This window comes from Beta vulgaris, chromosome 7 (genome assembly GCF_026745355.1).
Source record: "Beta vulgaris subsp. vulgaris cultivar EL10 chromosome 7, EL10.2, whole genome shotgun sequence".
Taxonomy (NCBI): Eukaryota; Viridiplantae; Streptophyta; class Magnoliopsida; order Caryophyllales; family Amaranthaceae; genus Beta; species Beta vulgaris.
The window spans coordinates 45,756,386-45,817,333 of NC_079208.1; the positions used below are offsets into that span (position 1 = coordinate 45,756,386).

At 35.6% G+C, this 60,948-nt stretch overlaps 2 protein-coding genes across 3 annotated transcripts; both read left to right on the forward strand.

Moving 5' to 3' along the window:
- Nucleotides 1-31,108: 31,108 nt before the first annotated feature.
- Nucleotides 31,109-52,407, forward strand: LOC104884048 (probable mitochondrial import inner membrane translocase subunit TIM21). Of its 2 annotated transcripts, none has more exons than XM_010668640.3 (8): nt 31,109-31,345; nt 37,594-37,646; nt 41,259-41,404; nt 41,564-41,742; nt 41,840-41,888; nt 42,628-42,747; nt 51,677-51,848; nt 51,998-52,407. In XM_010668640.3, the coding sequence occupies exons 1-7, from the start codon at nt 31,236-31,238 to the stop codon at nt 51,833-51,835; spliced, it is 816 nt and encodes a 271-aa protein (XP_010666942.1). In that variant the 5' UTR covers nt 31,109-31,235; the 3' UTR covers nt 51,836-51,848; nt 51,998-52,407. The 2 variants fall into 2 exon arrangements, with proteins under 2 accessions (XP_010666942.1, XP_057252302.1); XM_057396319.1 differs by having other exon boundaries at nt 37,603-37,646.
- A 2,628-nt stretch (nt 52,408-55,035) lies between these two features.
- Nucleotides 55,036-55,503, forward strand: LOC104884049 (auxin-induced in root cultures protein 12). Its single transcript, XM_010668642.3, has one exon. The coding sequence runs from the start codon at nt 55,036-55,038 to the stop codon at nt 55,501-55,503; it is 468 nt and encodes a 155-aa protein (XP_010666944.2).
- The last annotated feature ends 5,445 nt before the right edge of the window (nt 55,504-60,948 follow it).

Here is a 60,948-nt window from a genome sequence, read left to right on the forward strand (position 1 = left end):
AAAAAAGCAAATAGTGGAACTTAAAAAATACAGAGTAGTATATTTTTGACGTGCGAACATTTGTAATTGACAAATCATATCCAATATCATTATTAGGGTGTGCACCGGTCCAACACCTGACCAAAACCGGTTGGAAGGTGGACCGGAATCTGGAAAATTTTTGGACTGGGAATGGACTGGGCCGAAAAACAATATAGTGTAGTTTTAAATTTCTAACATATCAATATTTTTCCTTTTTCGGAAAAATTCAAATGAATAATCCTAAATTTCACTCGTTTTCTCAAAATAATCTCAAATTTAGATTATTCTCACAAATAATCCCAACTTTTGAGAGGACCTTCTCAAAATAAGCCAAACTATCTTTTTCCTTACCCAAACTAATCCATTTTAGGTCAATAATACGTTGAAAATTAGTAGTTCGAATTATTTTGAGAATTATACACCCTAAAGTTGGGATTATTCTAAAATAATTTAAAGTTGGGATTATTTTGAGAAGACCGATGAAAGTTTGGATTATTCATGTCAAATTCTCCTTTTTTTTTTAACTTTAAACTTCTTTTTACTAAAAAACACAAAAATTCCAGTCCATCGGTCGGGACCAAAGTTTTTCGGGTTTGGATCGGACCAGATCGGAAACCCAGAATCATTGTTTTCTATGGATCAAGTATCATACCCGAATCGTCAGTCCGGTCCAGTCTAAATTTCAGTCCAACCATGGTCTTTGCAAAACCCTAATTACTATAATAATATAACTCACACAAAGTCAATGATAACGGCACACTGTCTTGTCTATTATATTATCAATTTAAGGGCTATATATAATGACAAAATCAATTATTCATAACTATAATTAAAAAAAGTTTACCATTCATGCATAACAGTTAATAAAATGGAATATTGTAATATTTGGGAAATTATAATATTCTGGTCCTCTGGATGCATATGATTAGTTGACTTTGCTGGTCAATGACTTCGGTAGGAAGAAGCTCATACCTAGAAATAATATGTTGGTCAATGTCTATTTTCATTTGAATATCCCACCGTCAAAGCCAATAGTAGTACATTAGACAACCTTGTGGCATACAGTTTCATATGGTTGTTTAAGTTATAACTAGGTAAAGGGATGCTAAGACAAATTTTTGGACCTTTGAAGAGGGCATAATTTTTTTTTTGTTAAAATCTATGAAGTATATTACCAAGCATGAAAAGCCACCAAACTTACAAACTAAACTAATGATAAGCAGAAAACAATAACTTACAAGGAAACAGCCAACAACAACAAACATATAGCAAAACAAAACAATTAACTAATTACATCTTCTAAAGCCTGTCACCAATTCTTATCATCATTGGGCCAAGTATCAGAAACTTTAGCTCTAGCACGTCAGCAGACATCATACTTAATTTTCTTCACAACATGATTAAGACTAGGAACAATAGCATGCCATAAGGCATGAAATCTGGCACACCACACATATATAGTAAGCAACAACAGCATGGACAATATAGCATTTTTTTGTTTCTTCTTGTTACTACTATAAGCAACAACAACCAGGACAATATAGCATTTTTTTCTTCTTCTTGTTACTACTATATTCTACCTCACTTCTTCCATCCAGTATAAATCACCTCCTCACATAAGCTTCTGACCATTGCAATACTTGAGCACAAACAATCTTGCTGATAGAGCATCGAAAAAAAAAAGCATACAAGTATCTTATCTCTAAGTACATAGCAAACAATTACTATAGTAGTATAAACCAATTGCTACGAATCTATCCCTTGTTCTGACTCTCCCAAGGGCAACTAGCCAAGCAATGAAAGCATCCTTAAGCACATTTCAATTCATTCCAGACCTAATAGTGCCATCTAACTTTATCATATGGACCTTTAATCCATTTATACCTTTCCCTGATTGTGTATTTATGCCCGACATTCAACCACTGATTCCTATCATTATACCCAGCTCTATAAACTTCCTGGGCTCTACATATTGCTTTTTACACCCACCTTGCATTTGCGGGAGCTTTATACTCCCACCAATTGCAAGCTTTAATGTAATCATGATGAACTCTTCTCATCCCGAGCAAATCTTATTTAATATCATCTTGCCACACATATTTTTCAGTAGCAGCAATATTCCTAGCAATACAATCACTCAATAAGAGATATTAACATTCGAAGAAGCGTGTCGACAAATATGAAAAAGCAAATAGTGCAACTTAAAATACACAGAGTAGTATGATTTTGACGTGCGAACATTTGTAATTGTTAAATCATATCCAATATATCATTATTAGGGTGTGCACTGGTCCAACACCAGACAGGAACCGGTTGGACAGGTAGACTGAAATCTGGAATTTTTTTAGACTGGGACCGGACTGAATCGAAGAACAATAAAGAGTAGGTTTTAACTTTCCAATATATATTATTTTTTAACTTTAAACTTCTTTTTACTGAAAAACACAAATTTCGGTCCACCGGTTGGGATAATAAAAATTCGGGTTTGGATCGGACCAGACCGAAAATCCATAATCACGGTTTTCTGTGGACATAATAACAGATCGGAATCTTCGATCTAGTCCAGTCTAAATTCCGGTCCAACCCTGGTCTTTGCAAAACCCTAATTACTATAATAATAGGATTCACACAAAGTCAATGACAGCGACTCGCTGTCTCGTCTATTATAGTATTAATTTACGGGCCATAAAATGACAAAATCAATGATTCATAACAGTAATTAAAAAAAAAAGTTTACCATTCATACATGACTTTGCCAGGAAGAAGCTCATACCTAGAAATAATATGATGGTCAATATTTGTTTTCATTTGACTATCCCACCGTAAAAGCCAGTAGTAGTCCATAAGACCAATCAGATGACTATATGTGTCGTATTTAACTTGTAAAACAAGATGCCATTAGGTCAACACTCATTTGGAAAAAATACTCCTATTAGTTTAACTTACTCCATAATAATCCAAAGAATCACTTATTTTGAGAAGATGGCCTAAAGGCTAGCTTAACTAAAATAAATTTTTCAAAAAATTATATTATACCCATAATACTATTCACTAGAAAAACATTGAATTGCGACGGTTATTAAGGTTGCCATCAGGTCAACACTCATTTTGGAAAAATACCCACATTAGTTTAAGTTACTCCATAATAATCTAAAGAATCACTTACTTTGAGAAGATGGCCTAAAGATTAGCTTAATTAAAATAACTTTTTCAAAATATTATATCACACCCATAATACCATTCACTAGTGGAAAAACATGTGGCGGTCATTAAGTGGCCTATTGCTGCAGTTTTAGCCGCGCTGCAATTAAGGGCGCATCAATAGGTAGTTACCTATTGATGCGATTTTTAACCGCATCAATAGAGCAACCTATTGTTGCGGTTCCTACCCAAAATCGCACCAACATGTTTTTTTAATAAAAAAATGAAGCTTATTGCTGCGATTTTTACTCAAAACCGCAACAATAGGTCCGAATACAAGCAAATTTTCTTTTTTTTTTCATTATGCCATCACATTTGAAAGGTAAAGATGTAGATTGATAATGAAAACTACAAAACGTAAAAGATACAAAAATATCCAACAGATATTAAAAAAAAACTCCAAAAAAGAGAAACCCTAACATTATATTGATTCTAAAAAATAAAAATGAAAAAAATCTAATAAAAACAAGTATCACCAACCTAACATCAGTACTTGATAACGGAAAACAAAACCTAACTACAAAATAAAAAAAAATGAAAATAAGAACCATTAACACGTAGGAAGACTTCTCAAATCTCGAAATTTGTGGTCATATTTCTTGCTTTCGCATCCGATGGCCATTAACAATGCTAAAGATTGTGGTCGACAAGCACCAACGAGCACCATCAACACCGACGAGTACCATTAACACAGATGAGCACCATTAACACTTCTTGCGGTCGAGCGACAACGCTGGGCTTCCCGAGCGATGAGCATCGACCGTGTGCGGGTGATTGGTGAACAATGAGCGTCACCGTGTTCCATGTGCTGGTGATTGGCGACCAAGAAAGAGGATGATAGAGGAGAGAAAGGCTAATATGCCGCTTCGAGGTTATTGCCGTCGCGAGTATTTCTGACGGGTCGAGTGTGAGAGAAGAAGAGAGAAGTTGAGGGAGACTAGAGACAAAGAGAAAGGTGGCTTGAGGAGGACTGAAGTGTTTAAGGAGTGAAGAGGTTAAAGTCCGACGACCGCAGCGTGAGAGGATAAAGAGTGAAGGAGGTGAATGGTGAAGGAGTGAGGCGCTGAGGAAGAGAGGGTGAATGAGAAAGAGACGAGCGAACGTGGGGAGTGAAAGTGGCGCCTAACATAAGAACAAATGGAAAGAAGAACCCTAAGACACTTTATGTATTACCAAAATGAACCTTTACTGCGGTTTTCTGTCAATCGCAACAATAGACAAAAATATATATTTTTAAAATTTTATTTAAATATATTATTGCGGTTTTTCGAGCAAACCGCAACAATAGGTTATTTTCACATTGTTTTTTTTTTCGCGTGGTATATAGTGCTGCGTATGGCCAAAACCATAGCAATTCGACCACAGTAATATGCGATTATTCTACTGGTGATTCTTTGTTATCGTGAAAAATAATAAATTAAATATATAAGTTACATCATTCTAATTTAATTAGTATTATTCAAATTGAAAAATATATGCATACATAGTTAAAATAATTCATGTTTTAAATTGTTTATTCACAATACTCACTTTGAAGTAGTTGTCAGTTTCACTGACTAATAATATACTACCTCCGTATTCTTTTCAGTTACACATTTGTTTTTTTACACTATTCATCAACCAACTTTATTTGTTAAGCTATATCGTACCATTACATAATGGAAAACATAATCAAGTGGGTCTTTTTAGATATGTCTCAATGCGAGGAATAAAAATATCAAATTTTTATAATTTTTACTTACACCTAATAAGAGATATTAACGTTCGCAGAAGCGTGTCGACAATGTAAAAAAGCAAATAGTGGAACTTAAAAAATACAGAGTAGTATATTTTTGACGTGCGAACATTGTAATTGACAAATCATATCCAATATCATTATTAGGGTGTGCACCGGTCCAACACCTGACCAAAACCGGTTGGAAGGTGGACCGGAATCTGGAAAATTTTTGGACTGGGAATGGACTGGGCCGAAAAACAATATAGTGTAGTTTTAAATTTCTAACATATCAATATTTTTCCTTTTTCGGAAAAATTCAAATGAATAATCCTAAATTTCACTCGTTTTCTCAAAATAATCTCAAATTTAGATTATTCCAAAATAATCCCAACTTTTGAGAGGACCTTCTCAAAATAAGCCAAACTATCTTTTTCCTTACCCAAACTAATCCATTTTAGGTCAATAATACGTTGAAAATTAGTAGTTCGAATTATTTTGAGAATTATACACCCTAAAGTTGGGATTATTCTAAAATAATTTAAAGTTGGGATTATTTTGAGAAGACCGATGAAAGTTTGGATTATTCATGTCAAATTCTCCTTTTTTTTTTAACTTTAAACTTCTTTTTACTAAAAAACACAAAAATTCCAGTCCATCGGTCGGGACCAAAGTTTTTCGGGTTTGGATCGGACCAGATCGGAAACCCAGAATCATTGTTTTCTATGGATCAAGTATCATACCCGAATCGTCAGTCCGGTCCAGTTCTAATTTCAGTCCAACCATGGTCTTTGCAAAACCCTAATTACTATAATAATATAACTCACACAAAGTCAATGATAACGGCACACTGTCTTGTCTATTATATTATCAATTTAAGGGCTATATATAATGACAAAATCAATTATTCATAACTATAATTAAAAAAAGTTTACCATTCATGCATAACAGTTAATAAAATGGAATATTGTAATATTTGGGAAATTATAATATTCTGGTCCTCTGGATGCATATGATTAGTTGACTTTGCTGGTCAATGACTTCGGTAGGAAGAAGCTCATACCTAGAAATAATATGTTGGTCAATGTCTATTTTCATTTGAATATCCCACCGTCAAAGCCAATAGTAGTACATTAGACAACCTTGTGGCATACAGTTTCATATGGTTGTTTAAGTTATAACTAGGTAAAGGGATGCTAAGACAAATTTTTGGACCTTTGAAGAGGGCATAATTTTTTTTTTGTTAAAATCTATGAAGTATATTACCAAGCATGAAAAGCCACCAAACTTACAAACTAAACTAATGATAAGCAGAAAACAATAACTTACAAGGAAACAGCCAACAACAACAAACATATAGCAAAACAAAACAATTAACTAATTACATCTTCTAAAGCCTGTCACCAATTCTTATCATCATTGGGCCAAGTATCAGAAACTTTAGCTCTAGCACGTCAGCAGACATCATACTTAATTTTCTTCACAACATGATTAAGACTAGGAACAATAGCATGCCATAAGGCATGAAATCTGGCACACCACACATATATAGTAAGCAACAACAGCATGGACAATATAGCATTTTTTTGTTTCTTCTTGTTACTACTATAAGCAACAACAACCAGGACAATATAGCATTTTTTTCTTCTTCTTGTTACTACTATATTCTACCTCACTTCTTCCATCCAGTATAAATCACCTCCTCACATAAGCTTCTGACCATTGCAATACTTGAGCACAAACAATCTTGCTGATAGAGCATCGAAAAAAAAAATGCATACAAGTATCTTATCTCTAAGTACATAGCAAACAATTACTATAGTAGTATAAACCAATTGCTACGAATCTATCCCTTGTTCTGACTCTCCCAAGGGCAACTAGCCAAGCAATGAAAGCATCCTTAAGCACATTTCAATTCATTCCAGACCTAATAGTGCCATCTAACTTTATCATATGGACCTTTAATCCATTTATACCTTTCCCTGATTGTGTATTTATGCCCGACATTCAACCACTGATTCCTATCATTATACCCAGCTCTATAAACTTCCTGGGCTCTACATATTGCTTTTTACACCCACCTTGCATTTGCGGGAGCTTTATACTCCCACCAATTGCAAGCTTTAATGTAATCATGATGAACTCTTCTCATCCCGAGCAAATCTTATTTAATATCATCTTGCCACACATATTTTTCAGTAGCAGCAATATTCCTAGCAATACAATCACTCAATAAGAGATATTAACATTCGAAGAAGCGTGTCGACAAATATGAAAAAGCAAATAGTGCAACTTAAAATACACAGAGTAGTATGATTTTGACGTGCGAACATTTGTAATTGTTAAATCATATCCAATATCATTATTAGGGTGTGCACTGGTCCAACACCAGACAGGAACCGGTTGGACAGGTAGACTGAAATCTGGAATTTTTTTAGACTGGGACCGGACTGAATCGAAGAACAATAAAGAGTAGGTTTTAACTTTCCAATATATATATTTTTTAACTTTAAACTTCTTTTTACTGAAAAACACAAATTTCGGTCCACCGGTTGGGATAATAAAAATTCGGGTTTGGATCGGACCAGACCGAAAATCCATAATCACGGTTTTCTGTGGACATAATAACAGATCGGAATCTTCGATCTAGTCCAGTCTAAATTCCGGTCCAACCCTGGTCTTTGCAAAACCCTAATTACTATAATAATAGGATTCACACAAAGTCAATGACAGCGACTCGCTGTCTCGTCTATTATAGTATTAATTTACGGGCCATAAAATGACAAAATCAATGATTCATAACAGTAATTAAAAAAAAAAAGTTTACCATTCATAACAATGACTTTGCCAGGAAGAAGCTCATACCTAGAAATAATATGATGGTCAATATTTGTTTTCATTTGACTATCCCACCGTAAAAGCCAGTAGTAGTCCATAAGACCAATCAGATGACTATATGTGTCGTATTTAACTTGTAAAACAAGATGCCATTAGGTCAACACTCATTTGGAAAAAATACTCCTATTAGTTTAACTTACTCCATAATAATCCAAAGAATCACTTATTTTGAGAAGATGGCCTAAAGGCTAGCTTAACTAAAATAAATTTTTCAAAAAATTATATTATACCCATAATACTATTCACTAGAAAAACATTGAATTGCGACGGTTATTAAGGTTGCCATCAGGTCAACACTCATTTTGGAAAAATACCCACATTAGTTTAAGTTACTCCATAATAATCTAAAGAATCACTTACTTTGAGAAGATGGCCTAAAGATTAGCTTAATTAAAATAATTTTCAAAATATTATATCACACCCATAATACCATTCACTAGTGGAAAAACATGTGGCGGTCATTAAGTGGCCTATTGCTGCAGTTTTAGCCGCGCTGCAATTAAGGGCGCATCAATAGGTAGTTACCTATTGATGCGATTTTTAACCGCATCAATAGAGCAACCTATTGTTGCGGTTCCTACCCAAAATCGCACCAACATGTTTTTTTAATAAAAAAATGAAGCTTATTGCTGCGATTTTTACTCAAAACCGCAACAATAGGTCCGAATACAAGCAAATTTTCTTTTTTTTTTTCATTATGCCATCACATTTGAAAGGTAAAGATGTAGATTGATAATGAAAACTACAAAACGTAAAAGATACAAAAATATCCAACAGATATTAAAAAAAAACTCCAAAAAAAGAGAAACCCTAACATTATATTGATTCTAAAAAATAAAAATGAAAAAAATCTAATAAAAACAAGTATCACCAACCTAACATCAGTACTTGATAACGGAAAACAAAACCTAACTACAAAATAAAAAAAAATGAAAATAAGAACCATTAACACGTAGGAAGACTTCTCAAATCTCGAAATTTGTGGTCATATTTCTTGCTTTCGCATCCGATGGCCATTAACAATGCTAAAGATTGTGGTCGACAAGCACCAACGAGCACCATCAACACCGACGAGTACCATTAACACAGATGAGCACCATTAACACTTCTTGCGGTCGAGCGACAACGCTGGGCTTCCCGAGCGATGAGCATCGACCGTGTGCGGGTGATTGGTGAACAATGAGCGTCACCGTGTTCATGTGCTGGTGATTGGCGACCAAGAAAGAGGATGATAGAGGAGAGAAAGGCTAATATGCCGCTTCGAGGTTATTGCCGTCGCGAGTATTTCTGACGGGTCGAGTGTGAGAGAAGAAGAGAGAAGTTGAGGGAGACTAGAGACAAAGAGAAAGGTGGCTTGAGGAGGACTGAAGTGTTTAAGGAGTGAAGAGGTTAAAGTCCGACGACCGCAGCGTGAGAGGATAAAGAGTGAAGGAGGGTGAATGGTGAAGGAGTGAGGCGCTGAGGAAGAGAGGGTGAATGAGAAAGAGACGAGCGAACGTGGGGAGTGAAAGTGGCGCCTAACATAAGAACAAATGGAAAGAAGAACCCTAAGACACTTTATGTATTACCAAAATGAACCTATTACTGCGGTTTCTGTCAATCGCAACAATAGACAAAAATATAATTATTTTAAAATTATTTAAATATATTATTGCGGTTTTTCGAGCAAACCGCAACAATAGGTTATTTTCACATTGTTTTTTTTTCTCGCGTGGTATAGTGCTGCGTATGGCCAAAACCATAGCAATTCGACCACAGTAATATGCGATTATTCTACTGGTGATTCTTTGTTATCGTGAAAAATAATAAATTAAATATATAAGTTACATCATTCTAATTTAATTAGTATTATTCAAATTGAAAAATATATGCATACATAGTTAAAATAATTCATGTTTTAAATTGTTTATTCACAATACTCACTTTGAAGTAGTTGTCAGTTTCACTGACTAATAATATACTACCTCCGTATTCTTTTCAGTTACACATTTGTTTTTTTACACTATTCATCAACCAACTTTATTTGTTAAGCTATATCGTACCATTACATAATGGAAAACATAATCAAGTGGGATCTTTTTAGATATGTCTCAATGCGAGGAATAAAAATATCAAATTTTTATAATTTTTACTTACACCTAATAAGAGATATTAACGTTCGCAGAAGCGTGTCGACAATGTAAAAAAGCAAATAGTGGAACTTAAAAAATACAGAGTAGTATATTTTTGACGTGCGAACATTTGTAATTGACAAATCATATCCAATATCATTATTAGGGTGTGCACCGGTCCAACACCTGACCAAAACCGGTTGGAAGGTGGACCGGAATCTGGAAAATTTTTGGACTGGGAATGGACTGGGCCGAAAAAACAATATAGTGTAGTTTTAAATTTCTAACATATCAATATTTTTCCTTTTTCGGAAAAATTCAAATGAATAATCCTAAATTTCACTCGTTTTCTCAAAATAATCTCAAATTTAGATTATTCCAAAATAATCCCAACTTTTGAGAGGACCTTCTCAAAATAAGCCAAACTATCTTTTTCCTTACCCAAACTAATCCATTTTAGGTCAATAATACGTTGAAAATTAGTAGTTCGAATTATTTTGAGAATTATACACCCTAAAGTTGGGATTATTCTAAAATAATTTAAAGTTGGGATTATTTTGAGAAGACCGATGAAAGTTTGGATTATTCATGTCAAATTCTCCTTTTTTTTTTAACTTTAAACTTCTTTTTACTAAAAAACACAAAAATTCCAGTCCATCGGTCGGGACCAAAGTTTTTCGGGTTTGGATCGGACCAGATCGGAAACCCAGAATCATTGTTTTCTATGGATCAAGTATCATACCCGAATCGTCAGTCCGGTCCAGTCTAAATTTCAGTCCAACCATGGTCTTTGCAAAACCCTAATTACTATAATAATATAACTCACACAAAGTCAATGATAACGGCACACTGTCTTGTCTATTATATTATCAATTTAAGGGCTATATATAATGACAAAATCAATTATTCATAACTATAATTAAAAAAAGTTTACCATTCATGCATAACAGTTAATAAAATGGAATATTGTAATATTTGGGAAATTATAATATTCTGGTCCTCTGGATGCATATGATTAGTTGACTTTGCTGGTCAATGACTTCGGTAGGAAGAAGCTCATACCTAGAAATAATATGTTGGTCAATGTCTATTTTCATTTGAATATCCCACCGTCAAAGCCAATAGTAGTACATTAGACAACCTTGTGGCATACAGTTTCATATGGTTGTTTAAGTTATAACTAGGTAAAGGGATGCTAAGACAAATTTTTGGACCTTTGAAGAGGGCATAATTTTTTTTTTTTAAAATCTATGAAGTATATTACCAAGCATGAAAAGCCACCAAACTTACAAACTAAACTAATGATAAGCAGAAAACAATAACTTACAAGGAAACAGCCAACAACAACAAACATATAGCAAAACAAAACAATTAACTAATTACATCTTCTAAAGCCTGTCACCAATTCTTATCATCATTGGGCCAAGTATCAGAAACTTTAGCTCTAGCACGTCAGCAGACATCATACTTAATTTTCTTCACAACATGATTAAGACTAGGAACAATAGCATGCCATAAGGCATGAAATCTGGCACACCACACATATATAGTAAGCAACAACAGCATGGACAATATAGCAATAGTTTTTTGTTTCTTCTTGTTACTACTATAAGCAACAACAACCAGGACAATATAGCATTTTTTTCTTCTTCTTGTTACTACTATATTCTACCTCACTTCTTCCATCCAGTATAAATCACCTCCTCACATAAGCTTCTGACCATTGCAATACTTGAGCACAAACAATCTTGCTGATAGAGCATCGAAAAAAAAAATGCATACAAGTATCTTATCTCTAAGTACATAGCAAACAATTACTATAGTAGTATAAACCAATTGCTACGAATCTATCCCTTGTTCTGACTCTCCCAAGGGCAACTAGCCAAGCAATGAAAGCATCCTTAAGCACATTTCAATTCATTCCAGACCTAATAGTGCCATCTAACTTTATCATATGGACCTTTAATCCATTTATACCTTTCCCTGATTGTGTATTTATGCCCGACATTCAACCACTGATTCCTATCATTATACCCAGCTCTATAAACTTCCTGGGCTCTACATATTGCTTTTTACACCCACCTTGCATTTGCGGGAGCTTTATACTCCCACCAATTGCAAGCTTTAATGTAATCATGATGAACTCTTCTCATCCCGAGCAAATCTTATTTAATATCATCTTGCCACACATATTTTTTTAGTAGCAGCAATATTCCTAGCAATACAATCACTCAATAAGAGATATTAACATTCGAAGAAGCGTGTCGACAAATATGAAAAAGCAAATAGTGCAACTTAAAATACACAGAGTAGTATGATTTTGACGTGCGAACATTTGTAATTGTTAAATCATATCCAATATCATTATTAGGGTGTGCACTGGTCCAACACCAGACAGGAACCGGTTGGACAGGTAGACTGAAATCTGGAATTTTTTTAGACTGGGACCGGACTGAATCGAAGAACAATAAAGAGTAGGTTTTAACTTTCCAATAATATATTTTTTAACTTTAAACTTCTTTTTACTGAAAAACACAAATTTCGGTCCACCGGTTGGGATAATAAAAATTCGGGTTTGGATCGGACCAGACCGAAAATCCATAATCACGGTTTTCTGTGGACATAATAACAGATCGGAATCTTCGATCTAGTCCAGTCTAAATCCGGTCCAACCCTGGTCTTTGCAAAACCCTAATTATATAATAATAGGATTCACACAAAGTCAATGACAGCGACTCGCTGTCTCGTCTATTATAGTATTAATTTACGGGCCATAAAATGACAAAATCAATGATTCATAACAGTAATTAAAAAAAAAAAGTTTACCATTCATAACAATGACTTTGCCAGGAAGAAGCTCATACCTAGAAATAATATGATGGTCAATATTTGTTTTCATTTGACTATCCCACCGTAAAAGCCAGTAGTAGTCCATAAGACAACCTTGTGGCATGCAGTTTCATATGGTTGTTTAAGTTATAATTAGGTAAAGGGATGCTAACATAAATTGTTGGACCTCGAAAGAGGGCATAATTTATTTATATATTTGTTAAAATATAAGAAGTATATTACCAAGCATGAAAAACCACCAAACTTACAACATGAACTAATGACCAGCAAAACAACAACAACTTCCAAGGAAACAGCCAACACCAACACACAGACAGTAAAACAAAATAATTAGCTAATTACATCTTTTAAAGCATGTAACCAATTCTTATCATCACTTGGCAAAGTATCGAACACTTTAGCTCTAGCACGCCAACAGACGTCATACTTAAAATTCTTCACAACTCGATTAGGACTAGGAACAACAACATGCCATAAGGCATGATTTCTCGCACACCACACATATATAGTAAATTAACGCAACTAGGGTAATATGGCATATTTTTTGTTTCTTCTTGTTACTATATCTTCTACCCACTTCTTCCATCTAGTATAAATGACCTCCTCATATGAGCTTCCGATATTTAGCCATTACATTACTTGAGCAAAGATAATCTTGCTAATAGAGCATCGAAAAAATAAATACATACAAGTATATTGTCCTTGAGTACATAGCAAGCAATCACTATAGGAGCATAAACTAGCTGCTACTAATCTATCCCGTGTTCTAACTCTCCTAAGGGCAACTAGCCAAGCAATGAAAGCACGCTTAGGCACATATCATATCATTCCAGGCCCAATAGTGCCATCCAACTTTATCATATGAACCTTCAATCCATTTATACCCTTCCCTAATTGTGTATTTATGCCCAACATTCAACCACTGATTCCTGTCATTATACCCAACTCTATAAACTTCTTTGGCTTTACATACTCCTTTCCACACCTAGCTTGCATTTGTGGGAGCTTTATACTCCCACCAATTGCAAGCTTTAATGTAAACCTGATGAACCCATTTTATCCAGAGCAAATCTTCTTTATTAGCAACCTGCCACACATATTTGCCAACAGCAGAAATATTCCAAGCAATGCAATCACGCACACCCAACCTATCATTCGTTTTCGGTAGACAGATGCAACTCCAAGCAACCAAAGGAGGTTTACTAAGAAAAACATTCCTTTCCCAAAGAAATGATATATATACTTATGTAATTCTGTTCAACACATTCTTAGCCAAGATAAAGATATGTGCCCAATATGTATGTATGCTAAGGAGGAAAGAGTTCACGATCACTATTCTAGCTGCATAACATAAATGTCTTGACAGTAAGACATGATTCTCTTCAGGATCTTATCTACTAATAGGTCACAGTTAGTTTTTTTGAGATCATAAGGACTCCTAAATATCTGAAAGTAAACTTACCCTTCCTGAAGCCTGTCAACTGAAGTATATTATTTTGGATATCCTCATGGGTGTTTCAAAAATATAAAGCAGTATTTTCATTGCTAGCTTCCAGCACTGAAGTGTCAGCAAAGGCCTTCAAAGTTCTCTTCAACAATACAACAGATTTGACTTCACCTTCACTGAAGAGCATTAAGTCATCAGCAAAGATCAAATGATGAAGAGCTAAAGGAGCACATCTATAATGAAAGCTGAAATCACTTCTTCTTCTACTCATCTTTTGCATCAGCCTTGTAAGATATTCCATGGCAAGAACAAATAGATAAGGGGAGACTGGATCACCATATCTCAACCCATTCTTATTATAACAACCCGAATTTTTCAGACCAGCTTACAAATGATTAAGCACAGCGAAAGAAACTCTAGTCGAGATAACCCGGACTATTACCATCACACTCACGGAACTACATCGGAGAGTGTGGAACTCAATTCCCAACTCTATTCAAATTAATTAACTATTACAACTACACCCTGATTCTCAGAATCTGTTCTCATAAATTTCTATAGAAAGTTTGGCAGAGTTCCCTTTGAAAATAGGACAATGCTAAAGCGGGAAATAATTTAAACCTGTTACAATTTTAGTTTATAAAATACTTCCATATCCCAAAGCTCATCAACCTCAACGCTTCTGCGGAGCAACAACCAACAGAAAATCGGGAGGACTAACGACTCTTATGTATAATGAATTAAAACAAAAGAATTGACAACTAACTATTACAAGTTAAGCGTCCTCACTTTGGTATCTCCATATAACATTACAATCATTTTCCCTTAACATAACAGCTTCAACTCCAGAAAGCTTACTCACGGCTTCAACCTGAAACATTTAGGATATTGCCACCCACCAAGTGACAGGCCACAGAAATGATAAAATAACATACACACATCAGCAAAGCTGAGTACTAAACCCGTAAATAAGCTTAACACATGTTTTGGTGGCTTTTACTTGAAAACAACTCTCACGCAATTAACATAAATTCAACAATCATACCAATCATAGCATGTTTAACAGCAATATTCTTGTTGAACATACATATTATATTTCTATCTAATTCCTCGTTTAACAATACATCACTAATCACATAGTAACAAACACCATAAGGCGATTCCCAACAATGACATGTTTCTATATTCTCATTTAATCAACCTTTCGACTTACCACTATTTCATAGTAGGAATTTGAGGTCATCAACTTTGATATCAACAATATCTTCATTTTCTTTAGTCGATTTCTTAATGGAAATTCACACTTATGCTTTCATATTCTATCAATCACTTTCTTATATTCTATAAACAACCTCTTATCCGGCAATAAATATCATAACTTTCACTATAACGATTCTTTATCGGGAATCCACATAACAAGATACGATTCCTTATCGGGAATCCAACATTAGTATCACTTACCAAGATATGCCTCCTTATCAGGAAACCAATATCAATATTCATATTCATATACTGAATAAACATTCATTACCTACCTGATATGATTCCTTATCGGGAATTCAATATCGAAATAATTTACCACGATACGATTCCTTATCGAGAATCCACTATCGATATAACTTTCATACTTTGCGATGACATTCTTTTCAAGCAGGGGGAAAGAGAACGCGGCGGAGGAGACAAAGCTTACACTCCGACAGTGGGGGTCGTCACCCAACCATTCGCTTTACTTTTGGCCAATAACTGCGACTAGTCTGGAGTACATTTTTCCGCTGATTTCACCATCCATCCACAGGTTTCACATTACCTGATATAACGCCCGATTATCGCCCCACAGAGTAATGGGCAGGTTTCCCTGTGGGCCCCCCAAGGTTCACAGTCCATGGGGTACTGTTCGTGTCACCTCATTCGTCGACTCAAACGAGGCTACTTTCCCCTTTTAGATTTCCTTCGATGATCATTCATAACATAACCAATCATTCTTGGAACTTATCCGCTAGCTTTAGTAATTATAAACAATTGTTGCATAACTAACCATACTAGAAGACTTCACTCTAGAAAACTATAATCACATGCTATCGTGCTTTCTTATGAATTTCAAGGTCAGCGTAGTTATGCAACTAGGTTCAACTCAATTCCAATCATAGAATTTATAAACCATAATAATTTACACACGAGAGTTACTAATTCACAAATGCATAACTCATATTCTCGCTTATAATAGTCTGTACTCTTTTATACTTCATGGTTATCAATCGACATTTATCTCACTCGCGATAACAATTGTCATCAAATACACTAACAAGTACAATAAGTCTCTCTTAGAATTAACTAAGGAGAGTTAACTTACACATCCCAACTTGAGGTTCTTAAGACAATATTGATATGAAGTTGTTACCATTAGCTGAACACTAATTACAAAATCAGCGATGAATCCACTCACAATAGTGTACTCATAATCACATAGGCCAAGTCCAACTCATGTCCTTAGAGTACTACTCAAACATATATTTGAGACCTCTTTAAGGTATTTCACAACTTATATTTATTACGTAGTTGAACTCAAGCACTAATATAAACTAGTAGATACTAATCTGATAATCCGACTTTATTACTTTACTCCATCTATAGTCATTAATTAAACGGAAATTCTTTACAAAACGCATCCTTGAAACATTACTAGGTAAGCTAACTTCAATACTCTCCATCTCGTTATTATTAGTCAATTATTTTAGAACTATTCCCAACTCCAACCAGCTCACAACTTTTATTTAAAAGTCAATCAAACCGAATCTCTTACTAGTTAACCTCTATTAACTCAACTTTCAATCATAAAACAAAGAAATTGATCATGTTTTGCCTTATAACCAACATAGGAATAGCTTACTGAACTACCAACTTTATTTAGCAAGTATTACTAAAATGAATAGACATCTTAACTCCCTTTTAGTAAATTATAAATAAAGTTCTACACTTGACTATATTAAACCATTTATAAAGTATCCCCTTATTACACTACTAAGATATATTCACACTAACTTTGCTATTGGACTTCATGAGCTATTAACTACCTTTAACACTTTTGATAAATCAACACCTAACCAATTCTTTTTCTAGTTACTATTATCTTAACTTATAACTCAACTGCGAACTTCGACTACTACTATATTTTGACAATATAAAATACTATACAAAGATTAGCAACTTTCTACCAACATTAGGACCAAAGAAACTTAGGTTGTCTCTTACTAACTCATAGCATTTCGATTCCTTAATTACCAAATAATAACAATTATTCATCTAACTTAATTAAATAAGAATAACTTGATTACTTCTTACTAAACAAGAACTCACCAAAGACTTATTAAAACATCTTGAATAGTGGTAAACTACCCTAACATGTTCGATTCCAATAACAGTCTCACCAATAAGAATGGAAACAACCAACTAACTTTTCTCACAAATGAAACTATTTGAACTAGATACTTATTCTCCATCATATTGAAAATATAGTTCTATTACAAACATTCTTTAATAACGAATATTATCTCAATCCTACAATCAAATTGCTTAATAAATTAGTAAACTAAATGATAATGTTGTAAACTAATTCAATACATATTCACAACAATTGTAATAGCATATATTCAGATTTTTGCTAACTTGATACTAACAATTAAATCCGAATTAAGCAATAAAGTTCAACATCAAGTGTCAACCCAATGTCCAGATCATTAGTTCCATATAAATTTATCAACACTAGTAAGAATTCGGATCTTCAACGCATTCCTTTACAACATGTGAAAAATTCAAACTCAACAAACAACATAAACATCACAATAACATTTATACTTCATAATTAACTTAACTCAATGGGTAAAACAAGTTGGTTTAGTACCTTAGACAACCACCACCACCACTACCAAGGCGCTGGTAGTAGCAGCCCACGACGGTGCCAACAACGCCACAGCAACCGTGGCGACAAATAACAATGGCAACAGCAACAACGACACGCGGACAGGGGAGAGAAAACAAGGCAGGGGAAGTGACGGCAGAAACCGAACAACAACGACACCAGCAGCAACGCGAGCCGACGAGGGAAGCTCCGGCAAAGTCGGCGGTCGTGGTGCGACGTGACGCACAGAGAGCAGCAACGCAAGACGACGCCCACGAACAACAGTAACAACGACGAAATAGAGGAGGAGAGAGTGGTGCGGATCTCCGGCAGCCTCGGAGAACGCCGGCAAGGCGTGACGCAGGCGAATCAGAGGGTTTGACGAGGAAAAGTGAGAGAGAGAATGTATTTGGGGCTTCGGGTTTTTTTTTTCTCACGAGGTTGGGATTTGATCATGTTCACCGCAAAACAAATAAGAGAAGGGTTTTGGTTTTGTTCCTTACTGAATTCAACCGACAATAAGGGGGAAAATATTGGAGTTTATCTTCCAAAAACCACCGACAAAGCAAAAGACTACACAAGGAAATCTACTTCGGCTTTCATTTGGAAAAATACCAACGCATTTTGGATATTTAAAACCCAAAAATATATTTAATAACAATGACTCCATAGTATTTATATAACAAAAATATTGGAATACAACAAATAAAATCACATTCCAATTTAAATAAAATAATAATAATCGAAACATAATTAACTTAATAATTATATATAGCTTTTAAATAAATACTCTTAAAAATAAGGCTATTACACTTACATTGGAAAAAAAACCACTTTAAAACACCATTAAAGCTCAAAGAGAATGAAGATGTTGTAATGCACACCATAATTCAATTAACAAACTGCATAGGAAATTTCAAACAAATCATCAAAAACTCTTTTATGAACTCCCAGTTGAGATAGTCATAGGCTTTCTTTAAATCCACCATGACTATGCATCTTGTGGGATGGCTCTTTCTCTTATAATGTCTATTTATATCATGACAGAGGAATATGTTGTGGAATATGACTTTCTCCTCTATGAATACACTTTGCACTGAATTCGCCAAGATAGGAAGCACCCTCTTTAGCCTTGTACAAAACATTTTAGAAATCACTTTATACATAACATTGTAGCAGGAAATGGGGAAAAATTGAGTGACATCCATTGGTTGGTCACACTTAGGAACTAAGCACAAGGTCGTAGCATTCACTTGTTTTAACAACCTTCCTGTCTGAAAGAAATCCAAAATTGCTTCAATTATCTCCTACCCAACACAATGCCAAGTTTTCTTGAAAAAGTAACTTGTGAAGCCATCTGGCCCACATGACTTCATTATCAGTTAAAAACATGGTTTGTTTGACATCATCCCCATTAAAAGTCATACAAAGAAAATGTTGTTGCTTCACACTCAAAACAATACCTTCATGAATAATTGTGTTGCTCACTCTCTTCCTAGCTGAGTGAGTAGAACCTCCTTGGTAAAACTGTAAAGAAAAGTTGTCTCTAAATCTTCCTGATTCTCCATCCAAACACCCTCCATATTCTTCAATCTGTGAATGTAATTATGAGCCCTCCTTTGCTTCAAACAAGCATGAAAGTAGCTAGTATTGGCATCACCACCATTAAACCAACTTTGTTTAACTTTCTGCTTCAAGAAGCTCAGCCTAGCTTTATTTTTCCTCTCATACTCTTCTCTAATAAGTTTTTCTTCTTTATGTAATTCACTATTACCTGGATCACCCTGTATTAAGCCTCAACTTAGCCATGGCTTCCTCTGTTGCCTGCTCAAGATTAGAGAATCTTTGCTTATTCAACATTTTTAATTCTCTTTTTAGCCTTTTTAATTTAGTGACAACCCTGCTAAACATAGGAACCCCATACACATTCGCCTGCCAACTAACCTTGAACAATGTCTTGAAATTCCTCAACTTGCACCCACATATTAAAAAACCTAAAAGGCTTAGGTTTATCTATGATGAGCTAACATATGAATAAATTGAGTTCACACCTCAATTATATTCATATTATATTTTGTAGGAATCCACACCAGCTAAATTCTACCTCCCCTGTGACTGTGATAATTTGTTGTCACATTCCAATTATCACACACTTTTGGGAACACTTTATTAAAATTACTAGCCTTAACTCTAGTTTCCAATAATCCAACTAACCCTAGAGAATTTTGGTTCAACAACCACCTATCATCCCCATGTTTGTGAGGGATATTTAATCCCCTCATATTGCATAACCCAATATTATCTATCAGGATCTTTTCAAACCCCTATACTCCTCTCTTCCCCTACAACAAAATCAAGCTTCTGCGCTTGAATCTGCTGTAGAACTTTCAAAGTGACAGTTTGCTTCTCTTCAAGACCTCCATCTTCAGTCCCTTTGGCAAGGACTATAGCTTCATTGGATTCATGTACCTTTGAGTTCTTAGCAATATCTCCCAGAGTATCTACTTCATCCTCCTCACATGTATTCTCTGGAATTGTTGCCAGAACCTTCAGCTTGTCAACACCTTCCACAACTATCTCACCAACTAGCTGCATAACTACTTGCACAGGCTATTAAATAACCTTCGTGTGTTCCTTCACTACCATCTCTTTCTTGGCTAAAGCTTCCTTTTAGCAACCTCATAACGTTTTTGTGTACATTCTTCCTTAGTATGTCCAATACCCTTGCAATCTGCACAGATTATTAGTTTGCGTTCATATTGGACCAATTGACTTTGTAACATTCCCTTTTCATTCACATAAACAATTTCAGTGGGGAAGTCTTGATCAATTGACACCTCCACTAAAATACGAGCATATGTCAGGATGTCTTTCTGCGCAGTTGCTTTATTTGTTCTTATAAGCATCCCAATACACCCTACCAACTTATTAAGAGTCCCTTGTCCCTAATATTTCAACTGTAACCCAGTTAACTTCACCCAAGTTGGCACAACTTTGATATCCTCCGCATTCAAGTCAAAGATCAGGGTGCCAACTTTTCACAATGACAGGCTTCCTGTCATACAGAATATGCCTTGCTGCCAGAGCTTTATCCTTCTATTCCTTAGTTCTAAATCTCACCATGAAGACTCCATTATCCATCATTGCCACCTTATGAACTCCAAATTGCATCCATACACGCCTAATAAAGCCATCAATCATTCGATAAGGAGGTTTTAATCGTAATATGTAACACACAACAACTGACCCCCAATATTTAGTCTCATATTATACATCCTACATTGTAATCGCAACTATATTCTCCTTAATAGGTTCACTTAATTGATTAGGCAGAGATTTTGCTATATCCAATCCTTCATTATTCAAATTATGGAATAATGAATGTATAGGCTAGCTTGATAACTAGATTCAAGCATACCTGGCTTGCTCGCCAATTGTTGCGTCGAATATGGTGATGGATTACTAGGAAGATGTCTCGTAAAGGTTTAAAATACGCAAATGCATAAAATTAAAATGTTTAAAATACGCAAATGCATAAAATTATAATGTCAATACACCCTCATTATAAGTCTATTCAACACTAACATTCTTATAAGTAATCAAATAATTGTAAAACTCAAACATAGATCACAACATAGAAAATGATTACACGTTCTGAAACACTTCCTTGTACACTACATTAGTTGTTGTATTTGACGTTCCTGTATATCTTTATCATAAACTAACATCTTCAGTCCCTTTTTGCATATAACTCTTGATATTGCCACATAAAATTGTCCATGGCTAAAAACTGGTTGAGGCAGATACAACCCTACATGAGTTAGATATTGTCCTTGACTTTTGTTTATCGTCATTGCAAAACACACAACCAAAGGGAATTACCTTCTTTGGAATTTGATTAGAAACCTTGTTGAATCACTAGAGGAAAAACTGGAAGGGCTGCGCTTTAAGGGCTTCGTTTTTTAGAAATCGCTGCCCTTAAGTATGAAGGATTGCAGTTAGCCAAAAAATGCAGCCCTTTTGATACGAATGGCTGCAGTTTTGAGGTAACCGCAACCATTTATTGAAGGGTTACGGTTTTCCAAATAACCGCAGCCCTTCTGAAACGAAGGGTTGCGGTTTTTCTTGGGACCGAATTGATCACTGTGTCTTATTTTTTATTTTAATGGTTCCTCGATATCGTAGGTCAAGGGAGTACGGAGTCGCGCATGTACTTCGTCTTCTAGATTGAAGACTGGTTTTGGTTTAGACAACTCGTTCTATTGACTATTCCATCTAAATTAGATTAACTTATAGTTGTGGAGTTTAGTTTTGTAACACCCCGATAATTCTCTCTTTTCAGAAATACCTTTATAATATAAAACCTAGAGAATTACCAAAGCATTATTGCCTGTGTGATAACGTATCGACTTATTCAGAATTTTGCAGCGGAAAACAATTAACTAATCTTTAAACTTTATTATAAATAACCAAATAAGTATTTAAAACAACCAAACATTCTAAATGAGTCTACTCAAACAAACTTAATAACTTATGTTCTTATAAATGCAGAAAAATAAAATAAACTAGTTACACATTCTCTCCATTCCAGATTCCCAATGATGCACATCTGCGAACCTGTAATGTCAATGATATACTGAATCTACTCACCAAAATGGGTCATCACGGGATCAATAAGGCAAAGCCACGATCACACATACAAACAAAGCACGTAATCAGCAAAGCTGAGTACTGCTACTAAACATAAGCATTCCTGACATGACACTAATAAATAACGTGCAGGAATAAATAATAACATAATCATATAATAATCTGCAGATAACTTTAACTGAACTAAACTCTAAACATCTTTTTAATACTTAAATGGAATAGTTATTGGAACAGAGTTGTCTTATCTACTAATGCCTTCATAAGAAGATGAAATACGGGAGCTACCATGTATTCCAGAATGACCTGCGATATCGAGGAACTTTTGAACTAAAAGAGGGATGGTGATCAATCCATCTCTAGAAAAGCCATGGGCTACCACCATGTACTCCAACCCTTGATGTCCAACTTTAGACGTGCACCAGTCTAAAGTCTATAACTATTCTCGTTACACTTTACGTTAATTACCAATTATTACTTGTTATGACACACATACAAGCAACACAGGAATAATAATCAAACAGTCACACTGAATTTCTTTTATCTTAGGATTTAATAAGGGATCACAACTTACAATCCAAGACTTACTTTCTTTTTAATCTCAACTTTCTTATTTGTTGAACCTAGCCAACAATGATCTTTCCTTTAAAAAGGCATAATTTAACAACTTACCAAATAAGGCCCACAGTCCTCATATAAGATAGTGAAAATAATACTTATAAGGGAACATATGAATAACATGATTCAATCTCCATAACATATATTAATTCCGCATGTGAATTAATTAATAAAATTTCTTCTTCATGCTTGCATCAAATATTCTATACAAACATACAATCTAATACTCATAATAATCTCAAATCACATGCTGGCACACAAGCATAAAACATGTAACAATCAGAAATACCAGAATTCATATATGAACATAACAAGTTCCTATACATGATACTAAAATTCTTTCTCCTTAAATCATGATACTAATCACATAGCACATAGGTATGTACGTACAGGCCCGGTGATGAGGCTGTGCAAACAGCCCCACCGCACAGGGCCCCTATTTCATCAGGGCCCCATATCTATTGTCTCATTATGTAGTATATGTTGCAATAATAAAACAAGGTAGTTATTGTGGTTTAGTGGTGACATATTGCATAGATATATGTTTTTGTCCGTTGGTGTGTTGGGTTCGAACCCCAGCATGTGCAAGAATTAAGGAAATGTTTTTGTTTGTTTCTTTTTGGGTTTGATTTTATTTTTTTCTTTATTATTATTTTGGGTTTTGTGGGTGCAAAAGCTAGTACAATTTTTTTTTTATTTTTTGTGAATAGAAAGTAGCAATAGTATGGTTCATAATTCCTTGCTTATCAAAGTCAAGGAAATTTGTACATGCAAAAGCTACATTTATAATGCAAAATTACCTTCTTTAGTTCTTTTAGATAAAAAATGTAAGTAGTTTTCCTTTTAATAGACTAATCTCATATACTTCTAATCATAATTTTTTTTCCTATGCTTATATGTAACATGTCTAAATCATAATTCTTATTACTCTTTCTTCAAATCATTTATATTTTCCTTATGCTTTTATGTAACATGTAAAAATCATAATTCTTATTATTTATTTATTTCACTAGAACTTTTAATTAGAATTATTGTGGTTGTAATAATAAGTTCTTGTTTGCCTATGCCCATCTATACAAATATATTAAAAGGCGTGCGAAAACAAGAAACTGTGCCACGTAGCGCTCTCCCTAGGGAGTTTTAATTCATGTACAATAAAAAATTAAGAAATTGCATAGTATAGGGTTTGATCCCAAGACCTCAAGTACTTATATTAAAGTTTTAACCACTAGGCTAAGTTGTATTTAATGTTAATATTATAAAGTATTATATTAATAAATGAAATTTTTTCTTAGCCGGGGCATAGCCCGGGCCTAATAACTAGTTGTTAATTAAAAGGTGAGAATAAGAGAATGTATTAGTTGTTAAAAGTAAAAAGCATTACTTTTATTTTTTATTTTTTGGATGAACTTATATGTCTCTGTATCCCTTTTTTCCTTTTTTCAAGGGACTTCTTTTTTTATTGGTTTAGTGATGAATTATGAATTTTGTTCTTTTGTGATTACTAACATAATATCTTATACAATATTTATTTTTTTCCACAATATTTATAATTCTTTAATAAATTAGGGCCTAATTTAAAAATTAGCACAGGGCCCCCAAATTGTTTGGGACGGCCCTGTGAACGTACCTTGTGTAAACTAGTCTTCAGGCCACTTTTAACTCCTTAAAAGTCTCCTACGAAATATTCTCCGCCTAGAAATCAATATAAACTAAAATCAATACTCTTAAATAAAAAGGCAACTCTAAAATATTTAAAATCCCCTTTAAATATATTAAAAATCTGATTTTACTATCAAAACTTCCATTACTTTTAATTCCTAGCAGCTAGCATAGTACTACCATACTAGTAATTAAAACTCTTAAAACTCCAGTTAATAAAATTCTTTCTGAAATTCCAGCAACTTTAAAAATCATAAAACTTTCTTTAAACATATGTAAACATGTTTAAAATCATATTCTAAATCAATCTCATAGTATATAACATGCTACAATGGTTTTCTAGTAATTAAAACCCTAAAAATGCATGCTTTAATGATTAAAACTTCAATCTAACCATAATAAACAAATCTGAATTTTTATTCTTATAATATATAATATATATGAATCAATATTATTTATTAAAACAGTAAGTTAAAACCAATAATTATGATTAACATTAAAATAAAGCATAAAAACATAGTCTTTAATGGAATCTTGAGGAAGAAGAAAAGAAAACAACCAACAAGAGAAAGAACAAGGAAGGCGCCGAGAAGGACAGCCCACGGCAGCAGCACCGGGGGTATTTACTTGGTGATTTCGAAAGCTTTGTGACGTTTCTTGTTGAAGAAGAAAAGTTACTTGAAAAAGAAGAAAAGGATTTGAGAGAAAGAACGAAAAGAACGTGAGAAGAGGAGAGAGAAAAATAATCTTGTGTGGGGTAAAATAATTGGGTATTAGGATATTTATAAAGGCTTAGGAAAAAGGAGATAAGGCTTAATGAAAATTGATGACGAATAGGATAAACAAATTAGAACTTTTATCATCAATATGACTCCTTTTCCTTATTGGGTTCCTCAAGTCCATTAGACTTCTTTTTCAATAGAAATTAGTATTTAAAACTTTTATCAAACCATGCTTAATTAAAATATTTTCGCCTTTCTTAAATCCTTAAAATAAATTCATTTGACTTTTAAAATAGTCAACCTTTTTAAATAGTCAAATCATTTTAAAACTAGATTATGTTTAAATATAAATATATAAATACTAAAATATATTTATAAAATCCTTTAAAATTATGGGGGATTACAAGTTCAGTGAAAGTAGTCTGCGATATTATATTATTATTTATTCCGACTTAATATTTGTTAGTATCATGTTAGGTTTCTTTATTTATTTACTATGTAGTACTCAACTTTGCTGATTATATGTTGTGTGTTGATCATGACAATGCCTTATTGATCCTATGATGATGATCCAATTGGTGATCGAGCAGTCTCTCGGGATCAATAGTGCAACGCCCATTACAAGTTTGAAGATGATGCATCATGGGTTCGAGAATTGGAGAGATCTTGTGTTGACTTTACCTTTTAATTTCACTTTATACTTTTCATAGTTGAATTTGACTATTGTGGTTGACTTTTACTTTTGAGATTGACTTTTGACTTTATGTTGGTTTGAGTTTTAGGGTGACTTTTTGGTTAACTAAATTTTATTTCTAAATTTTATTTACTATTATTTCCGCTGAAAAATTTTGAATAAGTCGATATACATTATTACGCGGGTGATAATACTTTGATAATTCTCTAAGTTTTATATTGAAAAGTTATTTTATTTTGGAAAATAGAGAATTGTCGAGGTGTTACAGGTCCACCCCATCAACACTTTGTGTATGCCCAATTTGACCCAGCGTGGTATAGTGGTATTGGCCAAGTTGACCTACCCACCCTGTCTAATAACCAGCCTACAAGTAGAACCACATCGTTTCTTTGGTGTATGCAAGATTAATCTTGGTACGATTGATACCAAAAGAAAGGCTTCAATGAGTATGCCACTGTCCCTATAAATATGCGAAGTTGTGCTAGATTTAGCTACCTGTGTTTAGTTTACGGACTCAGCCGTATTGTGAAAATTTTGCATGTTTTGCTCCTACATGAAGTGGCAAATGTTAGTACCTATGTAGTATTGAGTATTAGGCATGAGTACTTGAGTATTGAAGTGAATTATTAAGGCTACATACATATTCAGGGAGTCCCTTATGTTGAGGCATAAATCTTTTGAAGCAATCTGGCAATCACATCCTATGGTAGAAGTAGGAATCTTCATATTGCTGCAACTAACTTTTGCAGTACTCATTAGATGACTAGGCCATTGCCTAGATTTGTCGTCACATCCTTAGAAATATCATCACAAACCAATCTCCACTATAGAAGCAGCATCACCAAGCTTCCTTTCCTGAATTTAATTTTCTAAGTCGTATAATCAAGCTTATCTCATTTTCAGGTCCACAATGGTTAGACTTTCTACATCTATGCAACAATGGAATAAGCTTGTGTATGGGTATAACCCAAGTACCTTAGCGGACTCTCATGACGAGTCCGTGAGCGTAATCAAGGACGCGAGCATGGCAATGTCATCCACAGCTCCTTCAAAGTCAGTTCACCATTGTGGTCCGATAACGTTGCGGTCGCCTAACAAGACAAAAGCATGGGAATCTTCCCACCTGTCAAGTGCGTCATAGCCCTACACGTGTCGGAGGATTACACGCCCTGTCAGAGGAATATTACTTCTATAAATACCCCAATAGTACTATTCTGCATGTACATTCTCTCTCATATTGAAAATAGCTTATCTCTCTCTCTCTCGTTTCTCTCTCTAATCCTAGTTGGACCAATACTGACTTGAGCGTCGGAAGGGGGTTCCTCGTAACCACCCCGAGGGTAGCTCACTTTTGCTTGCTGTGCAGCTATTCACTAACGACTTTACTCTCCAGATTTTTGGCGGACTTCATTAAGGCCGCTAACTGTTTCACGATCGAAACAACTTGGCGCTAGAAGGAGGGGACCTCCTAGCCTTTCAAGTAACAGCCATGGGTGATGCAAACAACAACGTTGGTCACGGTCCACAAGAATTCGATGCCGGTCAGACATCCTCTCAGCCTGCCATTACTGGCACGATAGGGAACCCGCAATTCAACTATCGAACACCAGGGAATGAGGAGCAGACCCCAAACAGTAATGTACAATTCAACTTGGCTTAACTGAGTCAATTTTCTCCTGAGTAACTTCAAACTGTGGCATCCTTTATTCAGATGTTAACACATAATTCTCAACAAAATAACCCACCTACTCAGCAGGCTGGCGGAGCCCGAAAGCGACCACTGGTCACAGCCGGTAGGAACGCTGACAATACTCCGCTCCGGAAGATGCGCTCCCTGAATCAAGAGGGACGGGAGCTAGAGAAGCGAATTGATCAGTCAGATTATGAAGAAGCAATACTAGAGACGGAAGAGCTTTATCATTCTGAGGAGGAGGCTCAAGGCTACTCCCGTCGTGAGTACAACACCAATGGTGCTAGTAACTATTCGACAGGGGGTCACCTTCTCATCAAGCCAAAACTCTTTCCCTTCAACTCAAAGATACTAAACCATCCGATGACTAGAATCAAGATGCCATCCTCCAAGTACGATGGCACATCTGATCCCGATGATCACGTGGCGGCCTATGAAGGTCACATGTTCTTATAAACACAGGTGGATGCCATCTGGTCTTTCCATCCACGCTGACCGGGATAGCCCAGACATGGTTCAAAAGTCTCAAGCCATGTAGCATCTCTAGTTTCTCCCAACTATCATCTACTTTCAGTACACACTTTGTGAGTAATAGGTGCCGCGAGCACTACCGGAGGATTGTTATCTATGAAGCAAGGTAAGAATGAAAGCTTGCGAGACTATATTGGTTGTTTCAATGTTGAAGCGGTCTCAATACCGAGATTGCAGTAGGATGTGGCCGTGTTGGCCTTAATGACAGGACTCAAGGAAGGGTCACCATTCCGGAACTACCTAGGCCGTAAGTCATACACGTCCCTTAGACCAGTCCTTGGCAATGCAAATGATTATATCAGAGAAGAAGAATTTGATAGGGCCGTGAGCAATCGCGAGCCAGAAAAGAAAAAAAGGAAGACAAGCAGAGAAAGGACAAAGGACGGGAGAATGACCGTGGCCGGGAAGATAGAAGGCTGGCGTCAAATGTTGTGAAAAGAGGGAATGGCCACGAAAAAGATGACCGTGAGCGGTATGATCGGGTCAGAGCCGACCGGGAAGGAGGTGGTCGTGATAAGGGTGAACACAAGGAAAGATTCGATGCATATACCCAGCTCACCACCTCTAGAAGCCAGATTTATTTGATGAATAAAAACAGTGATAAATGGTAGCGTCCGAAACAGATGTTCCACAAAAATCGAGACAAAACCAAGTGGTGCGATTTTCACGGGGATCACGGGCATTTAACCGAGGACTATCGATATCTGAAGGATAATTTGGAGGATTTACTGAGAAGAGGATATTTCAGCCAGTATAAGGCTCAGACGCGAAGTGGAGATATCGTCAAGCCAGTTAACCAGAACGTTCAATCAAGGATCAGCGAGATCCATGTGATAAACGGCAGTCCCATTCATGGGGGACGTGTAAACGGAGCAAATTCAAGTTTTAAAAGAATTTAGGCATCAGATTAATTCAAATGAAAGTATGCAGTGGAGGCGACCGCCAACAATGCCGGCAATGTCCTTTACTATAGAAGACGAGGAGCACGTTGTGTATCCCCATGATGACCCTCTGGTGGTCACATTAAAAGTATTGAACTGCTCGATTCACAGGATCCTGGTTGACGGAGGAAGTTCCGCTAACATATTATACTTGTCAACCTTTGAGAAGTTGATGATAGGACGGGAGCATCTGAAGCTTGTCCGATACCCAGTGATAGGGTTCACAGGGCATTTGTGACTCCTGAGGGCCTGGTAAGCCTCCCGGTCCGAATTGGGGACAATGATGAAGCCCGGGATATGATGACAGAGTTCCTGGTGGTTGATGTGCCAGGAGCTTATAACGCAATCATTGGGCGTCCTTTCATCCACGACATTCAGGGAATCGTCTCTACATATCACCTAACTATGTTGTACGTCTCTAATTTGGGGACGACAACAAAGTTGAAGGGAAATTAGGAAGCAGCAAAATCATGCTACCTAACAACACTTAAACAACCGGCAAAAAGAATGCCAGTAGAAGAAATGAACCCGCCAACAAGAAAGCAGAGGCGGGCGCAGAGGAGAGCCTTGGCAAATGAAGCAGAGACTGAAAAAGAAGAATACACACACATAAGACCTCATATGCACGTTATTTTAGGAATTGGAGTTGGCTAAAATGATGAGTTTTCTCATCTTCCCTAACAAAGTCTAGGTTTAATTCATACCTCAAATATTTGCTTGAGATTTAGGGGGTTGGGGGTTGGGGGTTGTGAGGTTTTTGGTTATTGCCTGTTGACTTGTAATGGGACTTGTAATGGGCCATAGTAGGGGCCATGTGATAGAGCAGTCTAGATGATTTCTTCTTACCTTAAAAAAAAAAAAGTAGATTGAAAACATCTTTACAACAAGATCTATTTCTAATACTATTCTTAAATATTTATAACATAAGTCAACCATATTTCCGAAAAACATTAAATACTTCTTCCGTTCTATTTTAAATGAAATATTGGGTGAAATGACACTATTCATAAATCAATTTTGACTCCAATTTATTGCCATTATATAAACAAAAACATATTCAAAACGAGATCTTGTTAGATTAGTCTCGATACATACTATTAAATTATAAATTTTTTTAAATATTTTTAACGTGTGCAAAACTAAAGATATTAATAATAAAAAAACGCGTTGAGTTGCATGAAAAAGCAAACGTTTCATTTAAAACAGAACGGAATAAGTAAAATTTTCCTAATGTTAGAATATCCTTGAGATTACAAATTACAATTATAATAATTAATTTATTCCCCCTTAAAAAGTCAAGGGGGAAGCAAAGGGGGTCAAGTGGGGATTTTAGATTTTATCCCCGACCCTCGCCGGTTTAATTTTCGAAAGGAAATTTTATCCCGTCCATTGCAGGGCTTGATGTATGTTTTTGGGCTGGACTTCTAAAATGGACCAAGAGCATAAACCTTCAAAACCAAAACTCTGGTCATCACCTTGTCTCTCTCCATCATCAAAATTCACAAATCTATAAACCCCAACAAAAACCCTCATCCATCATCATTCCTAATTTCCCCAATTCATATTCTCTCTCCAAAAATCAAAGCCATAACAATGGCGTCAAGGGTAACAAGGTCTTTTTCTTCTCTCCGACGACCCATCGTTTCTCTCTCCTCCTTCAACCGCCTCTTCTCTCGTTCTTCTTCTTCTACATCTATTCCCCGGTACTTTTTCTCTCCTCCTTAACCGCCTTTTTTTTTCTTGGATTTTTTTATGTAGAATTTTGGGAATTTATTTTTGTGGAAAGAATGTTAGGGTTTTAGTGTCAAGTTTACTTTATCTTGTGTTTCTGTACTAGTTTTTCTCTCAGATGATGATATGGAAAAACCTTGTTTTTAAAAAAAAATTATGAATTGAAGTATGAAATTTATGAAATCCCCTCTCCTTAAATTGGAATGATAAGCTTCATTGTTCTTGTTAAGGGAGATTAGGAACCATTTTTTGTTGATAATATATATTTGGGTGTATGATTTACTAGAAATGTTGTATATTGAATCATAAAATTTACATCACGCCACCATCTATTAAGTATATTAGGAGAGCTCTGTGTTGCAGCATTAATGATTCTATATACTATATCCGTTATCTAATGTAAGTACAATTTAAACAATGTTGGGGGTCAAAAACTTGTTTCTATCAGTTAGGTAATGTAGGTCTTTCTTTCCAGCCGGATTCATTCATGCAAGGGCGCCCCTTGTCTAATCATGTACGAACTAGAATGACCAGATTATCGAATGATCAATTAGCGGTTGTGTCATTTTCCAATCTTCATGAAGTGAATAAATGCTATTGTAAGTTCGCAAATTCTGCCTAGTCATTTACGAATGACAATGTACTGGTAGGATTTCAAGTTTATTTTGACTGTGAGCTTAGTATTCGAAGGAAGATGTTTGTACTTTACATTCCTTGTATGATGCAGGGGTCTTGATGTGAAGTGTGCCAATTCGCTTAGTGTGGTGTACGTGATAAAGGAAAGTCTTGTTATAATAAATGGGATGGTGTTGTTATAATAAATGGGATGGCACACATAAAAATGAAGTCTTGATCCTTGGAGAAGCTCTGCTTTTGGGGGTTATTGGAAATATCCTCCCTCTGCTGCTCAATTTAATACTCCCTCCGTCCCATAATATAGTGCTTGCATTCCTCTTTAGGTGTCCCAAAATGTTGTGCCTATTTCTTTTTTATCAATTTATTTGGACTAAATTATCCTTCATTTCTACATAAAACTTTCCAAAATACCCCTACTTTCTTTTAAAATATGTGCCCCTATTTATTGTTTTACACCATTCCAATGTATATTTATTGCTCTTTTATTTTATTTTAAAGGAAAAAGAAGAAAAAACTAGTTCCAAGACAAAAATACCCAATAAACATTTACTTAAATATATATCTTTGTGAAATCCTAAAACTCTTTCCATTTTCCTTAATTCTTGTGAAAAATGAGAAGTGAGCACTATATTATGGGACGGAGGGAGTATAAAGGAGTTGAAATTATTTAAAGAAAATTGTGAGTGAGATTGAAGTTTGAGTAGATGATGGATGTCAAAATATGGAGAGGTATTTTCTACCACCAGCTACCAGGTTGCCAATTATGACATTTGGGTATCTGTATTAGATGGATATCTAGAAATTTTCCATGATTTGTGTGTCAATTATTTACTGGTCATTGAAAAATAATCACTTATCTGATTTGTGCCTCGATGGAAGGACGAATCAACTGCTAGTAACTATCTTTTGTTGCCTTTCCCTATCGACCGCCTTTCTTTCAAATTCCATGAGTGTTTCAAAAACGTTAACCTAGTTCCTCTCCTTGTTTCCCTTATGGGTTTTGGTCTTTCCTATAAAGTGCAATAGTGCATGCTTCTTGTTTTTATTGATAGGATCTCTTCGATCTGATTTTGGTGTTTGTTTTGCTCGAGAAATGATTATGTGGATGATATTGCTGTTTTTGCGCTTCTTGGTGGTGATGGAGTGGGTTTGGACTTCATGTTCTATGGGGAGAAATATTTTGCCTTTTTCTTTTTTTCTTTTTCATTATATACAGTGGCGGATCATAAGTGGGGCGGATGGGGTCTGGCCCCATAACTATGTATATAAAATTAAGCAACTGCATTTCATCACATGAATTAATGCTGGCACAATGGTTGTGATGAAAGTGGTTAGGTACTAAGGAAAAGCTTAGGTTGGAGGTTCGAACCTTGCAACCTAGATTTGTGGGTATTTTTGTTTATCAAAGTTTCTTCTCTCATCATTTTTAGTGCTTTTCTTTTAAGTTTACCTCTATTTTTGTGTTTTAAAGTTTCTTCCCTCTTTAGTTTAAGTGCCTTTCTTTTCCTTTCTCCTATATCTTTGGCTTCTATTTATTTGCCTAATTTTGGAAAATGTTTGTCATATCTTGTTAATATTTTCTTTTTTATTTTTAGAAAACAAAGCTTATGCTTTTCCCACTATAATTCGTACTTTTTTCCTCAAATCATTCCTATGTAATGAACTGATATTAGGGGGAGGGTAATTTAGGTATTATCTTGATTAATAACTTGGGGAATAAACTAGGTAAGTTATTAAGGGAAATACTCTATATATAGGGGGTAATGAAAAAGGGAAAGACATGTTGAAATTTGAGGAGTGTTTTTAGTGAACTTTTAAGAGTTCTGTTGGGAGAGAGTAAGCCTCTCGAAAGCTTGTATTATCCTTTACATTGCTGTAATTTCAGTTCACCAAGCAATACTCTTCTTCTTCCGTATTTTCTGCCATTAATGGTGTCCGATTTGTGTTAGTTCAGAACAAATAGTATGAGTACAATTCTGGGAAATTAGAGTGCTGATTTTCGAGTTGAAACAAAAAGTAGGGGGGGGGGGGAAGTGCTATGCATAGATGGATAGAAGAGGAGTTCGCCTACATTACATACAAAAGAGATCAAGGGTCTTTAGATCTTGAAGAAGAGCAAAGAATCCAGCAAGAGCTCCAACTTCAGGCATTTGACGGGAGAGATTATGATGATTGGATCGTGGGTTTGGAACATTCCTTCCATTTCTTTCGGTTTTATGAAGAGTTAGATTAAGGCTGCCCTAATATCATTTACCGGTGATGCGTGGTTTGAGTAGGAACACCGGCGGTGGCCGTTTAATGGGTGGCAGGAATTGAAGAATCAATTACTAAAACGTTTCAGTTTGCCAACAAAGACTTGGAAAATGGGTTGTAGTGCTTATTTTGGTGGATTTAGAAAGCAAGTGAAGAAGGGACCCACTTCACCACCATTAATAAGATTCAGGCGATCTCCAACAGCTCACTTGAATCAAAACAGAAGGGAAGCTTTGTGGTGGGCTTAACAACAAAAGGTAGAGTAAAAGGTAGGACGAAAGGTGAAGGAGGGTTCAAGGGGTGCAAAAACGGATTGACACCAAGCTCCTTCAGCGGTGGTGGGCCTGATAAGGTTGCAGGTGGACCACATGGAGGGAAATTCAAGCGTGGTAGTGCGGTAGAAAGTGGATCAGGCGGTGGTCCATGTAATTTTGCCGGAAATTGTAGGCTTGTGTTGGGACCACCGATTGTGGTGGCTTGAAGAAGGTAGGAGAGGGTTTTGCGAAGGGTGGGTCGAAAGCTTGCGGGTCTGGTGGTGGCCCAGGTTTGTTGATCGACGGTGGTGTTGGGAGTGGACATGGTGGTCTCGCCGGAAGTAAGGATGGTGGAGAAGCTAAGTAAGCTTCAGAATATTCTCTGGTATTAGAGAAGTTTCAATGAGTTCCTCCTCAGCTAAAAAAGAAAGCTCATTCTAGAAGAAGCTACTAGGGGTAGAATGGTAAAAAGAAAAGAAAAAGAAAGAAAAGGAAGGAAATTAACAAAGCAAGGAAGAGGGCAGAAGAAGGCACGTGCAAATAAGAAAAGAAGACAGAACCCTAGTATGATGCGCAACCTAATGGAGCTGGGTCATGTGAAACAAGCATTTGGGCATTTTAAATTTGAGGGCAGGACACGTGCCTAGCAGAATTGGGTAAAGATAACCACCTACCTAGCTTATTCTATAAAATGAACCTGACCCACTCTTTCCACCCAACCTTTACTGAATTGGGGCCCTTGTCTATTTTTTTTAATATTTAGGCCCAATTCGTCAACCCACATTCTAGGAAATCCCTCCACTCAGTTTTTATATTCCATTTTACTCCACCCTTCACCTCCTAAATCAGCCCAACTAAATTGTTTTTATTACTCCAACCCTGTATTCACGACCCAACCCAAATTCTCTTACATTGCCCAAATTTTGCAATCCAGTCCACTTCTTAAAAAACCCCTCCAACATTTCCCATCAAGACTGTCCTGTTTTTCTAACCCTCCACCTTTAAAACCCAAATTTCCCAACCAGACCATTAGCACCAGCCTGCATTTTTTCAACATCCAACTTTGATTTCTTGTCTCCATCCTACAAATGCACCATTCCAAACCCATTTCTCAAAACCACCAACTCTCAAGAGAAAACTTATACTCCTGATTACATCATTCCATGGCAATTCGCAATACTATTTCTCAATAGTGAGGCCATTAGTGGAAGGTCAGTACCTCACTAAAAAGGAGCTTCAAGGCATAAGGAATCCCAATCTCAGTTTTGAGTGTCATAACACAAGGAACACATATCATTGTTGCTACCAACGCCGAGAATCAAGTGCTAATTTCTATCCACCTTGAAGACAAGGTGAATGTTTGGGCGGATGGTAATGTAATGAACTGATATTAGGGGGAGGGTAATTTATGTATTATCTCGATGAATAGCTTGGGGAATAAACTAGGTAGGTTATTAAGGGAAATACTCTATATATAGGGGTAATGAAAAAGCAAAAAACATGCTGAAATTTGAGGAGTGTTTTTAGTGAACTTTTAAGAGTTCTTTTGGGAGAGAGCAAGCCTCTCGAAAGCTTGTATTTATCCTTTATATCCCTCTAATTTTAGTTTACCAAGCAAATACTCTTCTTCTTCCTTATTTTCAGCCATTATTTATGTTAGTTCATAAACTAACAATCATAAATTATACGTTTACCTCTATTTTTCTTTGTTGTGACTTAAAAAAGCAAGTCGCAGTTTATTTAGTCACTAATGATGAACTAATCCTTCAATTTCTTAAAAATCCATCCACTTATGAGCTATTTTTTGAATTCCTTGAAAATTTGATAATGGTCAAACATATAAATGAAAAAAGTTGCTTAAAAGTTGAAAGGGTACGATTGAGATTTAGAATAATTACGTTAGCTACAACTTCTTCGCGGTAATGAATAATAGTATATTAAACTTTGGTGTACTCTTATAAGCATTTTTGTTCATCAAAATTTTATCTACTCGGCCCTAATAAATTTTGTCAAGATCCGCCATTGATTATATACTTTATTTATACTTGAGAACAATATTGAAAACCTTTGTTTCCATGAGTATTGTGAACTTTATTCTATGTTAATTCAACCCTTTAGTGTTCCTTACGCACCCATGTCAAATACTTGCGTTGTCCGTGAGCCTTATAACTTTGTTATGTAGAACCACATATCTAGAGAGAATATATGTACAAGAAAGGTAGAAAGAGATGAGAAAACTTGGTGACATATGTCACAGATAGGATTGAGTTCACCCTTCAAACACAAACTAGAAAGCAAGTCAACCTAAAGTGTTTGGATTATTATATGTAATGTGAGAAGTGCATCAAAGCCATATATGTCGAATGAACGAGGAATATGAGTTATGAATGTCGTGTCCCAATTTTCGTGTCCCAGGTTAGGACAATGTAACCGTGTCACGTATATTGAGCCTTGGTGTTTTTACATTTGGGTATGTACCTATACATGACACTTTTACTGGTGTTTGACTTTTGTGATGAAGTGTTTCTTTTTGGTCCTCTACGTAGCTTCTATTAGGGTGCATTCTCTACTTCTCTTCATCTTTATAAAATGAAGTTTCACGTTTAATAAGTTCATAAAATTTAATAATTTCTAGTAAGTTTAGAGCATGTATATAAAAGTGCACCTAGGCGATGAGGCGTAAAGCGACTAGGATCAAGCATTTTTTTTTGTGCGAGGCGCAAAAATGCTCTTAGGCGCACAAAAAAGTACGTCCAGGATCACCCAAGGTGCACAATGTTATTTTACGTTTAATTTTTTTTGTTTTTCTTTGGTTGTGCCTCACTTCAACAAGGCACACCTAGCTTGCACTAGGATCCATATCACCTGAATACGCCTTGAAAAAATAAACTTTATAGCTTCCAATTAGCTCCAATAAGTTCAAATAGGTTCATGAAAAATGAGGTGAAGAGAACACACCCTTAGATTATGGATTGTGGACTGGAGCATTAGAACTTCTGCATGAATGTGTATGTGTTTCTTGTCGAAGGTACATTGTGAAATAGCTTGAATACATCTGACAACGTTTCTTGTGATAGGTACTTTAGATTCAGTTCTGAAATTGGCGAAGAAACTGCAACTATAGGGAAAGGTTTGTGACCATATGTAGTAGCTCTTGATTGTTTCATGTATATATGTGTATGTCATCATCAGTGTGGTATTGTAATATTACTGTATACTTCCTCCGTTTCGAAATAGTTGCACCATTTGCATAGTGTTTACTATTCACATCTTACACTTTGATTGTCTTTAGTGATTTATATTTTAGGAAAAACATATTTATATAAGATCTTGTTAGATTCGTCTCAATGTATAATTTTCTAATATCAACTTTTTATAATTTTTACATATTGATAGCTAAAGCTATTAATGTTTGAAACATGCATCGGCAAGTGAAAAAAATATGAAATGGAGCAACTATTTCTAAACGGAGGAAGTTACCTGTTTTTTTTTTTTCCAATAGAAGATAGACTACGATGTCTAAATGCACTTTCATTCTATTGCAATGTTTTGGAACTTTTAACATTGTGTTTATTTAGCTTAAAGATATTTGATTTCTACCATCCATGCCTATCATGTCGTTACTGATGGTTAATAGGATATTTTGAAGTATATGTCCATGTTGAAGATGCCAGGTTTAGTTTATTTGTGCGAACTCGGGTTTACTATTGTGTGGAGATCTTGTTTACTAGAAGCCTAAACAGTGTCATTGTGCAAAGGGCCATAGGAACACCATCAATCATTCTTTACTACTTTTTTCAATAAGGTCATATTGAGGTAATATTCATGAAATATGTGTTTTCTTATGTTATACAGACAAGGGTACTACTCTTTGTGGTTTATAAATAAGGATATGGTGGCACTTTCTTATAAAAAACATTGACAAGAGCTGGGTGAGCATGCTACAAAGCTTTTTACCGAATATAATAGAGATATAGAATTATGAATTTAAATAGATGCTAAGACCCAAAGTAAGTATGAATATGTAAGTAATGAACACGGCAAATTATGAGCTCAGGGATAGGTTGTATTAAGGAAATGACTCAATTACAACCCTTGCATTCGAGAGGCAAGGTCTCTCCTCTACATATAACTTCCTCTAGTAATTTCTGGATACCTCCTGCTGTGAGCTCAGCTCCTATTTATATACACAGCATTACAAAATATCTAAGGCACCTGCCACCTCATACTTTGCCTAACAGAATCTGTTATAACAACCCTCAGAGAATAATCCTTTTAATCCTCTCTAGCAACGCCAGCTGTGCTGTGAGTGGAAATGACCCTTGTGCCCTTAGTGAGTTTCCCTCTCCTTCTAGAATAAGTATGAATGATAGGAGGGCGCCTAGCAATAGATTAGGAAAATAGGGACAATGAACAATAAAGCAAGTTTGTTGGATGTCCATTCTTTCCTTTTACTGCCTTTACATATATTTATATAACTAAGCCTCTCTTCTATACCCTTTCACGCTCACTCACGTCTTCTTTCTTGGTTCACAGTGGTCTGAAGTGTCTGATTGCAAGGTTGTCAGGTTCTCATTGTGTATTTATGTCCTTGTCATGGCACGTCATGGATTTGATAGCAAAAACTTTTTACGTCAAATTATCACAGGTTTTTTTTATGTGTCATGTGCTATGTATATGTCCGTGGTAATTATAATGGACATTAATATAGGAATGCACATTTTTGGGAGTGGATGTGAGTACCTTGGATGTTACATTTAAATTCCTTTTAGATTATACTCATTAGTAGTCATTACCTCAGTTAATGACCTTGTAACAATTTAATAAATAGGGGTCTTTGGGGTGTGCCCATTATTTTGCAATGCAGTTGAAACATACACCCTGGTTTATTTTTTCTGTTCTGGATTACCTTGGTCTAATTATTATTCTCATTTTTCTACTTATTTGTTGCAAAGTAGTATGTAAGTTGCCTGGTTGATTCAATGTCTGATGGAGTCAATCTCTGTGCAATCATTGTAGCACTCTAGACACATTTGATCCCTGTTGTCCAAACAGTAAACAGTAGGATGTACTCATTGTCCAAACAGTACGATTTCCTTGTGATTGATCAAATAGCAGTGTTGTCCAGGTGATTTTCTCAATAGGCTGTCATGTTGAATTTCCTGAATTTCCGTATCCCGTTCTACGTGCATTGGGGGTTAGAAAAGATCTTTATCTCAAAAATAAAAAATTTAGCAGTTGTCAAGCATCTAAGAAGTAGCATTCAAGTTCCACATGTTATACTGATACATGCACATTCTACAGCATATATCAATTATTGGAAAATAAGTATCTCTTGATAGGAGCTTTGACATTGGGATTAAGACTTCGACAATTTTAATGTAGTTTGATAGGAGCTATGTTTGTATCTTCCTACGTTTGTAGTTATGCACTGAAATCACCTCATGGTGTAACGTTTTGTGTTGAAGCACATGATTATTTTTCTAAACATTCGGCTACCTTCCCGTGGTGGTTATTTGTGTGATTATCGTAGAGAAAGATCCACTAGGAAGTACGATGTATGAAGATGAGCGAGAAATCATAGGCCACTTCCTCTTTTCTTTTTACCTACTACGCTTTAGTGGTGATCATTTGCGGGCTTGGGCGGGTTGCGGGCTAGGCCTAACCTTAAATTTTTGTCCAACGTGCCTAATATGCCTAGTCCAACCCCTTTTATGAGGGCTTAACTATTTATCCATGACCCGTCCTGATAAACGGACGGACATTTCCACGGGCCTAACGAGCCTATTAATACTCTTATTTTTTTTTCAAATAAGTCTAGTAGATTTTCTTTAATATCTACCGATTAAAACATAATTTTGGTTAAAATAGAAAAAAAGTTGATAATTACAATATAAGATAAAGAGAAAGTTAAAAATTATCATGACAAAAATGTTAGAGGACGACAAATTATCAACAAATTAAATTGTAAAGTTAAGAATAAAGATAATTATGTGTTACCATAGCTATATTAGTGCAAATAAATTATTTATTACCAAAGATAAATCAACACTAAATTAGTAAGATTAAAAAATTAAATTTCATAGAAAATAGATATTAAGATAAACGGGGAGGGCGGGCTTTCCCGCGATATATTTGAGGTTGTACATATCCGCCCATTAATATTAGCGGGTTGGCTTTGGCCCGCCCATTCAGAATTTTTTTCAAAGTTTGTTGTCCATGCCCGCAACTTTATTGGGCCGGTCTAGGCCGCGCTCTGCGGCTCGTCCTGTGCGTGAACAACTCTACACTTCACTCAATTGGAAATGTCGTATTACTAGCTACATATTACTTTTGGACACCTTTTGACACTTGACAAAACAATTATATATTTATTATTTATTTAATGCTAAAGTGTGCATTGGGGACCATGTTTTTAATGTTAAAACGGGGATTTTATCTACTTTTTTGTGGCGCCCTCCTTTTTCTCTCTACCTTTCTTAGAAATCGTGCACTTTCTCTATGTAGCGTCTAAAAAGAATCGAAGGAAGTATATAATTTGTGAATGTTGAGTTTTACAGTGAATAATCTGAATATAGTCATGGGATTGTGATCAAATCGGAGGAAGTATAAAATTTATGAATGTTAAGTTTTATACTAAAATTTATGAATGTTAAGTTTTATACTGAATATGGTCATGGGATTGTGATACATTTTTGCGCATATACTTTCTATCTGATTATTTGCTGAAATCTCATGTTAGGTCAGGCATACTCATTGAGTTCATTGAACTCTGGATTAACCTACCAGCTGAGTGAAAACCGTAGGATGTTTCAAGTGACCCAATCCTTCTACAGATCATATGCATCTGCTTCAGCATCAGAGCCACCTCGGCAGAAACAAACTGGGGTGTGTATCATTGCCAGATTTCTTTTATTATAGTTGTAGTTGTCGGTACAATCTGCGTTTCCTTGTTCTTGAGCACTCTCTTGTTGCTTGATAAAATCTGCTGATAGAGTAAGTTCTGAAAAGACATTCCTGATTTTTTCCTGATGTGTTTATCAACAGGGAAAGAAAGATATATCCACGGTGGAAGATCCTTTTGATTCACCTACATATCATATCCCAGAAAAACCTGTCACATTTACAGAGGGTGCATCCTACAGCATTGTGATTCTTGCAGGCCTTGGAATAGCTGCCGCTGCAGGATATGGTGTTTTTAAAGAGCTGATACTTGAACCAAAAGAGTATATACTCATCCCTTGCCTACTATGAGTACATTATATCTTTTTGTAGTTTTTTTTTTTTTAGTTTTAGTATTAATGAACCTACAATCTATTACAGGTACAAAATATTTAGCAAGGCATTAGACAAGATTCAAAATGATAGTCAGGTTAGAGATTAATCTCTATCTTACACATTATTGTTCTCACATGTGTGTAGCTGTCATTATCTGTTTAGATGATAACCGGTTTTATGCAGTTCCTAATCATATCTTGAAGATAGTTTTATTAAGTAACGTCTGTGAGCTAATGCCTGTCAAATACTTGTGTTTGTTTTTGTCAGGTCTTTCATATGTTGTAACTATCTATGTATGTAGATCTGCTTGGTTGCTGTAAATCCATTTTGTTGTTGTTTCTTTTAATTCTCTTTTCTCCCCCCCCCCCTCCGGCGTGGTGTTAGTTTCCCGTATTGTGGAGATTATTAAGTTAGATTTTAAAGCTTCATCTTATGTAGTTTGGCTTTCTGCCCTTGGTAAGGGCTATGGTGACTTGTTTTAGGTTGGGGCCGAGGTGTAGTGGGACTACGTTTGTGTTTTAGTTCTTGTTATTTGCGAACTTGCCTTAGGTCTTGGGTTTCTTTGTCCATCCAGAGTGCAGATATTGCGCTTTCAAATAAAGCACAAGTGCCTCAATCTCGCCTTTGTTTTGTGTACGGTTAAGGTGGGAATTACAACCGAACTCATGATCACACTAATGTGCAAGTGCCTCATTTATTTATCGACCCTTCATTGTCGCTCTTTTCTAATCTTTTTCATATATGACTTTGAGTAATTAGGTCATTATATGAGCTACATTGATTATGATGCTTATACTTCCTGAGTTCCTTAATAAGTTAAGGCACCTTTTTAGGTCCGAGTGAGGATTGGATCGCCTATTAAAGGATATGGCCAAGAGTCCAAAAATCGTGCTGCTCGCCAAAGAATACCGCATAGAGTATGGACTGACGAAGATGGGGTGGAGCATGTTGAGGTAATTGTGATTTGTGTTTTTCTATTTTTCTTTGCCGTACTTTTTCGATGCACGCATACACCCCCCTCCATGTCTAGTTGCTAAGGTAAATCGGGTATAGGTTTTGCAATAATATCTCTAGTTTAATTCCAATTTCCAAAAGGTAAATATAGGCATTCATGGTCATATTGTCACAACGAGTTATAAATGCACACTTATGACATAAAGCTAGCTTGTGAGCTTATTTTGTGTCTAATTTTTGTGGACTACTTAACTAGTCTATTCATTTCGGAGAGTTTAATATGGGTGTAAGTCTAATAGGGGGACCTAATGACTAATGAGTGTATATATAATTGGTTGCGAATGAGAGGGACATAATAAGTGTAGTTATTAGTTGTATTTTGAAGACTAATCTTTGTCAATCTTGGTAATCTTTAAGTGAATTGTTTCTCAAATATGTTAGGAGTCCATGAAAATAAGTATGAGGGGAAAAAAAAAATATAATTCTACCAATGAAAAGTTCAAATTTCCTGTGATATGTTCGCAGTACCCCTTTTTACAACGGGTTTCGTTAGGGAAGATTAGAGAAGAAGATTAAGAAGTAAAATGAACTTGAATGATAAGTTTTTGGAAAACAGTAAAATAGATATAGTGTTTACAAGCTTTCGAGAGGCTTGCTCTCTCCCAAAAGAACTTTTAAAAGTTCACCCAAAATACTACTCAATATTCAACATCATATTTCTCTCCATATTCTATTCTATTTATAGAGATATTTCTTCCCTAACTCTCTAACTTATTCTTCAACGTACAATTAAAAATAACTAATTATATAATACCAAAAGTTCCCCTCTTCCTAGGCTATATTACATTACCGGCTGCCTTAACATTCACCTTGTCCGGAAGGTGGATAGTAATTTGCACCCCATTCTTGGCCTTGGCAGCAGTGTTTACTACCATCTTCAGAACATTGCTCGTCTTGTTCTTTGAGGTCCTTTGTATCTAGTATTGATTTCAGCAACTTAATACCCAATGATACCTGGTTCGCGGTACGGTGCTCCGACCGGCGACCCAGGTCGAGCATTCCCAATCGCGGGACGAATGCGTTCCAAATCGCCGGAGGGTCACGAACCAGTTCGTGCATCCAAGAACCCTTTTGGCCGGAGAGATTGAAGGCTAAGTCGAAAAATTTTGGGCAAAATTTCAAAACCTAGATCTGCAATTAACCATATACTAAGCAATTGTTGAGCATAAAAATAGGGGGCTTTTGTTCGTGAAAGGAAGCCGAAGTGAGCCCTCTAAAGAACAAGGTGAGATGGCAGCACTCAAATTCGAATCCATGGCTGCTGTGTTTTTCTCGACGCCTCTTTTTTCTGAAAGGTGGTTTATTATCTTTGACAAGAAGGTGGGGCTTGATTTTTCTTATTTTAATTTAAGTTTAATAAGGAAGTGGGAAGGTATTTTTTTTTAAGGGAGAAGTGGGAAGGTTTTTGAAGCCCCCGTGAACAGCTGAGACAAGCAAACAACTTTTATAAGTTTATTACTCTTTCTTTTTCTAATTTTTTGTTTTTCATGCAAGTGGGCAGTTGTCAAATTTGTTGGTTGCCTTTTTGAGGTTACTATTTACTATGGTTTGACTTCTCTTTTGTTTGTCCAATGCTCTGTATTTTCATATTAGCCTTTCACTTCTATTCTTCTCTAGCGAATTAGATAAATTATAAACACGTATTATGTTCTGAATAATTTATGATATTCTCATTTTTTGCCAAATTAATTTCATTTAAAAAATTATGATAAAAAATGTACCCATCGTACCCAATACACTCATAGGTAGCGTACCCCGTACCTGTTTTCGTTCCGCGAATTGAACCAAATTTCATCCCAGGTATCATTGGTCTTGCACATGGTTGAAGAATTCAGCAGCTCAGACACGGAAAATGTATGACTATGAGTGAAGTGGGTAGAAGCTGAATTGGGAAGGGAGGTATGCGAATTAAAGGGAATTGAAAAAAAGTTTGGTGGGGAGGTAGAAAAGCTGGGCTTTGAGAGTGGTGGAGCTATGGGTTTAAGTGTTGAAAAATAGGGGTTGAAGAATTGGGTGGGGTGTTTGGATTTAAAATTCAGTTGGTTAGATATGAGCACTTTATCATTGTACTCGAAGTGGGCTGTAACTTTTTGGGCTAGAGAATTTAAGGGGCTTTTGTTGTGAAAGATTGGTGAAGGAAATAAAAAATGAGTGAGGTTCAATGGTGGGGTTTAGGATTGATGCTAGAGAAGTGGACTTAATATTAAAAAGCCCGACCCCAAAGCTGGCCTCATGAGTTGAAAGATTGGAGGGCTTTTATAGTTGGGGGCCAACTCTAAACCCTGCTAGAGTTATAAAGGAAGAGCTAGGTTTGAAAAGAGTTGGAAAATGGCACTTGCCTTGCCTAATCATGATGTCATCTTTTAAAGCTTTGACAAGAATACCCTTCCATCTTTTAGATTTCTCCCCATTGTGAAGCTTCTCCAGTACTCCACAACTCCTAAAAACATCTGCTATAATTTTCTCCTGCCGGCAATGTCACACCGCTACTACATCCACCGAAAATTCTACCTGGACCACCCACGAAATTGTTGGGTGCACTACCAAACCCATTTCCTCCAACACGACCAGCACCACAACGCTCCCACAACCTTCCATGAAGCTTGTTGGCGAGGATTTCAGATCCACCACATTTAGTGCCGGTGTTCCCAACTTACACCACTGAACCGTAGGAGCCACCCACTTTCGAATAGTGGGGTGCGATGGAATGTGGACCACTGTGGCAACCTTCACTTTCTCTAGTGGCGAGGAGCCCTGGACCACCTGAACCATTACCTCCTGCTCTTTCGAACAATATAGTTGGTCTCTCGACTATCTTACTCGCCTTACCACTTAATATACCACCAAAAAAAACCACCTCGATCTCCACCGATAAATTTGTTAGCACTATCACTTTTTATTTCACTACATTTGCCACCAATCTCTGTGGGTGTTGCTCTTCCCTAACCGATGTTCTTCAAAGCTTCCTCCACCATTACAAAGTATGGTAGCCACTTCTTCACAACCACAAGATCTGCTTCCCCTAAATTTATCGGGTGAAAGATCTCCAGATCTACCACCCCCGAGCACCATCAGCCAAGGAGCTTAGGCCTCCACCGGAACCACTGCATTCAACACCTTATCTGCCGAGAACAACAGAACGACAGCCCACTGCCTTGTAGGCATCAAAAGGACTGCTGCCCTCCTCACCAGAAATTCTTCTCTTCGATTTTTCTTGCATGCTCGTTGGAATTTCATCCTCTTGTTGAATCTCCTCCATTGGGAATTCTCTCTCCTTGAGAGCCTTTTGCTTGAGCTCCTCTTTAATCATCTTTATTTCACGTTTGATTGGAGCTAATGCCCTATCAACAATGCGCCGTGTGTCCTCGCACAACCTCTTTGTCAATTGCTTTAAAATCTCTTCCATCTTTTCACTGAAGTTCTTTTTAAACTCCTCTATGTCAAAAACTCGAGTTCCGGTGAGCACACTTTTTTTTTTTTTAAATAAAAAAATCAGCAACTGAACCTCCTTGAATCGTACTGCTGTATACCATTTGTGATGAATTGACATCTTTAGGACAGATTAAAGAAGAAGATTATGGACTTAAATGGAACTTGATTTATAATTTTCTGAAAAATAATAAGATAAGGATAGTGATAATAAGCTTTCAAGAGGCTTGCTCTCTCCAAAAAGAACTCTTAAAAGTTCAGCCAAAATACTACTCAATATTCAACATCATTTCTCTGTCCATATTCTTTTCTATTTATAGAGATATTTCCTCCCTAACTCCCTAACTTATTCTTCAAGCTACAATTAAAACTAACTATATAATACCAAAAGTGCTCCTCTCCCTAGGCTAGTCTATTACACTCTCTCCTCGCTTATTCCCCCTTTCTTTCCCTTCCATTAAAAAACTCACTTACCCTACCATCCAACCACAAGTCAACCACCACACTTAAACACCACAAATCGGTGGATTTTTGTTGAACCATCACCGCATGCGTTTCCTTTAGGCGTGCACCTTTGGTCACAAATTTTGCAACACCTTTGGTCAGGTGTCTTCCTTAGACGCATGTGACATGGGTCAGACGTTTTCCATAGACGCCTCCACTTTTGGTTTGGCCTTTCCCCTAAACGCATGTGTTTTTTTTTTTTGAAAGAAAGAAAAGGGATTTCATTAATATTTCGCCAAACGGCACTTACAAGTCATTTCTGAAAAACATAAAATTCTAATAGAAATACATACCACCCTAGAAATGTAAACATCGCAGATTTGACTTAATTTTGCCTTAATAAAAATCTTCATCTGAAGCAATGCAATCTGTGAGTTCGCTCTGGTTCGGCATACGATCTGCAGATGCGGAAATTTTGGGATGAATGTACTCCAATAGTCTTCCATAATTTTACAGAAGTTGTGAAACCCTAATTCTTCAGGTTGAATCTCGAACTTCAACCAATGAGAATAATTTCTCATACCTAAAAACAAAAGAACTATACTCACAACTCCCATAGGGGAGAAGGAGATTTCCAAAATAGAACTAAAAACCCCATAAAAGGGTTTGAGAAAATCTCATAAAGAGATACTAATTTATTGAACAAAACAAGAAAATGAACTAAAAACTGAAAATAAAAGGGAAAAAGGGGCTTACCATGGATGAAAACATCCATCCCCTAAACGCATGTGTTTATTTTGCGTTAATTAGCCTTTTTCTTTATTTTGATAAAATACAATGCATTCTTTATAGCCTCATGGTGATTAGTAAACTTGTATAATTCAAAAATAGGTACCATACTCGATTAATGATACAGGTGAAGTTAATTATAATCCTAGATCAAAAACTGCGGAAGTATTCGATACGTTAGATGAAGTGTTCAATTATATTTAATTGGTTAGGGACTCTTTTAAGCACAACAATGGATCCCTTATGTTGTATTTCATATGTTTTCGTGGGACGATATATCATGGAGATAAGGTGGACACCGATACCGTAAATCGACCTAATATGTCAATAAAGTCATGTTGCTCTGAATTTCATATTATTTTAACGGAGAGGTTGGATGATTAGAAATGGATTGTGACGCCTCTCCAGAATCCTAAATACGAGATACATAACCACAAATTTATAAAGAATAAGGAGAGTCATAGACGGACTAGTGGTCACGATGATGATGCAAGACATGGTTTTCCAAATGCAGGTGTTAGATAGTGCCGAGAAACATACAAATGGTTGTAGTTGAGGCATGTTCACATCTTCACCAAAATATTATGGATATATATTTTGTTAAAAGATTGAATGGCGTGAAGTGCGGTCTTGTACTGAATAATTTCTACATCTTGCCAGAATAAAGAATTACGTGTCATGGACGTTACAGGCGCTGGATCACGTCATTGCTTATGCATTTAACATATAAGACAAATCAATGTGATATGTCTTTCGTTGAGTTGGTAGTTGTGTTTCTTGATAAACCTTATATGGTACTCTACTGAAGTCCCACATTTGTTAAGAAAATAAACACCAACCTTATTTTTTTTTATAAATGGTTACTACTCCTTACCTAAACATAAAGTTTGAATTTGTACTACCTTGGTTGGTAAACAAAATTTATACCCTATTTTCTTCACAAAAGGAATGAAGTATATTTTAAATATTTGATTATTTAATAATTAAACTATTTAATAATTGGTTAAATAACTACACTTAGATTTTCATTGCTAAGATGTTAATTTCTTCTTTTTGTTGGAGTTTTTTTTTTCACAAAACATGAAGTCCCACATTGGAATCTTGACAAAAAGAGGGAAGTTTGTTATAAAAACATATGTAGAGTGAGCTTCTTCACTCACCCTACATATGTTTTTATAACTTGGTTTTCCTCTTAACATTTAAAATTTCAATATTGACTCCATGTTTTGTTAAAGCAATCCAAACTCATCCTACCTATGATTTTGTAACTTGGTTTCCTTCTTAGCCTTGCTAAGATTTCGATTCGGGTTACACAATTGGGCGTACTTGGGCCTATATGGTTGTTCTTAAGTGTAGCATGAGTTATTGACTTGGTCCGTAATTGGGCTTACACATCCCTTCATGGATCATCCCCTTGGTACAAAGGAATCTTGTACATATCCTTGGGTTGTTTGGTAGTTATTCAACATGTAAGACGAATCGATAAGGTACGCTTTTGCTGAATTTGTTGGTGTATCACCGACGAACTAAAGCTTTTTTATCAGCTATGCCATACCCAAAATATGAAATATGAGACTGTATAAAGTTACCGATGGTTGTTTAAGTCGTTACGTATCTGATTGGTGTTGACGTGAGCCTGAAAATTATATTTGCAGATTGTGAGTTTAGGTTTAGTTGGCCATTTCGTGCTACTTTTCCAAATGCTGCCCATCTCTTATGTACATCCCATATGGTCTGAGATTTGAAGTCTCCCGTTATGGGTTCAAAGTCTTTTGGGGAGCGTTTCGAAAATGGCTGTTGGTGATCTTAAGTGCAAACACAATGAATGAGTATGGTGCTCCATGGAGAATAATGAAAAGTTCTTGGGCATGAAAACCATCGGCTATTGAGTATTTGGAGACAACTTGGCTAAACCTTCACAAGCAGAAGTTTGTTGGAGTGTGCACCAACGATGTGTTTCATTTTGGAAACTCAACCACGTGCACCAGAATACTCATTCAGCTTTGAAAGCGTGGTTACAGACTTCTACTTTAGCATTTGATACTTTGAAGAGACGTGTTAATTATACATTGATAGTCAAATGATCAACTGATTAGAAAATCTAGGTGCAAAATTGGTAGGATGCATATGGTTCTATCTTTTTAGCATTGGCTTGGGTGTGTTTCACATTACTGCTTCGAGTTGCTAAGGAATAAAATATTATAAGGTTGAAATTAGACGCTTTCCTTTGATGAGATTCATCCATTGTTCAAGACTTTGGCGATGGGAGATGGTGTAGATGGAGCAGATTATGTTAGCCATTATGATCAGAATGTCCAATACCTACAGTTTATTGAATGAACTATCAGGATGTGTTTCGGCAATTAGGAAGAATAAAGCAAACCTTATTTGTCATTAGTTACATGTAGAGGAAGGGGGAGTTCAGAAGCCTAACGTAGATACTTTGAGGAAGACCAAGTGGTTCATCATCCACTAAACGTGAGCCTAGCTTCTTTCAAAATGTGGAGCGATAGTGGTAATTGATTATGTTCTCTAAGTCATATTCGATTAACTATGTTTTTACTAAGACATACATGAAACGGTAATAAATATATCTTCATCTACATTAGACTAAGTAGCTGAAGAAGTAATTTGCATTAACGAAGACCGATAATAAATATAACTACATTTAGTAGCTGAAGTTGCGTGATAAGTCATATTGATCGGGTACGACTTTTAGACCGTGATCAATTCCAACTCTCTCGCTAGGGCTGCTCATAATTATCCGATCTGCTAGATCTGACCCGCGATCCAACTCATCCGATCCGAAAAATTGGATATTTGATCTGAGTTTGTGAGACCGAACATGCTCGGGTCGGTCGGTTCGAAAATGGTTGAAGTCAAGCTTGCTCCAGCTCAAATCTCGTTGAGCCTCAAATATTTGGCTCGAGCTTGAGAGGATAAAAAAAAATTGGGCAATAATTATTGCTACACTTAGGCCGAACCGTGTAGACCCAAGTATCCCTGATTGTGCAAGCCCAAGCAAGTAGCTAAAGTAGCCGAACTTCTTCACTCACCACATATGCTTTTATAACTTAGTTTCTCTCTTAGCATTGCTAAAATTTCAATCGTGTCAAAAAGTATTGATACTGACCAAACCCTTTTTAGTAATCGTGTCGAAAACCTTTGATACTAACATTATTCATTTGATTAAGTGGTTACTCCTGTCGACCCATTTAACCTATTTATTCAGAATTCTTAGAAAAAATTAACAATAATTTGATTTTTTTATATCCGATATTATTGGATCCATGTTTATTTAGGTATTGTTGGTATATTAGAAAATTTTGAAGTATTCATCAATCTTTTGCTAACTGCTACCTTAAATGGTGCTAATATATTAAATTTTCCTATATGGTAGAGTTAAACGTTAAAGTCATATCATCTTCATAGCTAAAATCTAACCCAACCATTTATCAAAAGGTAAAACACTTGTTGACTCGTTTATATAAATGTGTCGAAAAAGCTTGACACTGACCCATTTTGATCGTATCGGGTTTGTGTCGTGTTGTCATTTCTTGTCAACTTTTGATAGCTTAGTGGTAGGGCAAGTGGGTTTTAATAATGAATCGGAAAGGGAGGGGAAAGAAGAGGAAAAACCCTTGTATTTTAGTATAAATATAGAGGGGGCTAGTAAGTAACTATGGTGGGAGTTGGCAATATTCTTTACAACAATTACTCGTAATGTTGAATGTGAATATGAAGTCTTCTCTAACAAGAAGGAATACCTTGCAAAAATGACAAACTTGTGTAAAACTTCAAATCTTATTTTAAAAAATAAATTTGTTACCCCTGGAAAAATCTTTTATCATATTTTTATTTTCATTTTATTTTGCGTTTGGACTTCTTTCATTTTATGCATATGTTATGATTGACTCATTGTGATATGATTGCTTGGATCATCCATCCAGAGGGCTTTGCGCCTTTAACCGCTTTTGGATGCTCTCCACCATGCGTCATCTTTGCATGCTTGTTGCTGAAGAAGAGTAGATCCTTCAACTAGGAAGGAATTTTTTTTATAGGTTTCGTGATTATATGTTTGCCATGCATGATACACCTTCACAACTTGTCATAACTCTTAGTATCTCTGGAAAATAGTGAACAGAAAAAGGGCCTTTTAAAAACCTTAAAAAAAGCGCTCAACTTCTTTCAAATGTTTCAATACAGGTGAACTTTTACATTCGTGGCCCTAATGGGAATGGAAAAGTTTATTGTGAGATGTTTAAAGATAAAGCAGACAAGCAGTGGAAATACATGTATTTGATCGTCGACATTCTTCACCCTTCTCCGAAGAAGTTGATCTTGGAATCATTTCTTCCTGCTTGAAAACTATTGGCAGGTATCCTTGGCAACATCGTCCTCAATTATCGTTCTTTTGCGTGTGCAACATATTTCTGTTAGCCACTGTTTGATTCCCAATAGTCCCTACTGAAGGTCTTGCCCTTCTTCATATTGGCTTTGCCTAATTACTGGTCCAAAATTTTGTAGAGCCGAGAGAAAAGTATAAAGATTTGGCAAATTGCTGCATTTAAGGAATTGTTACAACTTAGAATAGCCGTGTATTTATGAGTGAAAGAGAAGTGAGTTCTCCAAAGTTTTTGGAATTACAAAATGAGGAAATGAGAAGAAAGTTTTTAGGGTTGGGGCTTTGATACTTCCTCGTCTTTAATCTTTGGACAAATTCCTTGATATAGCACATTATTACTCGAAAGTGTTTTGAGCAACCTTAATTGTAGCAACTTATTGTATACGATATGCTTCTCTACAAACTGGTTTCTCTCGGTTTACAAGGAGGAAATTTGCTAGTCTTTTTCTGTCGGACTAATTATTTGTAATCCGATATATTGGCTAAACTCGATAATGAATAACCAAGCCTATTGGATATAATTTTTCAGTGATTATGGTTGTCGTGTATACTATTAATCTATTATACAGTCCATCCTTGAATACTAATTGACCACATTTTTTCGATTAACTAAAACTTTGTAATCATGTATGGTTTCCTACATGGTAGACTGGTAGTAAATAGTGGTGAACTGGTGATGGTAAGTTTTATGTTAGTAACCTTATATATATATTGGAAATCAAGCTTTTGGGAATGAGATTCCATTAATAATAGTAATGTTGTGAGATTTCAAGCTGTATGATTTTGTAATTATTGTTACCAATTACCCATCTAGTACTGCCTACAATCGGGCAGTTGATGTACTTTTTCTAACTAAATTGATTGTTTATTGACGAACTAATTTTTGGGGCCGAGGTAGAATGACGTTTGAGAGGCAAATTGAATATGTCATAGTTGTGTGGGATTTGTCCTACATTATAAGTAATTTATAGTATTTGTAAAGCGTTTTTCTATATAAATTTAAGACCTAGTTTTACTTAAAGAAGATGCTGCTAAAGTACATAAAGAACACTGTAGTCTGTAAGAAAAGTTTTCGTGTATTCGCCACTATCTTTAGCAGTAAAGCAATTTGACTGAAGTTTCTGGCAACTAATTTTATGGAGAATTTTGCCTTGGTAGTGGAATGCCTTCGTTAAGTAAATGGAAACAAGAAAAAAGAGTAAAGCATGTAAGACGTGTACTAGTGTCATATGTGAATGTGGGACTAAACGTCTTTAAGACAATGACTGCTAACGTACACAGTGTTTGAACTTAAAACTAGCATTAATTGAATCTTGAAAAATAAATATGCAGCTGGAATTGTAGAAGCATGAGTCATTGAATCTCAAATTTGGCCTGGTTTGCCCCAAAAAAAGGACGCTATATTTTTTGTTGAATACTTTTACGGAAAAGAATATTGGAAAATATAGATCCTGGTATTAATGGAAGTATATACTTCCTTCGTTTTTTTTTTACTTGCAATACTTTTTTGCTTTATGTTTTTTTTTTGATCCACATGAGTCACGAAGGCGGTACAAAGTATAAAGAAGGGGAGGGGAGATTCGAACCTGTGACCTATCGTTTACCAATTTTAATCATTAGGTCAAAACATCCTTGGTAGAGAGGCAGTGTTTCAAGTAATTAATTATTTCACTTTTAGAAAAGTGTTGCAAGTAAAACAAAATAGAGGAAGTAATAATAACACAAATATAGATGCAATCGAAGAGAGTAGTACATTAAAACTGATATTTGAATGGCAAGTATATATGTGAAAGGAGATAATCGGCTCAAAAGTTCAAGTAAGAAATTTAAAATTAGTGGGGTCATGTTAATTAGAAATAAGTATTCAAATTAATTTATGACAAATGTAAAAGAAAAGCGCTAAAATCGTTGTGGGAGAACTATAGTATGAAATAACCAGGTATCTTTGGGTAGTGATAATTGTTTTTGAGAGAGAGTGTTGTGTTTCTTTAAAATAAGGTGATATGGTGCATTCACATCCTATGTCTGGGTTTGGTGGATGTATACTGCTTTTTACATTCTTCACACATGTGCTCTCGCGTAAAGCACATGATGAAGGAGAATGTGAGGTGGTACCATAGTATAACATGCTCTAGGTTTGCCAAATTATTGAAAGACGGTCTAATTTTAATATTAAAGTAGACTTAGTAAATACTCTCTCCGTTTCAAAATATAAGTCGTTTAAGGTTTTTGCACATAGATTAAGAATTTAGTTAATTTTAGTTAGATTTGCATGGGTAATAAAAATTGACATTAAATATTATATTGATAATACCAAATAATCTATAAGCTTATCTTGATAATATAAAATTGCATTTAATCTTACATTGGTATTGTAGAATGCCTTATATTTTGAAACAAATTCTTCTAGCTAAAATGCCTTATAATTTGAAACAGAGGGAGTAGTAACTAAATGGATTAAACAGGTCGCAGAAAGAAATTTGTGATTTGTGATGTGTTCTCAATTTCTGGAGGTTTTATTTGAACTTCAATTCAAATTTCACTAATGTATGAAAATAAATGTTGTTATATTAGTTTTGACGTGACTTTTGGAGATTAGCAACAAATAAATAAACTAACATGTTTTTAGCCTAAGTCTAGAGCCCAATATTTACGGACCGTCATTGAATATCATACAATTCAACCAGGAAATTAATGGACATAATTTCCACCTTCCCCTATTTAATTTACAAGTCAAACTTCCCATTTCCAGTAACCCACATGAAATAAACTGTAACCTAACATTCTTTTTTCCTATATAAACCTTCCCAACTTTTTGTAACTCCCAAAAACTCTCACCTCACTCAACTAACAAAACCAACAACCTTCTCTGCTCATTTCCCCTGCATTTTCTTTCACAATGTCTTCTTCTCTTTACATTCTTTTCTCATTTTGTCTCCTTTCTCTCCTCACTCACCCAACATTCTCCAAAACCACCTGCAAATCTCTAAAATTCTCCTCCAACACAACCTTTGAAAACTGCAATGATCTTCCTACACTCAATGCAGTCCTTCACTGGTCTTACAACCCCTCCAATTCCTCCCTCTCCATGGCCTTCACTGCCTCGCCCTCGCAACCCGAAGGCTGGGTTGCGTGGGCATTAAACCCAATCGATACCGGCATGGCCGGAGCTCAAGCACTGTTGGCTCACAAGGCCAAATCCACTGGCCTTGTAACAGTAGAAACGTATGACATCGGTTCCTACAGTAACATCACCAAGGGCCCCATTTCTTACGACGTTACTTCCGTCTCCGCCGTGGATTCCTCCGGTGTGATCACTATCTTTGCCACGTGGGCCCTACCCAAGGGTGAGTCAACGGTCAACCATATATGGCAGGTGGGCCCTATAGTTAATGGTAACGTAGGAAAGCATGCTTTTGCGCCAGTTAATTTGGGCTCTAAGATGAAGCTTAGCTTGATTGCTAATAGTCCAAATAGCGGACCTGCCGGAGCTCCTAATAGGTCTCCTTCAGGCTCGCCTTCGAGTGGACGGATCGAAGCGCCCGCTCCAGGAAGTAATGGTGCAGGAGAGAGATTGGTTTCAGGTGTTTTGGCGTTCGGTTCCATTGTAGTTTCCTTGTTGGTTTAAATTCTTAATGATATTGATGAAGCATGAATTTTTTCACATGTTGCAATTTCGGGTTATATACTACACATATTAGGTTTTCCATTGTAGTTGTATTATTAAGGGATTGGTACTTTTTTTTTCTCCTTTCATCCCTTGTGGAATTGAGTACTAATTTTTCTTAAGAAAAAACTATGTAGTTCTTTAGCTTCTCCTCAAAGTTTTGATCTTTTTGTGCTATATGTTTGATACATCCTTGAAGTCCTAGTTTAATTGCAATATTTGCTTTTTCGCACTTTTTAAGGTATACTTTTGTTCATCAATTATTTTTGTTAAAAGTTTAGTAAGATAACACATAGTCATTGTCGAAAAAGATTACAATTTGTTGATCGGCATTTTAAAAATACAAATTCAGAAAATCTAACAATAATAGATCTCTTATCTACCAATCTAGTCTTTGTCTAGAGTTAATGAGTTTGAATTTATGATTTGGAAAGGTTATAAATTCCACTCCCTACCACTAAGGGCAATGTGAAGTGAAATTCTCTCACTTTTACCCTATTCTCAAAGAGTAATGGAATAGGAGCACCTTGAATATTAGGCCCTTGTTCAAGTCCCTTTTCATTAACTAATAAGATCGGGAAAAAAAACTCTCAGGACAATATTAGTAGAAAAATTATGTCAAAATTGATTTAGCTCTCAAATTGTATATTGCAAATAATTTGGGTCAAAAGGAGTATATTCATTTGATTGAGATACAAAAAAATATAGCATATAGCAAAGTAATTAGGCAATTTAGGAGTGACATTAAGAGTGTATTCTTTCTATCTTTTTTTATTATTCTCACTTCCTTATGAGAATCTTCCAACTTGCGTTTTTGAATTTAAATATTTTTTGTTATATATTAGTAAAAATTAGAATGATTGAATATTAATAAAGTACTAATTGAAATAAATCAAATAAGATTCTTACATGACTAGTTTTTCTTAAAAATGAGAAATTTGAGAAAATTGTCTCTAAATATCAATAGTGTTGAAATTCCACGTGAAAAAGATTAAAAAAAACAGAAGGAGCACCTATAAAAGTTTAACTACGATTAGTTTCTTGTGGTATCTAAGACCTCTTTTCGTGAATACGGCCAAACATGTTATAATTATCTAAATTTCCAGAACTGGATGAAGAAAAAATTCTTGAAGAGAAATATGATTTATTTCTTTATAGTGAATGAGGAGATTAAAGTTTGACAGATACATGAAAAGTAATGTCCATTTCCAGATCTTGAAGAAAGGGGGAATATTCTAAAGTTATTATATGTAAGATCATAATGAGCATACTATTCTATTTGTACAAATAATTAGCCTAATTATAGACATTGTTCTTAACATGGAGTGATTATTAGACCTAAAAGTATAAATTTGAGGTGGCAGATCATGAACGTTTCTCCTAAAAATGTAAGCATATATGCCCTGTCAACCAAAAAAGATTATTATTCCCGTCAAAAAAAAAAAAAGATTATTATTATGTGAGCAAAGAATTTCCTGACTATGAATATTTGCAGCATTAATTATTAAGGCAAGGTGCAATGAATGTCAAATATTCAAATGGTTTGCATAAACATAAAATTGTTTCACATGACAAAGTCCAAACATTGCTGTTGTTTCTTTAAATGAGACAACTTTTTTTTTTCTTTTACAACGATAAATCATACATTAATTAAAAGAGGGAGTATAACCTAATGCTAATACAACCCAAACTAAAACAAACAGTCCTAAATGAGTGTTAGGAGCTCTTATATTTCATCTAAAACAAAAATAAATAAAACTGATACAAAGTCGCTTATGAAGGGAGGCGTCGTTGGTCAGAGCCTCTGACGGTGGATGTAAACCTCGGATAACTGATGAAAGTGGTAGAAGAAGCGGATGACGATCACGATCCGGACAACAAACAACCAACGGCGAGCGTCACGTCTCGCCAAATGAGCAATCCCAAACGATTGGCTATCGCTTGGGATTCTAAGCTCATGATCATGTGAGGGTTCACGTTCCATTGTGACTTATTACTCTCGATCGAGAAATTTCAGATTTCTCCTTGAGGTAGGAGAAACACCGAAGAATGAGCGCGTTAAAAACCCCCAGATGCAACTGGGGTGTCGCCTTCATATTTGAAGTTGCCAAGGCAAAGATTATTAAGATTATATTCATTGCCAAGCTAATAAGAGAGCTGAACAAGTTAGGCTCTCTAACATACCTCTGATTACAAAATCGGAAAACAAACGTCCTGACCATGAGAAACTATCATCGCCTCGTCCATGCTTACGAACTTCTTATGTCACCTTGTCCCTCAGCACATATTCCCAAAAATTGACATATTCTACTGTTACCACCTTGAACCACCAATCTTGACTCAATTGACAAATACTTGTCGATGGCCACAACCAACCACAACATCTTTAACAACTCAAGAAAAACAACGCACTCTTATTGTTTGGAGATTCAACACAAGTTTAAGAAAAAACTAGACATACTAACAACAACGAAAACTAGCTAGAGAACCCAACAACCAGGGGGGAGGGGAATCCCGACACTAATAGGGGGTAGGGGAAAGGGAAGCCCGACACTAACAGGGGGGAAGGGGATCTTGAAACAGAACCAGGGAGGGGGAGCCCGAAACAACATTAGGGGAGGGGAAACGGGGAGCCCATCACAACTACAACACTAAATAGGGACGCTAAGACGGGGATGGGGACCATGGACAACGACAAAACACCTTGAACAAGCGGCGGCGACACTGACGATAATGACCAAAAAGAAAACAAAAAAAAAATCCCAAAACTAAGTCCTATACTTTCCTTCTTCTTCTACCTGACCGGAGCAAGTAGTATTACACCCGCAGCCTTTAGTCTTCACGACCAAAACAAGGGAAAGGGGGGGGGGGGAGGCTAGACCTATGAAAACTAAGGGAAGGGAGGACGACATGGAAGGGGTGAGGTGGTGTGACGCTACGAGAGATGGGGGAGAAAGGACCGACAAGCAGGGGAGGGGGGAAGGGGAGACCGATGACGACACCTGACAAACTTATGTTTGTTGAATAAACTATGGAAAATGTTGATGTTTTATAGTGTGGTTAGAATTTTTGAATTGATTGTGTGGTAAATTTGTGAAATTTAGGTGTCTGATATTTGTTAAAATTAGTGTTCTATCTCTATAGTGCGCGAGATTGAAAGTTTGTTGCAAATAATTCTTCGAAAATCTATGAAGATTTAATGAAAGAACTGTGTCACATGATGACCTTAATTATGTAGCTCTTTTCAGTTTTATCATTAATGGTTGAAGCTCATTGTTCGAAATGTGGGTGCATTTCGATTACGAATTGGGATTTCAAGGGTGGCTGGGAGGGGTGGGAGTGGGAGGGGAAGGAAGGAGATAGCCAGATTGGAGGGAGAAAAATAAAGAAGGAAATTGATTTAAGAAAATTTTTTTAAAAAATTGACCTGTTAAACAGGTAATAAGTCACCCGGGATCAATTTTGGTAAAAAATAATATATAGTTGGGACCACTCAGAAATAATCTTTAGTTGGGACTGAAAATGACGGAACGCCCATAGTTAAGACTGATCTTATCAATTTTTCCTATCATAAGTTATCTTAACTTATTAGTTATTACTATTTTTTTCATAAAGATTAAAATTAAGGTGGAGACAACATCGTGGACAGGATATACTTTTTTCTCCAAAGCCATTTTGGACCTAGACTTTTATTACTCCTTGGAAATTCGCTTTTATAATCTGGTTAATTACCATAGATTATAATCCAATAATGTTTTGTATGCTAATTAGATGTGTCTAAGAGGCATGAGAGTTGAGACAATTCTTTATATGAAACTTGGTAAAATAATTATGTTCTTATTCTTCTTATTTAAAATCTTTTTGAGAGATAAAAAAAAGTCCAAGTGAGAAAAACGATTAAAAACGGGAGAGTATTTGTTAAAATTTTATTTTTGGCGGCAAATAGAAAACATTCTTTACGAATGCATTCTATTTAGATTATGTTCACTTTTATGAACTTCAAACTTTTATTCATTCATTACAACTTTTTAAAACCTTTTTTTAACTAGGAAAGATAAACTAGGTTAACTCCTAACCTAATTCATCTTTTCGTATGATCAATAATATGTACCTTCATAGAAAATTGTTATTCCCCTTTTAAAAAAATTTCTCATATTTTGACCAATTTTCTCTTACAAAAAAATTTTAAGTAGGAATGAAAAAAAAAGATACATAGGAAAATAGAACTTATATGATCTTATATTTATCGAAATAATTCAAATTAAGGTGAACCTAAACAATCTTGATCACCATTAGTAATTTAGTATGGTGATAAGGTCAATTTTCTCGTATAGAGGTTCGTTGGTTACATTTGGACTCCTGCGGTCCTGCCCACACAAAAAAAGGCTAGAAATCCTACCATGAATAACATGAAGTCAAAGGAAACAACTAAAACCTATGTTTGGCATAAATTAATGGAGCTCTATCAACGACGCAAAAACATTTACAATTATTCAGGAATATAGAAGCAATGCCATTAGTAAATACTAAATACATGGGTGTTTGATACGTGAATTGATATTATAGACCTTTTTGGAGATGATTGTAAATGTCAAATGATTCTTCTTCGACGAAAACACCCCTTTCCTATTTTTGTTAAAAAAAAAGAAAACAAAACATAAATAACTAAGGGTTTTTTCGTTATCGTTTTTTGTTTACAGTTTTCAGTTTTTTTTAAATCAAACGAAAAAAAACAGAAAAAGTTGTTTTCACTTTTTAATTATCAGTTTTCAAAACCATCATCTTTCTAATAACTTTGACTAATTTATTTATCCATTATAGAACATATATCATATAACTTTTAAATATATAAATAAAAACTGAAAATCACATTGATATGGCAATGGAACAAGCCCTAACAAATTATTTTCCTTAACAAGTGAAATAAACCTTGATATGATAATTTTTTTTGACAGGAGTTTGTCTTGTAAGAGACCGCCTACTTTAAAATTAAGATTAGGTAATAGTAAGTCCAATATTAAAAGGAGAATTAGTCCAATAGTGACTAGGTTAATTTCTTTCGGTGACTAGTTTAATCCATTTATTAATTAGGTTTACTTTTAAATTAAAATTAGACCGCATCTTTTAATAATTTTTGTACAAATTATTATTTCAATCTCTTCAAAGACTAAATGGTACAAAATAATTAAGCCATCCCTTAGAAGATTAAGATAGTCAATCTACGGAGATTTTAATTTAGATATCTTAGCCTAAATATGTTGTGGATCCACACAAATTTCTCATTTTCATGGATTAATGATGATACACTTGTGAGTTATTCACTCCGTTTTCTTTAATTGCTAAATTTTACTTAAATGATTGTTTCTTTTTAATTGCAACATTATTTCAACTTTTTTTTATTTGGTG

Excerpts from the sequence above, each read along its gene's own strand:
- LOC104884048 (XM_010668640.3), top strand. The coding sequence starts at position 31,236 with ATGGCGTCAAGGGTAACAAGGTCTTTTTCTTCTCTCCGACGACCCATC. Across the intron at positions 41,889-42,627 it reads AGATTCAAAATGATAGTCAG|GTCCGAGTGAGGATTGGATC; the intron begins GTTAGAGATTAA and ends GCACCTTTTTAG. Across the intron at positions 42,748-51,676 it reads ATGGGGTGGAGCATGTTGAG|GTGAACTTTTACATTCGTGG; the intron begins GTAATTGTGATT and ends GTTTCAATACAG.
- LOC104884049 (XM_010668642.3), top strand. The coding sequence starts at position 55,036 with ATGGCCGGAGCTCAAGCACTGTTGGCTCACAAGGCCAAATCCACTGGC.